Here is a 72089-nt window from a genome sequence, read left to right as displayed (position 1 = left end):
TTGATTTCAAACGCTATACACCATTTTTTAGTGAGTAAATACCTGCAGCTGAGTAACAAATTGGCCATCGTGGATGAGTAAATTAATGTTGTTGCTACCAAAGAAGTTTTTTACCATACCAATGTTTGTTTCAATCATGAGATACCAAATGCTCAGCTAAAGATCCAGCCAACCTTGCGGTATTTAACTCGTCCTTATAGTTTCACTTGATGCAAGTAAAACCAGAATTTTTCATTGTCTTTGAGTGAAACCATCCATGATTGAAGGGACAGAACGGTGAGCTATCAACGGACAGATTTTTACGTAATTCAAGACAAAAAATCTGCGATGCAATTTAAACGCATTACTGTTCAGCAATTGCAAGACAATTGTATTCAAATGCTGGACAGTATTTTTTAGTGAGTAAATACCTGCAGCCGAGTTGCAAGCTGGCCTTTGGGGATGAGCAAATAAATTTTGTTTCTACCAACAAAGTCTTGAGACTACAAGGTTGGAACAACAGGACATCTCAAAAATTTCTTCAGTTCTACTAGGAATTTTTCAGGTTAGCAACATTTGCATTTCATAATTAACTTTAATGAAATGCATTTAATGTTTACAAGTCACTGGACTACCAGTAGATTTTTCGACCCGACCGGGTGCTGGTAATATTTACATCAGGAAAGGGGACGTAGGATTCATCAATGAAACTTGATCTTACTGTCAAGACTCGAGCCCGATAACAGCAAATGTGAGAGTACTGAGAAAAGATCATATTGACCTCGATCTGCACATGCCATTGATGCAGGAATCTCTACTGGTGCGAAAAATTCAGTCTCAAGTTCAACTTCTACTGAATCAACAGTGTTAGGATCAGCAGGTTGTTCGGCAAAAATATCTGCAAGTAGAAGAATTGCAAATTTCTTCATCGAATCAGGCAAAGCCGACGTCTCTGAGGGACAGTTTAGAGAGCAGCTTGCTATCTCCCAGGAACTTAGACGGTATTTGCGACTTTTAAGGTGTTTCTGGCTGAATGCCATTACAATAGCTTTGCAATCTTGGTCTCCAAACCAAACCGCAAAAAAAAAACAAAGTAATAAACAAGTTATTCGAATAATAATTGCTTTTTCCTTTAATCCTTTATGAATCCTTCTGGCATCATACAACTTAAAAAATGGCCACAGAAACAAATCATCCATTAAACGTTTCCCATCGAAAAATAAATAAATAATAACACTTTGTAAAAAAACGGGGTTAAGGATAATAGGCGCAAGGCGCAGGAGTTGTGTCAAAATGTAAATTGAATTTCTTTTTTCGCGATTTTGAAAACGTACTGATCTGCATAATTGCGAGACAGGACGCAGAAGACGAGAAGCTATCAAAAGCAATAGGAAAAAAAATGAGAAAATTACGCATGAATTACAAAAAATTAAAGGACACTCTTCAGCAATGAAAAAACAATTGATTTCAAACGATAGACTTATAGAAATCTTAAAAGCGAAATGTTTTCTATGAATTAAAATTTAAATACTTTGCTTCTATACAATTTAGAATGAACTAGTAAACCTTTTGATACAGTGCATTTATCTGTCAAACCATCTTGTGGATTATGTGAAATATCTGAGAAAATTATTCAATTGTATGATTCAGTAGGTGATGTTACTGAATGTATATCTTGTGGGTTTCCAACACAAGATGTATTTTGTACACAATGCAAAGATCAAATACATAGTTAAGCGTCACTAACTGACACTTTACTTAAAGATCCTTGATCCTTTGCTCCATACCATTTCACAATATCTGGTTTCACTGCCTAATTAATCAGCCTCAATGGATTGTCCAGCACCAATTACCCATTGTACTCTACTTTGTGAAAAATTCTTGAGACCAAAACCACCGAAAGGACACACTGATGAATCTATGCAATCGACGATGCACCTGGTGCACTATGTTTTGGAACATCTTTTGGGCAAGAAAGTCAATTTCAAATGTACCTCTAACAACAATCTCACATGCAATAGCAGCAAAATTAGTCGGTCCGTTAAAAAGAAGTAATGGTGCTACATGAATCATTGCACAATGAGAGGATGTGTTACTATCTGCCTTAGAATATGTTGCTACACTAGGTTTATAAGAAGCAGAATGAGTTAATCCAAACTTTAATGATGAGCTCCAAGGTGTTGAACCACTTAATTTTTTTGCTCTAATCTCTCTGTTTAATTTCCATGCTTTGCCCATTGTAGGATATTTTAGTCTTTCAAATAATATCTTTGCCAGACATAATATCTTATTTTGAGCCCTATTTAATTAGTAAAAAAAATTTCAGGATATCCGATTTTGCATTTTTAATGCGATCACGCCGACTTCGGGAGCGTATTCCGGTTTGATCGCCCAAATTGTCAGGAGACAGACTTGGGTTTTCTGACTCGCCCTGTTATAATTAGTCGGAATGTCTATTCCAAACATAAGATATCCGTTTTATATCTCAAACATCGCTAGCTGTCGTACTGTCATCTTCATCGCCGAAACATTTAGCAGGAGAAAAAGATCAGTCCAACAATTCTTTTTCCGATAAGATCTTTTTAGTTTTCTGAATCTTTTCAGAAGGTGGTGTATTTTTAGACTTGGCTGTCTTTTTCTTTCTCTCTTTGGCTGTTTTGTTCATGGTCTCTATTGATGATTGAGAGTCGCCAGCTTCATTTCCGTCCTTCCCTACTTTTTAATTGGAAAGTCACGATCAGCAGAATTGTAGAATCTTTTAGCTGGCCGCTTTCTTTAAACTCTATCTGATATGACAAAACCAATAGGCTCAACTTCCCTGGCATCGGACACCAAAGCTTTTTTGCTTCGACAAAACCTGTCACATTCGGCATGATCACCTGACAAATGAAGCATGCCATTAGTATATCAACAATTTTCTAAAAAAAACAGAAAAGGTCTCTTCCTACCTTAAATTTGTGAAGCAAGTCTGTGAATTGTTGTTCAGCAAATAATGGAACCTTCTTGAAAGTGAAACATTGCTCATGGCCAATTTAGCATCTCAGTTTTCATGTTGGTAAAATTACAGGTAATAACTGTAAATTATTTCAACTTCATTACTTTGTACCATAAATTATTGTTTGATATTTTCAGACTTGTGCAGCAAAATTTATGTTATACACTGTATGTGAAAATCATTTTTGACAAAGTTACGAGTAAAACACATCGCAGTCATCCTGCCTTTTTCTTTTTCCAGCAGTATGCAGATTACCATATACTCATTGATGATATACACCTTATTGACGATATACACCAATTGATTAACCCTTAGCAAGATTACTTGAAAGTTACGAGTAAAACATATTGCAGTCATGCATTTTTCCAGCCAGGTATATTATTCTTTTAACTGTTAACGTCAAGAACTTTATTTCATTATAATGGTCTGATGTTTTTTGCAGGCCAAAAATTTGCTCAGAGGTATGCACCAATTGATTAACCCTAATTGACCAGATTTTCGTTTTTCAGTTTAAGGTATGGTATATTTTCCAACTATGAGCAACATGAACTAAAAACAAGTAAATAACATGTTTCATTTTTTACAGATCATGATTTCATTTCCTGTGGAAAGAAATCGTAAGGGATCTGTTGGGAAAAGGCAGGACAAAAAACAGGCTGAAACGCCTCTGCAGTCAACTAGAAGAGAGGAAAGAGGAAAACAACACATTGATTTTGAATTAACTACAACTAACAATTTTAGCCAAATTTCTTCTGGTCTTTTTTTTCAACAAAATTTAAAAGAGATACACGATACTGACCAAAACTTTTTTTTTATCAATGACGACTATGAAGAAATGTTTAGTGTGTCTTCATTTTAAAGTGAAGAGTTTTTCTCATCAAGTAATGAATCATTAATAAGTTCTGGTTTCGGAGACGACTCATTTTCTGATGACGTTCTATCGGATGCTGCCCATCTAAATAATTTATCTTCATCAAATGAAGAAGAATTCCAACAAGAAATTTTGATTGGATCGGAGGAGTTTGGTGATGGGAAATTAGAATTCAAGCATTTTCTGGCAAAATGGGCATTAATTATTACTCTACTCACGCTTCAATCAATTCATTGTTAAGTGGACTAAAGGGAGTTGAAATACCAGAATGATTGTTTTGTTCATTTTCCAAAGGATTCCCGTATCTTACTCAATACACCAAGAGTAATTAATCTACAAGACATTGGTGGTGGGCAGTATTACCATTTTGGTGTTTAAAAGTGTTTGCAAGACCGACTTCGACGAATTTCTTTATTCTACATTAGCAAGCCATTTCAACTTCTAATAACCATCGATGGCATTCCTTTAGCAAAGAGCAGTTATTGTTCCTTTTGCCTTCTACCCAGATAGCACAGTGCAGTCCCATAGACGTCCAAAATACGTCACTTTGAGACGTCTGAGATGTACTTGGCACATAGCACATTCCCAAGTTTACATTCCAAGGGCGTCTTTTACGTATGGCCAATGTCCGCTTCGCCGAGATCTCATAGCGGTCCTTATCCCGTCCCATTGGATGAACTTTAGACGTACTTGGGACGGAAAAAGGATCTCAAGATGTCATGAATAATAAATCTTTTCCTGGACTCTGAATTTCGTTCCTTTTTTCTTTCCTCTTCTTTTTCTTATGAGTAATTGCTGTGCCTACAATTTTTCACGAACGCTGATCCGGATATCCGGACGACAAGTTTATTTGTCAAAGTATGCAAAGGGTTACCGGAAACACTACATAAATCGACGGCGTACTACCAGCAATGTTGAAGAAATATGCAACCAGAACCGGGGAACGAACCCGGATCGTCATGGTGAGAAGCCAGTACTATACAGATGGGCCACGAATTCATGTATACATATTCGAAGATAAAGGTAATAATAAGATTTTAGAATCAAACTTTGCCGCGAAAAGACAAAGACAGTTTCTCCGAAATTTTCGAAGTGTCGAGAAGGAGCCAAAAAATAAAAACGGGACGCATCAGAGACTTCTACGAGAGGGAGTAAAAAATGACGTATCCGACAAGATGAAAAATGAGTAACGTATTCAAATAAGGGCTCGCAATGGGACATCTTAGAGATTCCCCTGTGCCCACCACACCAGCCGCACGGCTTTGGTCCCGCCTTGGGACAAAAATTCCTATCTGGGTACTGGGTATCATCAGAGGACAAATAACTCCGTGTATTTCATGGAATGAGCAAACCAGTTGATATGGTTGAGTATTTTACCCCTTTCATTAAGGAAATGGATTTCATCATGGCGAAAGGTGGCTTCGACGTAGTAACGTCAACTGGAGAGATGCAACGAGTTCCAATCAAAATAACAGTTTTTACAGCAGACAATCCAGCTAAGTCTGCAGCTACTGGAACAGCTGACCATACTGCTAAGCTAATAAATTCTGATACAAGAAAACAATTGGATTTATCCCTGCTAAACTTATTTCATTATCATTTGTAGAACACCTGCTCTAAGTAAACAACGAGAGGCTGCACTTACAAAAAACTATTAAAGAAACATGGCCGTGTCGTTTTTCCTGTTCATGATGCCCCTTTGCGAAGTCATGAAGCGTTCGTAGCCAAGAATATATCGATTTTCATTTACGTAAATCTATTCAACTTGATTAATTTGACATGGTTAAAGATGTAGTACTAGACTATTTGCACGTGGTTTACCTGGGTTGCATGCAGAAATTGCTTCAATTTTGGGTCAAGCGGGATTCCCGTCTGTATTTAATTACTAAAAATTTTCTGCTGCAGATATCGACGAAACTTGTTAATTTAAGAAAAAATGTTCCTTATGAATTTGCGCAACTTCCGCGTTCGTTAAGTGAACAATGCAACACAGAGCCACGGTGGAAGGCTACTTAACTTAGGCAATTTTTGCCATACCTAGGACCCGTCATTCTTAAGGACAAGTTACCAGCTCCATTATACAATCATTTTCTAAGTTTCACACCGCAATCAAGCAATTGTCTTCTGAACCTTCTCATTTAGATAGAGAAGTGGTTTTAATTCATTGTAATCAACTACTAAGGTATTTTGTACAGGAAGACACAAAGTTGTATGGGTGGCATTTTGTCATTATAAATCTTCACTGTTTGCTTCATCTTGTCGACGATGTCCGTCGTTTCGGTTTACTTGATATGGATATGGTTGTTTTCCTTTTGAAAACTTTCTTCAGTGGTTAAAAAAACTCATTCGTAAAAGTAACAAACCCCTTGCACAACTAACGAACTGGTGAAATGGCATATGTGAACTCAATAGATCCTTATAGCCGAATGATTCCAAAATGTTTCGATTTCTCTTAAGAAACCATACAGTGGTGGTCTGATCGTGTCTACTATTCCTTTCAGTAATCAATATGAAATCACTTTGTATTCTTCTTGGGTGCTTTCACGTAAAGATCCGAACAATTGTGTTTTGTTGGACAGCGGAGAAGTTGTATGCATTTTTAATTTCATCCGGGACAAAGAAACCACTTTCATAGGCGGACAAAAATTTTCTTCAAAATTAAATTTTGATGCTACACACAACACATTCCCAAAGGGTGGCGGAGATAAAGGACCGGTCGAAATAGGCCCCGACGAAATAGGACCCTACGAAATAGGCCCACTTAAAAAAATTTTTAAGTGGTCCTATTTCTCCGTCAAGGTGGGCCTATTACTATTACTATTACGAAGACAAGTGTAGATAATGACAACTGTATTATGATCACGACAAAACTGACGTTTTGAATAAAAAATATCAATTAACTAATGGATTATTTATTCATTTTTTTCATACTTTTTATATTTAGATCAGGAAAACTGGAGTTTGGGTATGAATCTGGGAGCAAACTGGTAATTTTTAAATACTTGACATTTATCTCCGAAGGATTTAGTTTACTAAATAACCGAAGATTTATAGGTTTTTTTAGCAACATAGGCTCCTCCTCCATCGGCGACATGAAAAGCTTTATTTTGATTTTTTTTTCAACCAATAGGAATCGTGGAAAATGAAAATGGTCAGAAATGACGAATTAATCATATTTCCAAGCTAAAACTGGTAGATTTACGCTATGGAAAATGTAGCTAACGATGGTTTGCATCGTTTTTATGCTTTAAACATGAACACATGTTACATTCTTATCTTTTATTTGCATTTTAAAAAGTAAACATCGGCCATTTTGTATTTCTTTTCAGCATTTCAACATTTTAAACATAGATGGCACCACTTGTTAAGAAAACAATAGTAACTAGACTTGACTGATCCTACACTGTATCGCGACTGTTTCAAACTAAACTTAAACTAACTTTAAATCCCGAAAGTGCCCAAGGGGCTTTAGCATAGAATGTATTTTTACCTAGAAGCTACATAGAATGCTTCCCAGAAAAACTCTTTGAAAAATAGAATATTTGTTAATAGGATTTAAAAAAAGTATGTAACGCAGCAATATTAAGAAAAATAATGATTTCCAAAATAAATCCTTGAAACATGAGGAAACTACCAGTTACCTATCTGGCTGCTACCAACATTAGGATTTTTTGGAAGTTATTCACTTATTTGGAAACGTCCTGAACTTCCTGGGTGGAGCGGTGCCGGGTCACTTTGTTAGTAATATTGTTTAATTAAGTGGTTATTGTATTTAGATGTATTTTTTAAACAGAGCTTGAAGAAAATGGTTATTAAAGCACAAGATATTATCAGAGCTGAAAATGTGACTGGATTCGGGTACCATCGAGAAAACATTCGCAATTTTCTGCATTTATTGCTTCACATGCAACCTTTCGTTGAATGGTGCAACGCGCACATAGAAATTTGGAGGAGTCTCAGGACCTAGAACCCTCTTTATCTTCCAGGTTTCCCGAACCGTTATAACAATGCCGTCGTTCATAATTATTGGGCATTTCATTACCAAGTCATCTTGTAAATATATATTTACCTCATCATCATCCATGTACTCACCGGTTTCACTCTTGGTTCTCACCTATTTTTTTTTTTCAGCTTGCACATATACAAGGTTCTGGACGGGGTGGCAGGAGGCGAATTTTGATGCCCCGCTTTCTTTCACTGCCAAGAAACTCAGTATAACTAAACCATCATCAACATTAACCCAAACAAACTGAAAATCAACATCAACAGCATGACAATAATGATGAGCGTCAACATAATCCACATGAACGATACAACCAGAATGATCAATATCAACGTCGACATGATCAAAAAGAAGAAAACCAATGTCGGCAGCAAGAACGAAGACATAATATTCAACATCTAAATCGCAACATACGTTAAATAGTTTTCAAACAATTCGAAATTCATGATCAAATATAGATATTACAAGGAAAAAAACAAATAAATTGCATTAAATAATTCTCTTTCATAGATAAACTTTTTTGTAACAAAAAATACAACTAAACTTAATCAATGCAGAAGACATCAAGCATACCATTAAAATTGAGGTACCCCGTTTCTTAATGCCAGGATACAACAACATACGCGGATCCAGGACAACGACGTCTACTCAGTGCCATATTAAAAAATGACCCACCTATTACCTGCATTTCGGCCTTTATCATAATAAAGCATTGCATAGCATTGGGATGTATGGATGAATGGTCTAGAGCATCAAAGCTTCATCAAGAGGTAATCAGGCCCTGGGTTCAAATCCCTGCTGAACCCGTCATAAAAATTGTAGGAAGCGCTCTATAGCGGCTGCACGCCAACACAGTTTCTTGATTTCTTTCAAGAAACATAACGTTAAACATACTGTGATGTGTATCACATCTTGATAAACTGAAAAAAAGCGTCCTTGAGAACTTGGAAACGAGTGGAAAAGGCGCTATATAAATTGAAACATAACATAACATAACATAACATAACATAACATAAAATAGGTAACGAAGACATCCCCGTTATTCTTCATTCCGTTGTCCATCCAACATTAGTCATTAGTAGCCTATATGTATATGTTGGATTAGGAAAGTTTAAATTTTGACATTTCTTTCCTGCTACAAAATTTATGTCGACTGGATACTGGATATGTATCCCTCAATCAGTGGGATATCAAAATGTCGTGCCGTAGGATATCCCAATGTGAATAGACCAATGCCGTCACCTTCGAAATTTTAGGGACAGAAATTTTCTGGAGGAATTGAGGGAAAGACGTAAACAGAATACAAGCGAATTACGGGTCACCAGAAACACCCACCCACTCCCATGGATCTGCCATGGATCATTTAAACAACATTTAAATTTTACTTATCATGCCTCCGGATTCTCGATCCCGGATTTTTACTTGGTTAGGAGAACAGGATCAACAAAATTGTTGCCTACCAACCGTGTGTTTTATTCTCGTAAGTACGTACAAAATTATAAATATAAAATAATACAAAATTAATTACTTCCCTTCATAGGAAGCTCTACTCGTCGGGCTGGAATGGGCGGGTATATAATATAAGATGATTTGATGGCAATGGCAGATGCAATTGATCGCAATCCAGGCACCCTAACCCATCGTCCGCGCAACACCCGTCGTGAACGCAACCCCCCCCCCCCAACACACCCAGTGGCCCAAGGGTGCGTCAACAGACGTGTCGCAACGCGTTTGGAAAGGTCAAGAAGTCCGTTTCCTCAACCACAAGAGTAAGTTATCTAATAAGTTTAAACATTTTAACTTTTACCAATCCAAACTCAGTTTTAATTGGTAGTCTCAATCGAAGGAGGGCTGCCGACTACCCAGGCCGTTACTGGATTCACTGACGAGGAAGTAAGGGTGAGGGATATCTTTCACTCTCTACCAAGTGTTCGTGAATTCACGATGCAATGCCTTTACCACGGTGAAATCGATTGGTCGTTCTAGATTTTCCATCACGGATTTGCACTCGGGCAGGAGTACATGATCTGATGATGGACCGTCAAATTCCGGCCATATCATGATCTGACGATGGACCGTAAAATTTCGGACATATCGAGAGCTGCAAATTTTAATTTATATCGGCTCGGCAAAATAAGAAGTCATCTGACAACGGAAGCCACGAAGATTCTTGTGCACTCGTTTGTCATATCACATCTTGACTATGCCAACTCCTTACTGGCTGGACTTCCAAGGGAAAAATTAAGACCTCTTCAATCGGTGCAGGACTCAGCCGCCCGCCTAATTCACCGAGGCGTTTTTTCCACTGAAGAGTCAAAGTTTCGACTGCACTTGCTCCCTATCCACTACAGCATTCTCTTTAAGGTCCTACTTCTTGTCTTCGACTGTCTGCAAGGAACTGCGCCAGTCTACATACAAGAATGCGTTGCTCTCCACGTACCCGGCCATGCAGGTTTACGCGCGGGAGCGAGGAGTCTTCGTGTGGTGGCCTCAACTAGAACTCGGAGGAAGAGGAACGCTCCACCAAAGCCAGCCTACCAGAAGCGGTCGTTTACCTCTTATGCGACACACTACTGGAACGAACTTCCACCAGCTATCCGGTCAATTTCTAGTCGCCAAGATTTCAAGAAACTCCTTAAGACCCACTTGTTTACCTTGTCATACCCCTTTTTAACTGCCCGTCACTAAAGCAAAGCTCGCTTTTAAACCGTCATTTGAACGTATTGTTATTATATGAGAAAGTGCGGTATATAAATTTTAATATACATACATACACACATGATCAACAACATTGTTGTCTGCCATCCGTGTTGTTTTTTATTCTCGTAAGTATTTTAAAATTTAAAATATTAAATAATTAAAAATTAATTACTTCTCTTCATAGGAAGCTCTCTACTATTGCACAAACGAAGGTTGCATTGCTCCTATGTAACAGCGATGGTATATAACAGCGCGAGTTCTATCACATTACCATAATTAATTCCCGCTTACCTGACTAATTAGGAAGCTCCATTGCTTGTTTCTGGATGGGCAGGTCGTCGAGAACACATTGAAGCAATTTTTGACATGCTACCAAGACGACCAAGAGAGAGAAAAAAAGGGAGAAAACTAAGGAAAGACAGGTACAACAAAGACTCCACAATGGTATCAGAAGACGTGCCGGAGACAGAAAAATAAGAGGTCTGTCGTGCGTGTGTGAATTGCAATTATTCGGAGAAGTTTATTGAGTATTAGTGACTTTGCAACTCGCTGCTTCGTTTGTCCTTTACAACGAAATGGCTACTTGTATTTGTGAAATAATTCATAACACAAATCTCGCAAATGTCTGCAAATTTTATGTCCTGTCACTTTGAAATGCATGGCGAATTGACAAACTGACAATGAGAGACATTCACTTTCCACACCCAATTCCCATTCTTTCCACCGCTACATTTGCTGTGTGGAAAGAAGGGAATGGGAGCAAGCGACAGTGCCAACGCCATTTTTACTTAGAAGTTTTTCTGCTAAATTCCCGACACGTGACACGGTCACGTGCTGTCGGTGTGCTGCTGTGCGAGATTTTGTTTTTTTCTGAAAATGGCTTTACCCATTAAGAATCTTGTCAGGGTTAGAGTTGTTAGGGGTAACAGTTACCATCAAAGACGAATTCAAGATGCATCTCGTTTTTTAACTTCAGCAACAACAACTTTCACTGAGCAGTGCAGTGCTCACCGTGAATGACAAACCCATGGCAACCAATGGCAACCTGCCCGTGGTGGACAAAAGAGTTTAAAGAAATTGCACAGATCTTACCGCCATGGGATCGAATATCGTTTCAACAATGAAGTTCTAGATAATCAATGGCGTTTCACTACAGTGCGTATTTGTTTATTTTTGTGTTTGTAAACTTATTTTACATTCATTTTTCTTTACAGCAAACCCCGATTGTTGGACCTGGCTGGGGTGGGAGAAGAGTGGAGCTCATGTTGCTATTACATTCTCTTCCAAGAGAAACACGAAATCACAACCTTCAACGTGTACGTTCACGAAACCAATACAACAGCAGCAACAGCAACAAATAGTGCAACAACAACTACCAGTACTTCAACAACAACATCCGATTCCACAACAAGCTCTGCAACCGATTCCCCTCCGTCAGGAAAACCTGCCAAACATTTTTCAACAACAACCACCAGTAAATCAAGTATGAAAATTAAAGTTTCATTAAAGTTTATCAAATTAATGAAAATTTCGGCCCCTAAGTAGAAACCAAAGACGTCGTCAGGCTCGCCAACGACAGAGACAGCAACAACAAAAACGTCAACAACAGGCATGTATATTACATCATCATTTAAGTACATCAAATTTAGTAAAAATTTAATCTATTAGCGTCCACACCAACGTCGCAAGACACGCCAACGCCACCAACAACCAGTTCCCCAACAAACACATCAGCAACAAAATCAGGTATGTATATTGAGCGTCGTTAAAGACCATTAAATTAATTTAAACATTTTATCACTTAGCGTGTGCCCCAACGTCGTCGTCTTCGTTAGCGTGGGAACAGAGGATAACCTGATGGAGAACATTTAAATTTAAAACATGTTCACTGGCTTAATCACATTAATCGAAAATAAACACAGAAATAAACATTTTGTATCCTTCCACGAGTAATGATCCAGAACAGCCTCATTATACAGAGTTTATTCCATAGGAAATTACAAATCTGTCTCCGAGCACTTCTTCTGGATACACGATCTATATATAGAGATAATTCGACAATGGGACCTATGTCTATTTATGACAATTTGGAACCAGTGACGCATTTAAGCTAACGCCACTGGGACTTGCGTCCTGATCCGTCAGTTTTGTGAATTCAGCAGAACAATGCCACTGAAAATTGTTTGATAAATATAATTATAACCATAACGTCTACGAAACCCTGCTTGACCCACCACCCCTTTTCCACAAGGAAGAGTAAATAGATGAACTAGACGACGCCTGTGACATCGTGTCCAGCGTCTAATGAGGCAAGTCTGACTTGTTTGCTGATCTGTTTGCTGTTTTTATGTTTGCATAACATTTACATTTGCAATAATTTAGTGCACACGAAAATAAAGCACAGTGCACAGTGCAGTATGGATCACAATCCATATGTGAAAAGGAAACATGAAACCTTGCATCTTGGATGGTGAAGTGCATTCTAAAATAAAGGTTGACCCTTCTTCATGAAATTTCTAATTAAATCCTAAAAAGTCTGAATCACTTAGTAAAAATAAACGGGTATGATTTCAAGGTTACTGGCAAATTCATTCCGAAAATGGACATCAACTTGAAAACATTTTCAAGATTTGAAAAAAAGGAATGAGGGAAGCAGAAGAATGCTTTGTTCAACCTTCTCAAAGAGAACAACGCACATCTGTGTCGATGTTCTTGAGCTATTTGGCACAGCTTGTGTTTTTAGAAAATACTGGCTACTGCTCCCCTCAACAGTGTTGCGCAATTTCATTAAAAATTCAAATATTCAATCGTGACACATATCTTTTTACTACCACGAAAACACGAACTAGTGGTGCCATCTATTGCGTTGCCGACAGCCAAAACAGTAAAACATGTTTTTTGACATTCAAAACAAAATCAGATCGTCGGGACCAATGGATGAACATTTTTACACATCGATAAACACATTTTTATTTCGATTGCTACCCAAAACCGATGGTTAACGGGTTATATTAGATTTCATGGCCTAAAAAAGAAATTGACATAAGAAAAAATGGAGCCCAGTTATCTGTGTTTTTATTTTTTTAAATCAGTGTAAACCCATGAAAACCTTATTTTATTTTTTTTACTTATTATTGACTACCAGGTTTGATTTTACAGAAGTCTATCATCCTGTCCAGAGGCCAAAGGTTCGGTCCTATAATGAGAGATGTTTTTTGCTTACAATATTTAAAGGTTTTCCCTCTTATTGTGCCTCCTTTCAAAAACAAATGCTACGAATAAATATGAATATTTCTACCTATTATTTGAATGGTTTTATCGAATAAAAAACCATTTAATTTCAAAATGTGGTCAAGTGTGGTCCAAAATCCCATGGATCTTGGATTTATGAATCCTTTAAAATTATAAGATGTTAGGTTTACTATTGAAATGTAGGGTAATATTTATTTTAACTCTCTGGTTCCTTTTCTGTTGTGCGCAGAGCTTTCAACATATTTTCATTATTCACTCATTTAGCAAACTTATTGACAAATTGTTGTTTGTTTTGACTGCCGTGGCTAAGGATCTTCTAGCGACATGACGCTTTATCTGATTAAACAAGAGCCACACTAGTCTTTGGTTGGACGCTGCTCTGATGTCAAACTGCATCATCATATGGCAGATGGCTGCCTTTGGAACTTGGCCTGATTGCACGATTCCTTTGCTCTAAAGGTAAACGTGGGGGGGGGGGGGGGTACCTAGAAAAACATAGGATTGACCTTGTACTCGTTAATGGCGTTGTGTTCATCTGATGCTGCAAAAAATTGGTTGTGTGTTACTCTTTCAAAAGAATTTCTTTTTTGGTTTGACGTTCCTCAATTCTTGATAAGACAAAGAATGATGAAACACGCCGTTTGTCAGCGCCGGTTTCTCACCTTCAGCATGTTGAACTAAGAGAAAATATTAACGATACAAATAATTTTTTTTTTCAATCAATTACTTTAGATGATGTTATGAAACACTGGTTGTCAAACGGTTTGTTTCTTTGTCAGTAAAAGGAATGAAATTGGATGGCTGTAGCTTTGTCCTGTGTAGCATTTCCTCCTGCATCGTGAGTTGTAATTTTACTTACATTCTGTTTTCATTGGATGTTTAGTTCGTCTTTTCAATGTTAATTTCGCTGTCGTTAACTGAAGCTATTGTCACTAAAATTGATTTTGAAGAAATTTGACACAGGGTTTCAACCATTTCCGTCAAATTTCCTTCAATTCGTCAATTTGAATGTTTTTGTAGAGGAGATATAAATTTTGGGGGGCTTTTAAAGCCATACACAAGTATTATTATCATGTTAAATTTGGTCGTAAGTGCATGGGTTGCAGTTTGTATTTGGTTGTTGCCACAAGACCTTTCTCATGATAGTATTCGATAGTTAAAATTTATTCTATATCATCTTTTTGTTTAGGCAGCGTTTTCTTACAACACATTGAATCCGATCCAAGCACACGTCTTCAAATGTTTTTCCTGTCAGTTTGATGATGTTTGCCATTTCATGAGACATTGAGATTATAATTTCTTCAGAGAGGTACAGCAGTGACAATCAAATCCCGTTTGCTTTTTGAGGTCCACACCTTCAGCTATTGAACATTTTGGAGGTTTCAATTTGTTCTTTTTGTTTGTTGAACAGTCATTACAAATTGCAGCTGGGGTTTCAAGTTGGTTGTTGTTTTATCACCAAGAATTCTGCTGGTTGCAGGTGATACAACGTTTCTACTATTTGAAAGAAGATAACTACTTTTCTGTGATATAATATTTTTAAAATTAGAAGATTGACAGAAATAATTTATTTGATAGCGATGGGATAGGTGTGTCCCATGAAGCACACAGACTTTTTACAGATTAATGTTACGGATCCATTTTACATACATGTAAACCAGGAATGATGCAGTTCCATTTCACAAAGAATGTTCCTGAAATTTTAAAGATCTCGGTGAAAATATGTTTACAGACATTAGAACGATCTGGTTTATCTCTGCAAAAAAAATTCTTGTTTCTATCTTAGAAACTTGTTCCAAATCTGCTTTCTCCCTTTTAAATATCAAACTGGTTTTACTCTGTACTCCAGCTTTGTCACAAGTCATAAATAGGTACGTTACAGTGCTATGGATTTATGTTAAAATATAATGAGTAACAATACACGCATTCGGTTAAGATTCATTTCCATTCCATTCATCGACGAAATTGCTGACGAATTATGGAAATGGTTTGGGCAGTGCGCTGTTGTCTGCAATGACGATCGACGACATTAGTGATATTCGAATAAAAATAGCAATATTTCACATTCATAGACATTTCAAATAAAAATAAAAATAGCCACAAACAGAAAAACAGTTTTCTATAACTTGTTAAGGCAAGAACTAACTTAGCAGCAGATTTTGGCCCATAAAACTGATTTCTGAAAGCTGAAGGAGTGGTCAGACCATATAGTGGAAACTGGGAATGCCCATGATCAATGAATGTTACCTGATGAGACAACACACATAATCTCTGGGAATAGTAGAATACTAAGATGGATGTCAGAATAAACTATAATTGATCAGTCTACATTTACACTCTTGCTTACATATATATAATTGTGGTTGAAATTTGTTTGCATATACCAGTAAACCAAGAAACTGGAACACCAAAGCTTGCAAACATAACTTTGGACATTTGTTTTTCATGGGTGTCATAAGAAAAACAACAACATCTATCGTCATTGGCGAATTTTATGATTTTACAATTATGAAAAATGAGCCTGAATATTATGAACAAAGCCTGTTTGATTAGGACATACCGAAACCAAATGGCGAAACCCTCTGCTCTCGTACCGGTTGTTGGATGGCAGGTAGTCAACTCTGCACTATGATGTCCGCCTTCCAATTGCGTCTAGCTATACTGCATACACTTGAGTAATTGACAAGATGGTTACCACCCGTGAGAATGGCCCAATCTACTGGAAAAAGCCGCACTCGATGGATTCTTCATAACCATGAAATAAAGAAAAACAGACAAACAAAACCTTTTTTTAACAAGGCAAGCTGCAAGTAGGTAAGTTGATCCGGTGCAATACTAGGATTTAAAAGGACTCTAGTCATCCGCAATTGCATCGGAATGCAGAAAACCACAACATGACATAATCAAGACAAATTGTCAATTTATAATAAAGCAATGTCTAAAAAGATGACAGATGTTATCCTGACTACACTACAACATACTATACTAAAATTATTAAAATATTTGTCAGAATTCTTTTTGGGTTCATACAGTTATAGAATCAGATAATTGACTGCGAATTCTCCAAACAATTTTGTTCACAGTCAATTATCCAAGACTTTTTTGTTCACAGTCAACACTATGTTGATTAAAAGCATTTTTTATGAAAGAAGCATATCACAATAGGCAGACATATGCCAAAAGCCTTAGACTGTTAGTTACATTCAATAATCAGCCGGCCACAACACAAAAGGCCAGCAGGGGAGTATTCTGTTTAAGTACCGTTTTCAAGGGGTAGCAAATCGGAGGTAGCCAGTGTCGGGTAGCCAGTGTCGGGGTAGACAGTGTCGACCCCCGGGTAGCCAGTGTCGAAGGTAGCAGGAATCCCCATGCCAACTACAAAAGAAACTTAGAAAAGAAAAGAAATATTGAGAATGTAAGTCAAAATTGAAACTAACGACACTTTAATTAAATTAATACAAAAAATAAAAAAGATTGTCAAAAAGAAAGGAAATTATGGATTTCAGTAAATATAGTGAATGACGGAACTTGATATAAGTGAAATTGGTCCAATGCAATTTTTGTCAAAAATGTTAATATCCATGCGATTCATCTCTTACCCTGATTCACTGTTTACCTGTGGATCTAACTTGGAAAGTTTGTCGGCAAAAACTTGGTTGCATGACCCAACCATATCTTTTCGGAGGATAATTATGTCTTCCCTGAGGTTCTAAATAAACAGACATAAAAAATTTGAATTGGCACAACTTTATACAGAGCGAAAGTTTTAGAACAAATACCTTTACAGCATCATTTCTTCTTTTAACCTACTTTTCTTTCGCAGTGTTATTGGCTTCAAGCTTCCTATTCCTGCTTATATAAGCTTCTCTATTTTTTATTGTTTCAGTGGAAAGAACTCGTTCAGATGCCGACAAATATGACATGTCGAGCCTCGCTTGAGAACTTTTAGGAATCTCTTGGATCGCCAATTACATTTACCCTGAGTAAAACTTTTCATTGTCGCTAATTGCTCACCAAACTTTGAGTCACAGCCAAGACATAGTGAAGACGAATCAAACCTATCCATAGCATCCTCTAAATCTGAAGTCTTGAACTCTTTTCGTATTACGGTTAAAAAAAATATTAATGAAATTTTAAAATTGATTCTTTTTTTTTTGGAAAGGATCATTGAAGGGCCTGGTTGGAATGGACGGGAGGAGGAGTTAATGGCCATTGCAGACGCCGTAGACCGACGCCCACACAACCGCCGTCGCCAACCTATATCCGACGGGATAAAGAGGCACAAAACGAGGTTCGCGCTGCCAAGAAGAGGAAGCGAGACGCGGTGGAGGAAGCCAAAATACAGCTAGCAAAAAAACTAAGGTCCAGCGCGAATAGTTCGAGCGTAAACGCCGACGGATTGAAGCTTCGCAGCAGGTCTTAATTCAGGGTAGTCGCATCAGCCTGTCGACGAAGAGGCTAGAGCGGCTGTACGAAAGCAAAAAGAGAGACGTAGAGCAATATGTCCATTGGAGAATACATGGGCAAAGTCGGCTGGCTCGCCCATCACCGAAGACGACGGCATACGGATCATTTGTGAAACACCAGAGGTGAGGAAATCTTGTTTGGTATCGTACAGCCGCTCTAGACTCTTCGTCGACAGGCTCAGGTAGACCTGAGTACGGGTCTGTTTTTCACACGAAGCGGAAACACGATACTAGTTTGTTGCTTCAAACACCAACTGAAGCCCAAATAACTAACCCAGCCCTTAAACAGAATAAGAAGATCAAGAAGGAGAACAAGCATTGCTTAAAGGTTGATCTTGAAATGGTTAAGCATCACTTGTTTGTGTTTGTCAACTGTACAGTAAAAAATCCAACTTTCAAATTTGGTTTCAGGGATAATTTGACACATGTTGCATCATTCGATTTTTCGAAATGTAGACCGAGTGAAAAATTTTTCAACTAGGTATGAAATAAGCATGATTTAATAAGTAGTTTCTATTAATTATTTATCATTTATAACCTGGAAATGTCGTTGGAGTTCTTTAAATTGTCTAATTTTCATTGGCGATACCATAATCAGGAGTTCAGGATACTAGCCTATTACAGAATTTCTATAGGACATTTCTCACATTATCTTGAAGCCCCCCCCCCATAAAGAACCCTTTCATTGATCTCATTTTCTAAAGTTATTCATCTTTAAAATTGACTCTGAGACGCAAGCCTTTTTTGTAAAAGGTTTTGACTCCTTTGAATATATTTGTCACCTATTTGCGTTAGCACTCATCTCCAGGACACAAAGAAGTGAAAGACTGAATACGTTCCCAACTACGGCTGAAAAGATGCTCCAGGGCGATGCTCGTAACTGCCACCAGGTTCGCACTCTTTTCTCCCCTATTCTCTACAAGGGTCAGATCTGCGCATGCGCAGACTCGGTCACGTGGTCTTAATCGATCAATGGGACAGTTTCTTTTGGTCTGAATGGTCCCTAACTTTAGACCACGTGACCAAGCCTGTGGGTATCTGCTCATGCGCAGATCCAACCCTCGTCACCCAGAGAAAAGGGGAGATCCCCCCACTTTAAAACGGACCCCACGCCATTTTTGGTGGGTGGTCCTTTAAATGTGATGAATTTTGCTCTTTTTCCCCCCTTTTTTTCTTTTGCCTCTGTCTTTTGGCTCTAAGGGCAAAAGAGGGGGTATAGGCAGCACAAAAAAGGGTGAAAAGGGGGGGGGGAATGAGCAATGTGTGCTACACTTTATTTGTGTGCGTTCTATTTATTTTTAACGTTGTGCGTTTTTTTAACGTTTGCCACCGTGTTTCTTGTGGGAATACGTAATTTCATCACGCACCTAACTAATAGTTATAGTGTTAGACACATCCATTGTAAAATTGCTAAAGCGAGCAGAGCTCATGAGGAACAATTCACATTTTTTGTAAAAATAAATGTGAAACACTAACTGTATAATCTTGTAATCGAGCACTTTTATAGTAAGCAAGTGATTTGATAGCTGACAACGTCAAATGAAAGGGGGAAGGTAAAAAAGAGGGGGGCGTATAGCGTCTATAACGCATGTCTAGTAGAACAACAACAAAAAACTGGTGGGCTGGTGCGTTGACCATTAAAAACCTTGCGTTTTGAGGTTACGCCTGATAGTAACGCCAATAGGTGGCTCTCTCCCAGTTGTGAGATCAAAAGGTTCGGTAGTTGATGAAGTAGGCGAAGGATGTAGATCGTGAGGTCCATCGCCGTTGGGAACCAGGGTTGTCTGAGCCAGTACGGAGTGATGAGGGTCACCTGTGCATCTTCCACTAACAGTTTTGATAAGCAAAATGGAATAATATTGAACGGCAGGAAACAGTACCCGTCGAGCCCTTCCCAGTTGAGGTTGAATGCGTCCATTTTCCAAGCACATGATTGGGGAAACCAGCTCACAAACTGAGTTGTTTGTTCTAATCGCTATAGATCTATGTGGATCTTCCAGATATATTGAGAAAACGATCCTGAAAATCCACAGGGAAAGTTTCCCATCTCCTGTAGATGGGGGACCGGCTTCATTGTTGGTCAACGTGTTAAATTTGCCAGAAACAAAAATAGCATTCAGATAAATATTTTTCTTTTCACGCCAGCTAGCGATCTGTAGGGTGATGTTGCAAAGAATTTAAGATGTTCAACCTCCTAGCATGAGGCAAGAGGTTGAGAGGTATCTCTACTGGGTTCTTCCCCGATGACCGTGATAAAAGGACGTGGTAGTTGAAAAAGAAGCCCATTTTTGCATGGGGGGTACAGAGACTTTGATCGTATTATCAATATTGTTGTCAATAAGTGGAAAAAAGCGTTTACAATCATTTTTGTTTTATATTGTCAGAAATAGTTTTAGCAACATATATCACTTGTAAATGGAACGATATGTTGGATAAAAAATAAATATGTTTCGCTTTGTGGTTTTTTAGCAACAGCTGGTTTGCTAGAATTTGTGGGGGGTTTTAAAGGAGAAAATATTTTGAACGAGCAAAAATCATAGCAACCATAAGAAAAGGAACTTGTTATCTGTCATATGTACTCATTTAACGTTTGTTTTATTTTGTGAAAACCAACTACGACGAAATATTGGTAATCATTATCAAATAACTAGGTTTTAAGTGTTAACACATTTTAAACAAGCTTTATTGCAAGAATTGTTTGATTAAAACTGTAGATTAGTCAGTAAATACGACAGAAATAAGGTAAAACTTAAAAAAGAAAAAAAGACTAGAAATTATTTCTGCTTGTTTATGCAGTGATTTTTCCAGTTGGTGTTTTATACATTTTTTAAATTTTTCGCTTATATATACTCCTGCTGTATATAAACATACACTGTTTCTGTCAAAAACAATAAAATTCGTTTTGTCCTAAGAGAATTTCACTTGCACTCGTATTTTGTGTGAATCAAAGTATTCATAAATTTATTGGTTTAATGTTTCTTCATATATTTAATGGATTGTTTTTATTAAAAGGGAAAATTACATATGAATCTATATATTGGAGAATCATTATCTTCATAGTTTTCTTTCTTTGATGTTTTTAGTTTTGTCACACAAAACTTGTATGGTCAATTTTTCAATTTTTTTCATCATGTTGCTCTTTAAATTAACGTGAAATTTTTAAAAATTAGGGTATGATTAAACAAAACAATAAAATAATTCACCATTATTTGGAATTTGAATCGTTATTGGATTTTTGGCAAGAGAATCACAAACATACGGTGGCTTTTAAGAGTAATTATTGGAACCTGTAAGAGTATCAAATAATACTAAATTAAATAAATCAATATTAGTACGAGGTATGCCTACCATGAATTTTGCCTGCAAAGAATACAATTTTCTTAATTTTATCAAACAATTTTGGTTTCTTTTTGTTATCTGAGACACCGCTCCCAGTTTATAATTTGTATAGGAATGACCTCTAGAGTACTCTTTACGTACTGTAGCTTCTCCTATTCAGATTTGCAAGTTTGGCCTTTGTCTAAACCTCGTAGTGGGGAACCAGATCTTCCTCTATCCCATTTTAATGGTGTCCCCAAATTATTTTTTACTGGTTTTGGAATCATTCAGGGACTCCCAATTATCTCACAATATACCTAAAATATAGTTGTTTCATAAATAAAATTAAGATTAACAGATGGAAATAAAAAATGACTCAAAAGGCCAACTCAAAGGCTTTTGTAGATTCAAAATCAATTGCAATCTGATAATAATACCCTGTAATAAAACTGATCGCCGGAAGCGTAGGGGACACCGGAGTCGAGCGAATGACCACCAACGACTCCCAAGAGACTTGCCATCCACGAACATTTTCATTAGAGTTCGCTTCAAAGTCTGGATATGGCGCTTCACCAAGCCATTAGACTGGGCGAATTCAGGGCTGGACGTGACCTGGTGAATACCAGCAGTAAGGCAAAACTCTTGGAACTTGGCACTGCATAATTGCGAACTCCATCTCTACCGGGCTGCCAAAATCACAGAAAAAATGGGTAACTTCACAAATTAGCGCTGCCGAGGTGATCGGTTTTATCTGGGCGACGCATGGCCGCTTGCTGTAAGCGTCCACCAGCAGCAAGTAGGACACCTGAGAGAAATAGAACAAATTGGACGGCACAATCTGTAAAGCATAATCCGGCAAACAGACCGGAAACAGCAGCATGCGCGGATTACGATGACGATGTTCTTGACAAATAGCGCAGCTTGACACTGCGTTGCAAACCTGCTCTCCGCATCCTGATCAATATACAGATGACAAAACATATTTGGACTCACCAAAGGGCCCATCATGAATGCAGTCTATTGCCTCTTTGCGTAGTGAACGGGACCACCAGTCTTGTTCCAAGAAGAACAACACTTTCTTCAGTCGCGAGACTATGTTGCGCCAGCCAATATGGTTTCACTGAAACAGGGCAACTGCGCCTGTGTTCCGGCCTCCCAGCCTCCATCACCAAACGAAGTAACTGCAGCGTTAGTTTTGCCATATGGCATCTGCATAGCGGAGACGAGTTGACTCAGCAGGTACAATACTGGTGAGAACGTGATGGACTTCCTCCTCACAATCCGGTGTAACATCGTCGTCATAAAGGCGAGGCGACGGGCGTGGCTGAGCGTATCCACGATAAAAAGTTCTTTGTCAGGTTTGCATACAACTTGAAAATTAAACCTCTGGAGCTGTAGTCTTATTCTCTGGATTCGTGGTGAACAAGCCGCGACCGGTTTCTCCAGTAGTCACACTATCAGTTTGTGGTCCAATTCCACGATGACCCGCTGGATGTAAGCATACTAATGGAACCGCAGTAGCCCAATGAATTGCTCGAAGCTCTTTTTCAATTTGACAATATCGCCGTTACGTTGGCGTCAAGGTTGTTGATGAGAACGCAACCGGCTGCCATCTTGGACTAAAACTTCTCATAGTCCAACGGGAGAAGCGTCCACCGACACCAACAATGGCTTAGAAACATCAAACAATCGCAGCAGGGTAACGAAAACAGGACAGTCTTCAGAGATGCCATGCCTCTGCTGTTCATCCCAGAACCGAGCAGCGTACTTTTTAAGGATGTCAAGAAGAGGACGTGTTTGAGTGGCTAAAGCTTTTCAGTTTTCTCATTTTTCCCAAATTGCAATTGCGAAAAGAGTGGGAAACCCCTTGTTGTTTTAAATTTTCTATCATGTGAGTAGCATCTTTCTTTCATCTTTCTTTGTTTTCTAGACTTGTGTGTGTGTGTATGTGCATGTGTGTATTTTGACTCATCGGCCTACGAGATAGTCAATCACCTAATGATCGACTGGATCACCCAGGTATCTCCCACTGTTCCCTTTCTGATCGCCTATTCAACCTAGGCACTATCTAAACATTGATAGAAATACTATCCATGCAAGTCTCAATCTCAGTATATTGAATTTTAAACCGAAAAAGAACAACCGAAACAACTTCTTGCTTATGCCTCCCAAATTACCAAGATTCATGATTCATTTGAGCCACCAATTCAGGCGTGATTTGAGCGGCCCAGGAGATGGAAGAAGCTTAATATGAACCCAGCCTTAAATTATGGTCAGCGGCATCCCTTTGATAGATCTTTAAGCTTGGATTGCAACGTCGGAGAAGGCAACGAGAAGCAGAATGAGTCGTTTGGTTCAGGTGAGCCTACAGCAGTAGTGCCGGGTGTTTGCCCATGTTTAAAAAAAACGCCGAGAGTCTGTCGTCCATTTTACGGATCCCAGAGTTGACTACCTTTTTGGGGATGATAGCTGTTTCACAAAGAGTGAGGAGGCCCGCGAGGTCCATTTCACCGCACCTAAAAAAAACCTTGCCGATTATCGGACAAATTATCCCCGAAAACGGGAATCCAGATTCGGATATTTTTACTACCGAAAAAAGAGGCAGTGGAGGGTACCGCTAATCGGAAATTTAGGTTATAATTTTTTACTGCGTATACATACCATGTTAAATGTTAAAAGCTTACATAATAGCTCCTAAGGCATTGATAAAGATTCTAATTGATGATTCTAATGCACAATAAAGATAAATTATTGTAAAAAGGGGAAACAAATTTTCTCCTCCATGATTTGAACCTATTACATATGGATTCCCACACTAGTATTCTAATTATTGCACAATGAATTGATATTTTATATTGAATTTGAACTGACAAATTGCAAGAAAAGAAGCCAGCTTGGTTCCACTAAATATTAAGGCCGATATGACTTCTATGGGTCTAAAATTAAGGCCAACAGATAAACCTAATTTTTTCATTCACGGGAATAGTAGGTTTTTTAACGAGCCATAAGTTTTGGAACGCTCCGTAGAGTTATATGTAAATTAGGCTACTTTAAAGGGTTATAACTTGTAACGGGTAAAACTAGAACGACGCGGAATGCTTTAAAAATTAAAACGATGAGCTTTATAAAGTTAATATGGATAGTTGGTGTACAACGAAAAATAAAATCAAGTTTGACTTAAAAATTAAATTTGAATAAAGGAAAAATAATGATAAGTTGTTTGTACAACTTTAAAGAACTCATGAATTATATTTAACATTTTTATTATTTTTGTTTATTTTCGATGTTTTCTTAGTTCTCTCGTGGGTTCAAGCAGGTATTTAACACATCATTATTATACATCAATTTTTTTGTATTAACAATGAGTCCACAACTCATGCCGTTTTGGGGGTTTTAATTTTTTGGGAAATATTGACTGAGGCACAGTGTTGGAACTACCGCGGTGACTTAATACCGCGGTATTACTGCGGTACTGCGGTACTACCGCCGGCTTCTACCGCGGTCTTACTTTTTTTTTAGTACCGCACCGCAGTAACGCGACAGAAACTTTCAGCTTGCGGTAGCGGTAGTTTTTTCTTAAAAATCGCCATCTAGCGGCCAAGATTCGAAGCTTTTAGGTGGCGTTTTTTTACAGACGATCTAGTTTTCTTCGTCACTCCAGTCACTCACAGGATGTCAGTTAGACTCATTGTGAATTTTCAAATTAGCTTTGTCGTGTCGTGACTGACTTTACTTGGAAAATGAGAAGGTAAGATTGATTTTACAAATAAGAAATAACTGATTGATAAGTAAAAATGATGCCAACTTTGAGAAAATGTTGTTTCTTAAAGTAAATAGCAAATTGTAGAGTAGAACGTAATAATAAAAGGATTCAGGCATTTTTTTTTTCATGTAACGCAAATTGTACCGCTACCGCGGTAATACCACGGTACTTTTACCGCTACCGTTACCTCTACCGCATTTTAAAAAAAAATTACCGCAGTACCGCCACCGCGGTACTTTTTCAAAGTACCGCTTCCAACTGCTGAGGCATCGCAGCCAGTCTCTAAAATAAACAATTTTTTCGAAATTTTGCGGAACCCAAATGGTTAAATCCGTGATTTTCTATCTGTTATAGTTATTTTTAATTGTTTAATAAAGTAATTTAATATCCGAGATAAGAAATTTCCCTTGCTTTTTCTTGTGAATAAGATTCCAAATTCAATAAAAATAGGAGAAAATGGTGACCTTCGAGTCCATTCCCCCAGTTTTAGATCCCCGAACAAAGAGCTTTAGTTAAGTCCGCTTGCCCAGCAAGCGATCGATAACTATATCAGATTTTGTAACTTTGCCCGTGTCTCCGAAACAACGGATATGTTTCAGCAATTATTTATTCTCCCATCTCAGAAATAAGCTTTAAAGTAATAACAAGATTGGCCAAGTTCTCTAGCCATATAATTCCCCACTCAAACTTGATAAAGTTGAAAGAGAAATAAAGATAAGCTGAATTTTAGAAAAATAATAGGTAGGACATTATTTGATGTTTCTACATTATTTTTGGTTCAATTCATCCTATTTGAAGAATAATTATGCACTTATATTTCTGGACACTACAAATTATAATTTCTTTTTTTATTGTCTCAGTAGTGGTCAAATCTCAACTAAGACTCACAGCAAGAAAAATATGGTATGTGATTTCCGCAATAGATATCATAAAGTATACAGTACCCTCACAAAGTTTGGAAACACGGCGAGTGTTTCCGCGCTTCTAACACGGCGGCTTACGGGCCAATGTGTCTCCATTTTTTCGCGATAACTCACGTTTGAGTTATTGCGAAGCAAATTTAAAAAATTATCTTGGCGAGGAAAGAATTTCCTTTTACCATGATTTTTTTCAGATTTTAGTAAATTGAAGTTTATCCCCAAAGTGCTAGACATAAATTTTGGAAACATCGGCGCGCTCGCCATATGTTTCCAAGCTAAAGTGTATGATAGTTAAAAAATCATAAAAAATTGAAATTAATCAATTATTACTTGAAACTTGCACCAACGGTAGAAGACATAGTCGTGTACATTTGGACAAAGTTTCAAATTTTTTTAATGATACGCTGATTTTTGCCGAATTTTTGATTAAATGTTGATTTTGCTTCTCACGTCGCGTGGAGCGTATCCTGCCCCGGGGGAAGAATAGAAGAGGGAAAACAGCCGGACCCCTTTGTTCTCCCCTATTCTCTTCCCTCAATTCTTCCCCCGAGCTAGGATTTCGTCCCTGCGCCACCAAAATTAATCGGCTTGTTTTCTTTAAAAAATCGGCAAAAATCCAGACATTGTCTAAAGAGAAATTACAACGAACCCATTCCATCAGAACGACAGAGAAAGCAGCAATTCACAGACTTTCGTATAACAGGCAACGTCGCATAAGCAAAGCTTAAGCTGAAATTTGTCGCACTCATTATTTTCTTTCATTTCTGATTTTTCTTTCCCGGGTTGCCAGTCTTTTTTTTATTTGTTCTCAAATAGATTTTGAATGAAAACAAATCAGAATTGTTTGTCACATCACGTGACCAACATACTAACAGGTAGACCGAGAAATAGCACCGGCCAAAAGAGGCCCCGATGAAATGTGACCCGGCAAATAGAAGCTTTAATCGGAGCTTTTGAATAACCAACTAGGCGTAGGAGAGCTTTGTAATTTGGTTCTTCAGACAAAGAGGCAACCCCTCTACCACCAACTCTACCTGGAAAAGGGAAGACTGTTATTATAAAATTAATGAGACACACATTTGTAATCAGCCCCGAGGCTGTACTTGTTCTTGGTTTCAATACAATGAGGCTAATGGCTATTTTCCCATTAAATTTCTTCCCTTTTTTAAAGATGAATTTGGATTACATGAGTGTTTGGGTTTATGATGAATACGTAGCCTACAATACATAGTTCTGTGAAAAGTAATCATATTGATCTATTTCTACGGTAGGGTATCAGATGATAGACACGATGAAAAGTTAAATGAAAAGTGTAATTATCTAGGTAGTTTATATATAAGAAGAAACATTGAAATTGGGTTTGATCGAGAAGAATGCCTGTCAGGTATGTTTTCAAGATTCCATCTTTTGTATAACACATCCATCGTCCCAAAACAGGCCTTTTTAATGGTCCAGTTTTGTTTTACGATGGAATTGTGGTCTTTGAGATTTTCTTTGAGGAAACGGGATTTACTGCTCAGTTTTTATGCGATCCCGCTTTCTCTTGCAGAGAGGAAAAACTTTATAAAATGGTGCTAGGATAAAGCTTCTCAAAAATAAAATTAAAGCAAATAAGTATATAAAAAATGCAAGAAAACCGTTTTTAATGTTCTGAATCCAACTAGTCATGTCTCGAAAATTGGAACGGGATATTGTATCCAAAACTAAACACGATAATGAGTAAGTATTCGACATTTGAATCCTTCTGATTAGTTCGGATAAACATTCATTTCCCACTGATTGTTTGCGTCATGCATTGAGTGTTGTGGCAAATAATCCTAAGCTTTGATAGGAAGTTCATCAAATTTTTGAATTAGTTTCTTTTATCGTGAATGGATGGTTCTTTTTTCACCCATTAATCGTTTATTCTAGAATATGCCATGTCTTTTAAAGAGATATATTTGTTTTTCCAGAAAAAGTCTTGGTTGAATGAAGAAATTGGTGTAGGGACCACCCATCTTTGCCAACCGTGAAGTTTGCATTCATTGTTGGAAAAAATGATTGATACCCACATTGAGTCGACATTCTTCAATTTTAACTGGAATAGTAACGCATTGCTGCAAGATAAACGTTCTTCCGCTTCCTGAGACTCTACTACAATAAAGGTTTAATGATATTCCTGCTTAACAAACCGTTAAATCTGTGCTAAGATGATAGCCAGGTTTCTTTGTAACGTAGTGATTTTACAGTAAAGTTGCTGCTCTTCGTAATTAAGTTTCAAGTTTTAAAGCTTGAGCCTCCACAAACTGTTGATTTTCCACCGAAAGCATCTCGCGGTGTTCATTTTATCGTCTTAAAGTATTTGATGTGCTGCTATTCAATTCTTGGGTTGAATTTTGGGTAACGCGTCACGGCGCACTAAAATTAGCTTACGATCGTGCGTCGAATAGTTTTTGTCGTCTTCTTATGTTCTGTCAATTTTATCTCGTTTTTATTTGAGGATACTGGATGTTTTGCATATTTCCATTTCCACTGTTGAAACGTTATTGATTGTTTACATTTGGAGACTGTGCCGGCTGTGCCGATATCATAATTACATTTGGCTGCTGATGCGAGTCGTTTGTGTATGCACATGCTATTATTTTGAGTGGTATATTGCACAAGGAAGTACCCAACAGGGTGAGAGTGTTATTTTAATAAGAAAAGGCTTTGTTGTGGGTTAGTGGATGTGAAACTACTAGTCTTGCAAAATGTTATGGTCCTGGTGGAATCTTCCAAACTGGAGAGGCATTATTATGTGTGTAGTCGAGATAAGATGTTACCGTACAATTTTTATGTGTGTCCGAATGGGTTGCTGTGCGTCCTGGGTTTTGTTTCGAATAAACCGTCTGTCGTAATTGGTGGCTTCCTGTGCCATAATGAATTCAAATTAATTGTTTTCCGAAAGGACGTGTTCGAATATGTAATACTGGTGTGCGCTTGCGTTACATGGTGCTAAGTATATTGAGTTATTGTTGCTGTCCATTTTTAGGCATTCGTTTTTATCTAAATTTATAATCATCAGTGGCGTGAGTGGGTTTTATTCGGGTCAGCACTTAACATTCATTTGTGGGGACAGTGCTTTGTCTTTGTACGTCTTCCAAAATCCATGCATTGTTTTTCAGCGATTTGATCGACTTCCCATGCGTGGAGACTATAATTTTTTTCTTTTGTAGTCAGTATCTACCCTGAAGCCAGGAATAGAAAATGTTGTCCTCTATCCACAGTATTTGCAAATAAGAGTGCTCGATCAGTGAGATTTTCAGCTGTAGTAAAAATTTTAGCTGTGATTCCGGTAACTGTTTCAGTCCTCGGACAAGACAAGTTTGATCTGTGAACGAGTCTGAGGACACCGAAGGGATCGTCTTTGATGCTTCGTTTTCGTTTTTTTCTTTTTGGTCTTAATTTCCACAAGAGTGTCTGGGATTCCCATGACTGGATATGCAGTTACATTATTGCATAGTTGTGCAATGTTGTTAGTAAAAATTATCTTCATTTGCAAATTATAATCTTCTAATTTGTATGATTTAATTCCGTCAGTAAGATTTCTTTAAAATGTTTCTGATGTCACAATCGGGCTCTTGACTAGGGTCAGGTTTTTTTCCACACAGGGTCGTCATGTTTTTTTATTTCCTCGTCGTTTGTGTTGGGTAAAATTCCAAATGATGATGTTACCGGACAGTAATGGCATTGCTTAAATCATTTTATAATTTGTGTGAGATTTTTGCTTTGTCTGGTTCAAGTAAAAATTTTGGGGTGTTTCCATATTTAATCATTGGATTGGTTTCCAATATTTTAAGGAACTGCATCCCAAACGCCCAGTGATCGTTGGCGCTGACATTTAGTACTTGTTTCTATAATGTGGTCTCATGCGGTAATAACAATTTATAGTAGATAACACCTTCTGAGATATTTTTTGGTTTAATTTCAGGATCAGGATGGTCTAATGAGGTCGATTGAAAGGTTGCTGTTGAGGAAAATGAGGAACACTTCTGTAGATACAGTTCTGAATGCACCGATAGCAGCCTTTAGATCCTTACGCTGGCTAAATCGGGCTTTCTGCCCGAATGGGACCCTGCCTTGGTGTTAAGAAGCGAAGCCCATAGGGAACAGTCATACTGGAGGATCGGCTCAACAATGGACAAGTACAGGAACAAGATGCGCTTTTTATTTAGGCCCAAGAAGTGACGCAGACATCCAATCTCACTAAACAATGCTTTCCTGACAGCAATGAATCTGGTGTCAAATTGAGATACCCATTTCAGTTTACTATTCAGGGTGATGCCTAGGAATACAGTTTATGTGAATGGGTTTATAAGAACCACACTAATGGAGATAAAGTTTGATGATTGAGGTGTGGACAATTTAGGAACTTTTCGATGAAAAGAAAAAAAAAATTTCTTTACGGCATTGATGAGCATTTGGGAACCAAGACAGGACTCCACCTTGTGGGCAACCTAGGTTCACGCTGTGAGTCCTTACAGAGCCTTGGTGTGACCATGAGACTGTGCGATCAGTCAGAAAGCAAGAGACTAAGTGAGACAGATACATGGGGCAGTCACTCTTGATTAGAGCGGACAAAATGAAAGGGTACCATCATGCTGTATCAAACACGCTTTTGATATAGAGAAATTCTGCCACTACAGTTTCTTAGCAGAGTGATTTTTTTACAAATGAGACAAGAGCATAACCGGTGACGATTTGAGTCTGGTCTGAACTCAAGGATACTTTTGGAGCTGTCAAAATCAGCTGGGTTGTTTAGCCAAACAAGGAGCGTACATTGTTCTGTCGAACCGATGACGGAACGGGGTCGCCAATCTTGGAATCCAAAAGTTGTTCCACATTCTCCAGGGATGTGACACAGTTGGCAGGAAAGGAGCCTTTATCAAAGTAAACAACGAGGACTAGGGTCAGCTAACTTCGGGTGGCTTTGGCGTAGGACGGTCTGCTGGGAAAAGCTAGGTTGAAGAAAGTCTCACTGGCCGACGAGTTTTGAAGAGAGCTGAACTTCTGTATTGTGGAATTTGTGAGCGCCAGCTTGGCGTTTACAAGGTCCTAGTTTTCCCTTCCTAGTTTCTATCTGGACCACACAGGCTTGTTGGAAGCGGATGAATTCAATTGTGGCCTCTAATTTAGCATTGAAGTAACCTCTTACTCTTTTATTTGGCCCAAATAAACCACCTTTTGCTTAGTTTGTCGATCTTGACCAGTTATTGGTCTTAAGTGATGCATGTTCTGTCAGAGTATTAGAGCTTTTTCTCTTGGGTACAGGATATTCTTCCTCCAGCGTTCAATTGGGGCAACGCGTTGAGAGTGATTCATGTGGGTGAAAAAGACAGCAGACTGCTCATTCGAAGGATATCGCATATAGGGTATAATCATGTTACTAGCTGAATGGGATGGTGGCGTAAATTTCTGGGTAGCTGGCTTGCTGAATAGCAGCAAGCTTGAAGTACAGCGCCATAAAACACAATTCTTTTAAATTGCTAACACCATACAGGAATGGTCTTTTCCATCAAATACAGTTTTTGCATTTCTTTTTAGTGCAGACGAAAGAAATGTGCCGTTTTGCATTCATTTTTCTTCATCTTTCCCTTTTGAAAACTACAAAGAATATTTGGTTCCCTAGGACCGCAAAAGATCCTCTTGATGTTCTCCCAAATCTTCCCTATGAAATCCCCAATTTTCTCTTAAAACCACATTTTTTTGGTATTCTGACAGCTGCCTGGTAGCTTCCTGAATCTCTCTTGGAAGCTTCAAATCACCAAGTTTAAGAAATGAAAGTTGTACATAGTACTGCTGATACCAATCTGGGAACGTGATGACACTTAACCTGCATCTTCGAAAACGTCTTAATTGTTTGCCTTGATAGTATCTTTACTTTGTTCCTCTTCATAAATGCGTTTTAATCACCAAATGATGATCAATCTCTCGTTTGTTGATCATTCCAAAAAAGTGACCAGTCGCTCGCTCATCGCTAACCAAAATAAAAGTGATTAATCGATCGCTAAATTCGATCACTATCAATTACAACATTTAGAAAATTGAAATTTTCTTTCTGTATTACTTGCCTTCAAAATTGGAATGTTTTAATAAAAAAAATGAATTGTAATAATTTTTTTTAAAGTATATTGATCTAACAACGCATTTATGAAATATATTTTTGGATGGAAAAAGTAAGGTCATAAAAAGAAAAAGCTTATTTTTTTATAACGGAGATTAAAAAAGAAATATAACTTTCAGATGAAAGAGAAATTATTTTGCTGGATGACATGGCTTTAGGATCTCAAGATATATGTATCAACGATATTGCAACTTCCTAGGAAATAGCAGAAATTCTCCTGATGTATAATTTAAATTAATAAACTCTGTTTTTTGTAATTAGTATTTCTTTTCTCGATTGACACAATTTCTTTTTTTAGATCAATTTCCACGCTTAAATACTCTGAAGGGTTCATAACATGCTTTAGACATGGAAAAAGTTTAACCATAATTTTTTTCACGAATTTTTCGTTTTTTAAAAGGGCCAACCTAATCGAAATATTTAACAGCCTTGTTTTATGTTTAAATCTTACACATTCAAAAAAGACAACAAGAAAATTATTTTAGAAAATCAAAAGCGCAACTTAACCAACCCACACCGTAAGACAGATTACACCAATAAATCTTGACCATCAGAATCAACCAGAATGTGACCCGTTGTGACCGTACATCATAAACTTCAACATCATCGGATTGATCACCGCCATAATGACCAACATAAAAACCATCAATCAGAACGTGGCCGTCATCATCAACCTTAACATCACTGGATTATTTAGCGTCGTCATGACAGACGTCAAGAACACCAATAACGTCAGCAACAAAGAAGGCATTGGTTTGTTCTTGCGTTACATGGTGCTAAGTATACCGTGATGATCTTTGTCGTAAGGCATTCTTTTTTATCTACATTTATTATTAACATCGGTGTGAATGGATTTTCTTTTTGGTAGGCACTTAACATCCAAGTGTGGGGACCGTGTTTAGACGTTGTTCGTTTCCTATATCATGCACTGCTTTGTTGTGATTTGATCAGCTTCCCATGTGTGGAGACAATAATCTTCTTCTGTAGCCATTATGTACCCTGAAGTCTGGAATTGAAAACATTTTCTGTCAAAGAACATACGTAAAATTTCAATAGTGGTACTTGGTATGTATATATACTAGGGTACTATTTTGTATCATAAATGATTATTACCTTTTCTTATTTAGCTAATATTTTTTCTCAAACTTTAATTCGTCCAGATGGTAAAATGGAACATCGTTTTTCTCTGCAACGGCTTAATTATATTTATTAAATAATGCACTGGTGAAAAGTAAATTCATTTCCCTTTCAGAAATGCTGTATTTTTATTTATTTCATAAAGTAGAAGGGGAGATACTATAAAAAAAAAATTTTCGATCGTTTTTCATTTGCTTTTGTTGCCAGGGGGCGTTTTTCTGGAAATAACGTTGATCTGACATTACCTGTTTTACCTCGTTTCCCATGTCCCGTTTAACCCGAACCCAAACAACATTAAATAAACTAAATTATTAAATATTTAAAAACCCATTGCAAAAAAATATACCACCTTAAACTAGAATAAAATTGCTATCAAACAGCTATCTGGGTTTTACAAAAATATTGATTTTAGTATCAATAAAATAAAAAACTAAACGTCTTTAATATTTTTTTCAGATTTCCATTTTTTTAATTTCCCATAGAACCAGTAAAATAAATCACAATTTCAAGAAATAAAGTTGGTATGATAAAAAAAAACGAAATTTAATATACTCCGTATTTATTTCACAATTTTTAAACGAATTTTACATGTTTTAATTGATTTGTACATTATAGCCCCGTTTCCCACATAGCCCCGGTCTCCCCTACTAGAGCGAGAACTGAGGAAGTCACCCAAAATCTTTACTAAAAATTGGGGGCAGCCTTTTTTCATTAGGCTGTTTAGAATGGCCGGGTGCCAGGCTGCGTCACAGGCTGATTTTATGTCTAAGAATCCGCAGCAAGTGACCAGTTTTGTTTTTTATTGTCTTCAATGAGTTTGAAAAGAGAGAGAGAGGCTGATTCTGTAGACGGGCCTGCCCTAAAGCCATGTTGAAAGGGGCTGAACCAGTATTGCGCAGCAGCCAAACACTTTAATTTAGCGAGAATGACTTTTCCGAGAATCATTTAGAATACTGATGGGGCAGATACAGTTTGGATGAAGGTAGTTATGTTTGTTGCTCTTTTTTAGGATGACGATTGATGCCGATTTCCAACAAGTTGGAAAATGGCTTAGCCTAAGGCATGAGGAAAATAGGGCCACTAGATGGCATTTAATAGATTCAAAGCAGGGGCTAAGCCAGACGGATGAAATGCAGTTAGAACCGGCGGACTAAGTGTGGCCAAGAAAAGAAGTATCCGCCGCCTTGAGAGACGGTGGAAACACACGGGTCTCGTGATTGACGGAAAGATTCTGCGTTATGGAGTACGGGAGCTGCGTGACGCGATTGATGCTGCAAAGGAGGCTTCCCTCAACACTCAATTTGCAGAAAATACCAACAGGATGTCGCTGTACAAGATAGTCGACATTTTCCTTCTAAAGAAGCCAACCCTCAAGCTTCCATCGCACGATTCTGTTCTTGAGCTCGCGGAAAGATTTTCGCAGTTCTTCACCAATAAGATCTCCGAGATTCGGCATCAGCTGGACAGTCAATCAGATCATCTATCACCAAGATCCGAGATCCGTCCAACGGTGAGCTTCATGACTTTAAAGGACGCCACTGCTGAAGAGATCGCGGCCTTGATGAGATCCTGCCCGGTGAAGTCGTTGACTCGTGACTCGATCCCCACCGGTCTGGGGAGAAAACTGGCTGACGTCCTTGCTGCACCCATTTCCTGGCTGGTGAATCTTTCCCTTTCCACTGATGTGTTTCCTGATGAGATGAAGCTGGCCCACGTTCTACTCCTCCTGAAGAAGCCTGGCCTCGATCCTGAATTGCTGAGCAACCTCCGCCCTATATCTTTGCTTTCATTCATTCCTAAACTTTTAGAGCGAGTTGTCGTAAGACAGCTTAACACATATCTCGAGTCAAATCAGCTTCTCGCCCCTACTCAGTCTGCCTATAGACGATTTCACTCCACTGAGACAGCACTACTAAAAGTTATGAACGACTTGCTACTATATGTTGATAGGGGGGGCTGTTTTACTTGCTCTTATCGACTTGAGTGCTGCATTTGATACCATTAATCACGCAATCCTTCTTGATCGTATGTTTTCACGCTTCGGCATCTCTGGCTCTGCTTTTCAGTGGTTTCGGTCATATCTGACCGGTCGCACTCAGTGCGTCGGTGTAAATGGTTCCTTTTCTTCTTCTGTTTCACTGCATTTTGGTGTCTCCCAAGTTTCTGTATGCGGCCCCATCCTTTTTATCATATACAACAGCCCTTTTCACAATATTGCCACCACTCACGGGATTTCGGATCACGGCTATGCAGATGACGAGCAGTTCTACATTTCTTTCCGTCCTTCAACCGACGGAGTGCCACAAAACAGCGCGTTCTCGTCAATGTCATCTTGCATTTCTGAATCCAAGTTGTGGGCTGCAGACAACAAACTTAAGTTCAACGACTGCAAGACAGATGCTCTTCTGATCATATCGAGCTTCCTAAAAAAGAAACCCACTCCGTCTGCTCTTGCTGTCGGCGACCATTTCATCAAAACATCTGAAGCTGTCCACAATCTTGGACTCTTCATGGACACTCACCTCACGATGGACCCTCACATCAAGCAATCGTGCAAAAAGGCCTTCTACCACCTATCCTCCAATCAATAAGCACTTCAAGCCAGCGGCTCTCAAACTGCTGGTCCATTCTTTCGGATTGTCTCAGCTTGACTACGGCAACTCGCTTTTGGCTGGATTCACCAACGGCCGTATGGAGCGTCTCCAGCGCGTCAAAAACTGCGCTGCCCGTCTGATCACTGGCACTAGACGTTGTGACTCCATTACACCTCATCTGAAGTCTCTCCACTGGCTCCCCATTAAGCTTAGAATTGATTTCAAAATTGCTCTGCTTTGCTATCAGTGTCTGAATAGCTGTGCTTCCCTCTATCTTTCTAATCTTCTCCAACTCCAAAGACCAAACAGCTCTGTATCTCTCCGCTCCTCTTCAGCACAAAAGCTTGCAGTACCCTCTTCTCGCACGAAAACCAACGGTGATCATGCTTTTTCTGTGTATGCTGCAAAACTTTGGAATCTCTCCCGTCTACCATTTGCTCTTCCCCATCTTCAAGGATCGTCTAAAAACCCACTTGTTCGTTTCACATTTTGAATGAAAAACACAGTAAATATGTATATGTATGGCTCAGGAGCTGCGCCTTTGATAACATTCGTTGAAAAGGCGCGGTATCAAATTCAATTTATTATTATTATTATTATTTAGAGAGCAGGATACACACTTGTGATTAGGATGGGAAATAGCGCAAGACTGTGTGGAGTGTGACAGACTGCAATTGCCACACGTTATCTGATTGCTACAGAACTTGGATAAGTGGCCGTAGCCTTGACAGCGAGTGCAGAATCTGACTTCCTTCTTTACGTCAACTTCGAAGACTGCATGAGCTTTGTTTCCTAATTGGATACGACCCAGCTCCAAATAATGGTCGCGGGTGGTTTTACAGTGCAGGCTGAGCCTGACTAAAGAAAAGTCTTCTCGAAATGGATACTGACACCGGCAATTTTCCCTCTAAGTAGGGGGTTTTCGGTTTGAAGTTTATTGATGAGGCCACATTTTTGTTTGGTTCTGGCGTTGAATAGATCAATATTGCTGATGACACCATCCTCTCTAATTCTGCCTAGCCCATTGACCCCATTTAACCTTAGAATGGCTGGGAAGCAATTCTGTGGCGCGTGAACATTTTGGAAGACCTTTTCTTCCTCTGGTTTATCCAGAAGCTCTCGCGCTTTGTCCCGGTTTTGTTCATTTCTGAAGAAAATTTTGACTGAGTTGTCGTTGTGCTTTTTCAGTTGCTGGACTACTGGACCTTCCTGGTGCTTAACCGAACCTAATAAGTTGTCGATTTTACTTTCTGTGATCGAACTGATCGCGACAGAGTCCCTTACTCTAGCAATAAGGAAAGGTCTAGCTGGAATGCTGTGTAGATTTTTGGTCGGGGCGGAACTAATGTTAGCTGGAGGGGCCGAATGCTGTTTGTTAGCTGCCTTCTCAGAATTTTGATTCTCAAACAGTCGAATATCCTTGTCTGCAAGTGAGAGTTTGGCAATAACGAGGTCTTTCCTGGACGACTCCAGGTCACTGCGGATAGTGATACTGCATGCAGCTTCTTTTTCCAGTTTTTTTTTTTGAACAAAAGGGCGAAGATCTCGGCGGAGATCTCGTTCTCCTCGAGTTTAGCAAAGAACGACTTGAATTTACGTAGCTGCGATGTGTGGTCAAGAGCAACGAAAGACTCAAAGTCCAGCTCGAAAGCAAAGTCGAATTGGAAATCGAAATCTTCATCTGTGTCGTCTTTCTGAAACTGGTTTACATTTTGCACACAAAAAATAGTCTGGACTTTGATTTTCTGACTTGTCATATCAATCTCAATACCAATACTAAATACAATAAAGAATTAGGTAGTAGGTACGATTTCTGGTTTTGCGATATTTCACGCCGACTTAGGGAGTGTCTGACGGCGTGATTGCACTATTTGCGTCGGACCAGACTCAATTTTTCGAATTAATCTCCTTAAAAAATAGTAGAGACGATATATAAGGAAAACCTTCTTGGCTCCAAGACATGGATTATCGCCACAACATACAGTGTCAAGTAATATCCATATATTTTGCGGGAGATTTGGGCGATCCCATTCTAAAAAATAGCAAACGGCAGCTCAAGCCAACCCCCCAGTATCAACGTTTGCTGCAGGCGGTCAAAACAGGATCCGTGGGCGGCCCGGATCGCTTGGATGAGAACATTCGGTATTACTGGAAAATTTTGAGTCATCTAGTGACGACGGTCTGGTCTTATTTGGTAACCGAATTATCATCCCCTTATCTGAACCGCCAGCCGTCTTGACCACCCTCCACGAATGACATCAAGGAATCAAGCGAATGGAAATACGGGCACTTCAAATTGAACTTTAGTCTAGCTTACCAGCGATATTCGCCTCAAACCGGCCCACATTTCTCTTGCACTGGGTGAGGGCGTGAGGCGTCTGTCACTCCATATGACGCAGCGCGCAACCTTGGCGTATCACTCGACACCCACCTTAACATGCAAAATCAGATTGGGAAAGTGTGCAGTACCGCCTACTACCAGCTGAAGAAGATTGCCAAGATTAGCAAATACATCACTCGCGCTGCCGCCGCTCAACTCGTGTCAGCACTGGTCATCTCCAACATTGACTATGGCAACTCACTTCTTGCTGGTCTTCCTGTCAGTCACTTTTACACACTGCATAAGGCTTAATATGCTGCTGCTCGCGTTGTCACTGGTGTTCGTCGTTACGATCCAATGACGCGTCACCTGAAAGATCTCCATTGGCTTCCAATCAGCTATCGCATCGACTTCAAGATTGCTGTCCTAGTGTGGCACTGCCTAAACGGTTGTGCTCCGTCATACCTGTCTTCTTTTCTCAATCGACGCAATCTTGACAGTCACACCCTTCGTTCTTCTTCCGCCCCCTCTGCTCTATATGACCTCTCCTTCTTCTACTCTCATAAAATCCTACGACAGACGCGCCTTCTCCATCTATGCCCCCACTCTGTGGAATAGCCCAGTTTCCATCCGCCCCAGTCCCACCCCTAAAAGATTTCTTTCCACTCTTTCGTAAAGCTTTCAATAACTAGTTTCCCTGTGTCAATCGAGAGTTGTTTACAGCGCCTTTGGACATTTGTCAAAACTCATGGAAAAGGCGCTTTATAAATTGAATACATTATTATTCTGTTCTGTATGTTCTCCGTTTCTGCATTTCTTGCCAAAAAATCCTGCTCACACTACTAAATGAGTAATTTAGGTTTGATCCTGCCCTGTAGCGTATCTTCCATGATACCTCGGCAGACCTTTTCAACCACAAAGGTCGCTGCACTTTACCTCTACCTCTTGAAAAATCAAATAATATGGATAGCCCATTTTAAAATATTTATTGGGATGACTGTGTACACCCGAGTCCATAAATATCTACCCCACCAAGAAGGCGCGAAACTACATATTCTATTGTTATGCTATTGTACTATTAGTTTTCGCGCCTTTGTGGGGGGTATATATTTATGGACTCAGTTGTACTTCCTTGGTGACGATTTAAAGAGATGCAGAGCGTTTTTAGCAAACCACCGTATTAAAGGTAGCCACATTTCGACGGCATTGCAAGCGCAATTTACGAAATCCATAAGGAACTCAACAACATTCATGGAAAATTTTACGTTATGATCATTGAGCATGGATCTAACTTTATGAAAGCTGTTAGAGTATTTGGCCTTAATGAACTGCCGATACAGAGAATCCACAAGATGAATACGAAGAACCCAAGGTAAAACGACAAGAAAATCGAACGTACAGTTTTTCTCGAAATTGTTACGTCGAACTCAAAGGGTAACTAAAATCTTTAATCGTATGATGGTTTTTAATCACACGATCGTTGGTCGGCGAAATAACTCTCCTGAAAGATGTAGATAAAGTAATCTACGTTGTCTTTTATACACAAGCCAATTTATGCAGATTAGCCATTCTTTATGCACTTCCTCGTCATCCATAATTTTTCTCATAAAGAACCACTACTTCAAATGAAAAAAAGAAAGTCCCTTTGATCCAACATATCTTATTATTCAAGTGAGTTGTATTTAGACTTTTCAAGCAGCCAAATGGCTTTGTAAATTTTCCACACAAGTTATTTTGATCGAAGGTGGCATACCAAACAAGGTCTAAAAAAACACAAACTTAAGCGGAACAGGAAATTGAAGAATTAGCACATGATAATAACCAACCCCAATTCCTAACTAGCATTTTCAATCTTCATAAATAACTTATCTATTTTAATATAGTAGTCATTGCCGATAATAAGGAGTCCTGACTGTATCATATTCCTTGCATTACTTAGTGCTTCGCTCATAGGGGTCCCAGCCTACGTAATAAAAACGTATAAGATTGACGTGAGCAGGTGATTTAATTGTAAAATTCAGATGATGTGATTACGTCAAATTGATATAATGACTATACACATAAAAAAACCTTGCGCAATCAATCCTGAAAGGCTGTTAGCAACAATGTATTTAGTGGAATACGCACTATCAGGCATGGAATTACAACACACACCAATTTCTAACAAAACTTTCGTCATTTGTCAATGAAAACCTTTTTCAACTAACACTAGAATTTGGTGAGACACTGAAAAACTGTTTCTGTACAGAAGTTTACAGTAAACTGAGGGGGGGAATGTATCCCAATTTTCCCTTCCCCACACTGTTGCTGGCGGCCGGGCAATGGCAGGGTAATGGATAACAAAAAAAACAAGGTGTGGAAACTAAAAAAAAAGTGAAAAGACCATGAAAATAACACGGCGAAGGACGTATTTCCTTCTTCTATTTCTCTTACCATAACCCTCTTTCTTGTGTCTCCTCTCTTCCTTCGTTTAATCCCCTCTTTTTCGCTTCATTTCCACAATTCTTTCCGTCCCCTTTTTCGCACTGCTGTTGTTAATGAGGCTGTTAAGCTGGCGGCATTTTAACATGATGGCTGCCATAAAATACGTTTTCCTCTTTCCTATGTACACAGATGAATTACATTCTCTGCATACAATATACAGAAAAATAACTATACAAACAAGTGTATAGCTTTTACGATACTCGATTTTTTAGAGAGTTCCCATCAAAATTACACTCACTTGCATTACATACTTGTATTACATGAAAGAATACAGGATAGTTATAAATCTCGAGGAAAAATACTGAAATTACAATTATTTAACGCACTGGCCACTTTCACGATTTTATCTACGAAAGATATTTCATCCTCGTCCGTGAAAAACATTTCATGATGAACCCACTAAAAATTGAAAAACGTCGTTTTAATGTGCCAATCACCTTTCCACATAAATTTTCACTTTAGAGAGTGTGCGAGACTCTTCCACTTCTAATTGAATCAACTGGGATCGTGTTTTTGGCTCGGCATTGCAAAGATTAGTGAGATCATTTACTAAAAATCCGCAATCAGCAAATACTACATCCCCTTCTTTTGAATTATTAATATATCTAGAATCCTCGACAATAAATTTGTCGCTACAGCGACCTCCATAGCCGAGAAAAATAGACGATACAGTTCCTTGTGGATTAAGAGAATTCAAGTTTTTGATTGTGTTGTGATGTTTGTAGGATGAACACTTTGAAGCGCGCTCTTTCAATTTGGTAGATCGCTGGACAAAAATGTCAAAGCAGTCAATAATTGAGATGCAGTGCTCAAAGTGCTCACAAAAACCATCGGAAGTTTAGCTTTTACTTCTCCTTCCCCCGGCCAAAATAGTAATGTTGGTACGAATACTTGAAACATGCCTGTGACCAAAATATGCACATATTTAGAGACGGTAGACTTTGCTATGTTAAATCGATGTCCAAGATCTTCAAGCCTGAGATTTAAACGTAATTTTACTAGGGTTAGGATAAACTGTTGGGAATGCGTAAGGACTTCTAGTGTGGTTTCGAAGAAGATTGTTCGGTGAAATCAAATAAGGCAATTAATTTTTCATAAAAGGCGATGCCAGTGTAAAATTTACAACGCTTGTCATTATTAATAATGAATCTACTTATGTCAGTATCCACAACTTTTTTCTTCAATTCTCGGTTAATTTGGTCTTACCTCCTTTTTAACTCAAGAATTTGGTTTGAGGAATCCTTTAGTTGATACATGAATCTCGTCTTTTCTTCCTTCAATGTTTCACTTTCTAAGAAAGCCACAGAACGAGAAGATTGATGATCTGAAATAAAAAACACTTAAATAAATGTTTCTGGGTTTATGAAACATATTGATGAAATACCTTCTTGCACATCACTCGTATTAGCTTCTAAATAATTTTAAATGACAACAGAATCAGAAATGTGATCATCTAGAAATGAAAGCGTATTGGAAAGTTGTTACAAACTCATTACTGTTGTGATTAAAAACACACCACAAAACAATTACCTTCGATGCCATCAGTCAGGTTACATTCAGAATTGCTAGCATTAACTACTCCGTTATTTTCTTGAATGTCATTTTCATCATTTATCATCAGTGAAGGAACCCAGTCTACATCTTCACAATCATCTACGGGTGAACCTAATATGCAAGTACAACACTTTTTTTAATTGATTTTAGAAGTATCATTGTAGCAATATTACCTGAGATAAATGCTTAGAAAAGACCAAATTTTTACGCGACAAATCTAGCTTGTTTAAAGGATCGATAACTTTAAGCAAATGTTTTTGTCGTTTTTGGGTTCGAATAGCCACAGCAGAATTCACTTTAGAGTGAACATTCACTTTCGGAATACGAAAAAACTTAAAACTTTATGCGTCCCTTCTTTGCTAGAACAGTTTTCTACACAGCAATAACGCCTAACCATTTTTTCACCTAGAAGAGAATGAGAAATAATCTTTAAACTGACAGTTGTCTGGCACTATTTATCCAAAATTGCCAATGATTTTTTTGTTTGAGGGTGAACCAAAAGGGGAGTAATAACTATCCAAGATGGCAACCTCGAACCACTCTATAGCAGTGGGAGAAGCTTAGTAGCCTACGGCCCAAATTTCCATAAAATGTCCAATCTACCCTCCTCTTTACAGAAACACTCATAACCCTTTCGTTTTTACATGACTTTATCCATTTTAGCGTGGAAGAATAAAGATTGGACGGAGAATTAGATACTATTTTTTTTTCATGGATGATTGTGCTTTTAACTATCACTGTCCAATCTCATACGTATCCTGTCCAGTTTTATCCTACCATTTTAGTCGAAGATACAAAAAATTTACTTTGTAAAAACCGTTACAACTCCTTTATTTTCAAACAGAAAAATAAATAATTAATAGGGAGGTAACCAAAAAGGTTACTTTACAATACAAGTAAAAAATATTTAATGAAAAGTAAATACAAAGAAAAATAATCGGAAAATAATTTTTTTTCCAAGATTACCCCGTTCTTCCCTATTTCATCTTCTCAAATTGGAGAAGATTGCGAAACAGAAAAGGATTATTTTTAAATCCTCTACGCATATGAAGTGTAGTGTGCAATTGGAATTGTCCCACTGTAATTGTGTTCACCGTTTATCTTAAATTTAAGTGATGCGTTACCAGATGGTCATCCATTTAAAGAAGGTTTAAACATTTTGGATGTTGATCGAGTGCTAAAGCGTGAAAAAATACGAAATTTTTTTAAGCCAATCGTATTATCTGCCAAAAATTTTGAAAATCTGTTACCAGCAGATGCACCTGCTCAAAATCCGTTTGAAAGATTTGCGGAAGATAGAGCTCTTAATGAGTTTCTGTGTTTTTGCAAAGAATCGAATGTATCACCGTACTCTTCGACTCTGGGTTACTCATTCCACTGACGCCGTTTAATCATCACATTATCGCGTCACAATATGTTGTGGCTGAGCGCATTGAAGAAGACGGATAGCAGCTACCATAAGACCTAATGTTTGTTGTTGTCTTTTGGTGACTGTTATTTTGGTGTTTTACTAATCTGATTGTAAATGATTGCAGATCGTTGATTTCCAACGATATCAGTTGTAAGGATATTCATATTAATTGCCAACTTAACTTTTATTTCTTGGAATTCACGTTAATGTACGGGAGTTGTTCTTTTACTCAATTTTGTCGTTCATGTTTGAACTGTTCTTTCATTCTTTTTTCTTGTGTGATCTTACAAAGTAAAACAATGTGATCCCATTAATTCATTTCAATCTGTAAAATGCGTATACATACACAAAATTCAAAAGCTATAATTTTTGTTGTTTCTTCTTTGAAGTATTAGGTAGAAGACAAAATTTAAAGTGGAAATTAAAGTAATAAAACTGAGCGAATATTACGAAAAGATTGCATACCATTTATCATGAAATGTAATTTCCGACGCGCGCACCCCCGTTATTCTCAAAATAAGTCTGAGGAAAAGGGGGCGTGCCGCGGTCGAGGAAGGCTAGACGGCCTTCAGTTTTCTTTGAAGTTGCTAAATAAAATAAGTCTACACCCTTTTTACCGGGTTGAGCGGAATGAATTCCGCTGTACAATTGTATTTGATCCCCGCAATACTGCTATAATCTTCGTTTTTTCTTCATATTTTGACAATTTAGGAGAGGGAGGATCCTTTGGTATCGTTTGTTGGAAAAAATGGGAATTTTACAATTTATATTTTTTTAAAGTAATTTACTCGATAGTTTTCTTGGCCATCTCTCTATGAAAATCCAAAAGGAATTTTTCCGAGGGCTAATCTGGCATTGATGGGGGCGCCGTATGCCTAGGGGAGACCGGAGCTATGTGGGACGCGGGGCTAAAATGTACAGGGCAGTTTTTATAGGTACAATTTGTTTAAAAATCAAGAAATAAATACAGCGTATTTTAAATGATGTTTTATTTATCCTACACAGTGCTGGTCCACTTATCAGACCGCCTGCCCATACGGCCAATCCAGGTATACGACCACCCTTTTGCTTGCACCACTTTCTGGCGCGAGATTCCCCTAGTTCAAACTTTTCTGTCGATAAACATGCCGCGACTTGGATTATTTTAATCCATTTCGAGGTATTTTGTTATTAAATCGTCATTGACCTTCATTATTTAAAAAGGATTGGACTTTTTCGAACAAAGATGAATTTCGTCAGTCGTAACAATTTGTTTTCTTTAAGCAATGTGTTACTAAGATTCAGTCATCACCTTCTACTTACTACTAATTCATTTGGCCGGTTATGCGACCATCCAATTATACGACCGCTGCACCAAGTGGTCGCATAAGTGGACCGGCACTGTAAACGGTTTTTCCTGAATTTCTAATTAATTTGGCAAGATTTATGGGAAAAACAAACAAATGGGAATCGGAAAACAAATTTTTAACGTTTAGTTTTCAATTTTTTATACTCTTTTTTTTCTACATCACATATTGGTGATGCGTCCATCACTCCGTCCGATTCTGTTCGAAACCGTGGGGTCACCATTTATAAGCACTTTACTATGCATCAGCAGATCAACAAGGCGTATAGAAGTGCCTTATTACACCTGCGCAGGATTGTAAGAATTCGAAAATTCCTCTCACGATCGGCTGCCGTCCAACTGGTCTCCGCATTTGTCCTGTCTCACATTTACTATGGGAATTCTCTTCTCGCCGGACTCCCGCCATCTTGGTTGGAACCTATAAAGAAAGTCTTGTATGCAAGTGCTCGAGTCGTTACCGGAGCCCGACGTCGCGATGCCATGACCCCTCATCTGTGGGAGCTTCACTGGCTGCCAGTCCCTTATCGGGTTGACTTCAAGATCGTAGTGCCTATGTACCATTGCCTCAATCGTTGTGCTCCCTCCTACTTGTCTAGCCTAATATCTTGCCGTGTAGTCGACGGTGGAGGTGGTCGTGTGCTGAGGTCCTCCGTTGCCCCCTCCACTCTTTATGATCTTGTTCCGCCTTCGGTTCATGTGAAATCTTCCGGCAATAGAGCATTTTCTAATTATGCACCCACTGTTTGGAACAAACTTTCTGTGTCTGTTCGCTCAGCCTCTTCTCTTCCTCGCTTCCGTACCGCACTTAAAACTCCTTTTTCCGTATTGCTTATAAATAATGATTTCCCTGCTTCAGTCGTGAGCCAAAAGGCGCCTTTGATCATCTGTGCTTATGTAAAAGTGCGCCTCATAGAAATGCAATATATTATTATTATTATAGCTATTTGATAGGGTTTTATTTCTAGTTTAAGGTGTTTTTTTTATTTCATAAGAAATGTGTTTGTCTTTTAATAAATTTAATACATTCGTTGCAGAGAAAAATGGTGTTCCGTTTTCCCCCTGGCTCTGTTCCGTTTAACCAAAAAAAAATTTCTTCATTTCTTCCTCTTTACATTTAATTAAATAACTATTACATTGTTTTACGAAAAAAAAAATGAAAACATAACCTAATGTTTATAAATGCATGGGAATCACTCCTTTACTTTTATTTTTTCTTAATTCTTCTATTTAAAAAATTGGCAGCGTAAAAAAAGTTTCCCATACAGCCCCGGTCTCCCCTACTAGTTTAAATACTATTATTACAAACAATTGAAGGAATTTTGTTGAAACTCATCCATGAGCTGGGAACACCACTTCAATTAGTTTCAATTTTGATTTTTTCACTAATTCAAAACGTTTCTTTCATACAGGATGTGTTGATAAATGTCTATTTTATTAATTCAAGCCCTTTGGAGCAATGAATTCATGTAGGAATATAAATAGAAACAAGGAATTATAGAAACTCTTCAAGGAGAAGCCACTTCAATGAGTTTGAAGTTGCGTTGTTTATTGTATAAGACGAAAAATATCCAAAGAGGTGCCTATCCAGCAATCATAGTTTTAAGTTGGCAAGTTGTCAGTTAACACTTTACGTTTTTGAATTCGTTCAACACAACAGTCTCCGTGGTTTCTGAAAATTTTCTTCATGAGGAATGGAAGTCGGTAAGTCAATCCACCGATGCAGAATTGTTCTTCAAACAGTTTTGATCAACAACGATTAATTTCTTGCCATTGTCCTTCTTCTGAAGACAAATAATCTCCTTTGTTATTAATCATTTAGGCTTTTTCCTACCATAATAAATCCAACGGCATCCAATAACCGAAATCTGCATGCCATGGAATTAACTTAATCTTTTTCTTTTGATCGCGAAACCATTTTCTCATTACTTTAGCTCGGTGAACAGTAAACCAATCATGAAAAAAATTAATTCTAGTATTACATCCGTTTCTTGAGACTACTTTTTTGAGAAAACCAAGATATTGGGTTGTATTTATTCGACCGTGAATTCTCTTAATTAGATGCGTAGACCAAATCTCAGACATTAGGACTAACTCCCTTCCACACTTCATAGGGGGTTTTCCGTTCAATGGATCTGGTCTTCACCCAGTTGAGCAAATAAATGGCACAGTAAGATGCTTCACCCCAGAGATCTAAAGGTAAAGGAGAGATAAAGAGATAAGGAGAGTGAAAGAAAATTTATTTTAATACGTTTTATTTTACACTCAATGGGTGTAAAATTTTGGTGAAACAAAATTTATTTTAATACGTTTTACATTACAATCCTTGGGTGTAATGGTTAGCGCTTCGGGTAGATCAAATAAGTTGTGCGTGGGCTCGAATAAGCGTTCGTGGGGCCGTACATTAGAGCGTACCGATATGTAAAAGTTAAACTTGCATGACCGAAGATTGTTTTTTAGTTATTCATGCTTCTAATTAAAAAAACATTTTTGTTTTCAGAACAATTGACTTAATCAAATAATTCTATGGTAATTTAAAACATTCCAGTCGGAAACTGAAAACAGTCAATGTTAGTGGTTCCAATCTCGAAACGACTGAAACTTTTTATTGTTTCAATCATCAATTATTTTATCTTTCATATCTATTTATGTAAAAATGTCTTATTCAATTTGATATTTAATTTTTTTGTGTCATTTGCTAATGGATGTATACGGGAAAACTATAGGGAATTAAGAGATAAATGTAGACATTTCCCCGAAGGAATATTTATATTGTCCTAGATTTTAGTGAAAGAAAATTTATTTTAATACGTTTTTTTTACACTCAATGGGTGTAAAATTTTGGTGAAACAAAATTTATTTTAATACGTTTTATATTACAATCCTTGGGTGTAATGGTTAGCGCTTCGGGTAGATCAAATAAGTTGTGCGTGGGCTCGAATAAGCGTTCGTGGGGCCGTACATTAGAGCGTACCGATATGTCAAAGTTAAACTTGCATGACCGAAGATTGTTTTTTTAGTTATTCATGCTTCTAATTAAAAAAACATTTTTGTTTTCAGAACAATTGACTTAATCAAATAATTCTATGGTAATTTAAAACATTCCAGTCGGAAACTGAAAACAGTCAATGTTAGTGGTTCCAATCTCGAAACGACTGAAACTTTTTATTGTTTCAATCATCAATTATTTTATCTTTCATATCTATTTATGTAAAAATGTCTTATTCAATTTGATATTTTTTTTTGTGTCATTTGCTAATGGATGTATACGAGAAAACTATAGGGAATTAAGAGATAAATGTAGACATTTCCGCGAAGGAATATTTATATTGTCCTAGATTTTAGTGAAAGAAAATTTATTTTAATACGTTTTATTTTACACTCAATGGCTATAAAATTTTGGTGAAACAAAATTTATTTTAATACGTTTTATATTACAATCCTTGGGTGTAATGGTTAGCGCTTCGGGTAGATCAAATAAGTTGTGCGTGGGCTCGAATAAGCGTTCGTGGGGCCGTACATTAGAGCGTACCGATATGTCAAAGTTAAACTTGCATGACCGAAGATTGTTTTTTAGTTATTCATGCTTCTAATTAAAAAAACATTTTTGTTTTCAGAACAATTGACTTAAACAAATAATTCTATGGTAATTTAAAACATTCCAGTCGGAAACTGAAAACAGTCAATGTTAGTGGTTCCAATCTCGAAACGACTGAAACTTTTCATTGTTTCAATCGTCAATTATTTTATCTTTCATATCTATTTATGTAAAAATGTCTTATTCAATTTGATATTTTATTTTTTTGTGTCATTTGCTAATGGATGTATACGAGAAAACTATAGGGAATTAAGAGATAAATGTAGACATTTCCGCGAAGGAATATTTATATTGTCCTAGATTTTAGTGAAAGAAAATTTATTTTAATACGTTTTATTTTACACTCAATGGGTGTAAAATTTTGGTGAAACAAAATTTATTTTAATACGTTTTATATTACAATCCTTGGGTGTAATGGTTAGCGCTTCGGGTAGATCAAATAAGTTGTGCGTGGGCTCAAATAAGCGTTCGTGGGGCCGTACATTAGAGCGTACCGATATGTCAAAGTTAAACTTGCATGACCGAAGATTGTTTTTTAGTTATTCATGCTTCTAATTAAAAAAACATTTTTGTTTTCAGAACAATTGACTTAATCAAATAATTCTATGGTAATTTAAAACATTCCAGTCGGAAACTGAAAACAGTCAATGTAAGTGGTTCCAATCTCGAAACGACTGAAACTTTTTATTGTTTCAATCATCAATTATTTTATCTTTCATATCTATTTATGTAAAAATGTCTTATTCAATTTGATATTTTATTTTTTTGTGTCATTTGCTAATGGATGTATACGGGAAAACTATAGGGAATTAAGAGATAAATGTAGACATTTCCGCGAAGGAATATTTATATTGTCCTAGATTTTAGTGAAAGAAAATTTATTTTAATACGTTTTATTTTACACTCAATGGGTGTAAAATGTTGATGAAACAAAATTTATTTTAATACGTTTTATATTACAATCCTTGGGTGTAATGGTTAGCGCTTCGGGTAGATCAAATAAGTTGTGCGTGGGCTCGAATAAGCGTTCGTGGGGCCGTACATTAGAGCGGACCGATATGTCAAAGTTAAACTTGCATGACCGAAGATTGTTTTTTAGTTATTCATGCTTCTAATTAAAAAAACATTTTTGTTTTCAGAACAATTGACTTAAACAAATAATTCTATGGTAATTTAAAACATTCCAGTCGGAAACTGAAAACAGTCAATGTTAGTGGTTCCAATCTCGAAACGACTGAAACTTTTTATTGTTTCAATCATCAATTATTTTATCTTTCATATCTATTTATGTAAAAATGTCTTATTCAATTTGATATTTTATTTTTTTGTGTCATTTGCTAATGGATGTATACGGGAAAACTATAGGGAATTAAGAGATAAATGTAGACATTTCCGCGAAGGAATATTTATATTGTCCTAGATTTTAGTGAAAGAAAATTTATTTTAATACGTTTTATTTTACACTCAATGGGTGTAAAATTTTGGTGAAACAAAATTTATTTTAATACGTTTTATATTACAATCCTTGGGTGTAATGGTTAGCGCTTCGGGTAGATCAAATAAGTTGTGCGTGGGCTCGAATAAGCGTTCGTGGGGCCGTACATTAGAGCGTACCGATATGTCAAAGTTAAACTTGCATGACCGAAGATTGTTTTTTAGTTATTCATGCTTCTAATTAAAAAAACATTTTTGTTTTCAGAACAATTGACTTAATCAAATAATTCTATGGTAATTTAAAACATTCCAGTCGGAAACTGAAAACAGTCAATGTTAGTGGTTCCAATCTCGAAACGACTGAAACTTTTTATTGTTTCAATCATCAATTATTTTATCTTTCGTATCTATTTATGTAAAAATGTCTTATTCAATTTGATATTTTATTTTTTTGTGTCATTTGCTAATGGATGTATACGGGAAAAATATAGGAAATTAAGAGATAAATGTAGACATTTCCGCGAAGGAATATTTATATTGTCCTAGATTTTAGTGAAAGAAAATTTATTTTAATACGTTTTATTTTACACTCAATGGGTGTAAAATGTTGGTGAAACAAAATTTATTTTAATACGTTTTATATTACAATCCTTGGGTGTAATGGTTAGCGCTTCGGGTAGATCAAATAAGTTGTGCGTGGGCTCGAATAAGCGTTCGTGGGGCCGTACATTAGAGCGTACCGATATGTCAAAGTTAAACTTGCATGACCGAAGATTGTTTTTTAGTTATTCATGCTTCTAATTAAAAAAACATTTTTGTTTTCAGAACAATTGACTTAATCAAATAATTCTATGGTAATTTAAAACATTCCAGTCGGAAACTGAAAACAGTCAATGTAAGTGGTTCCAATCTCGAAACGACTGAAACTTTTTATTGTTTCAATCATCAATTATTTTATCTTTCATATCTATTTATGTAAAAATGTCTTATTCAATTTGATATTTTATTTTTTTGTGTCATTTGCTAATGGATGTATACGGGAAAACTATAGGGAATTAAGAGATAAATGTAGACATTTCCGCGAAGGAATATTTATATTGTCCTAGATTTTAGTGAAAGAAAATTTATTTTAATACGTTTTATTTTACACTCAATGGGTGTAAAATGTTGATGAAACAAAATTTATTTTAATACGTTTTATATTACAATCCTTGGGTGTAATGGTTAGCGCTTCGGGTAGATCAAATAAGTTGTGCGTGGGCTCGAATAAGCGTTCGTGGGGCCGTACATTAGAGCGTACCGATATGTCAAAGTTAAACTTGCATGACCGAAGATTGTTTTTTAGTTATTCATGCTTCTAATTAAAAAAACATTTTTGTTTTCAGAACAATTGACTTAATCAAATAATTCTATGGTAATTTAAAACATTCCAGTCGGAAACTGAAAACAGTCAATGTTAGTGGTTCCAATCTCGAAACGACTGAAACTTTTTATTGTTTCAATCATCAATTATTTTATCTTTCATATCTATTTATGTAAAAATGTCTTATTCAATTTGATATTTTATTTTTTTTGTGTCATTTGCTAATGGATGTATACGAGAAAACTATAGGGAATTAAGAGATAAATGTAGACATTTCTGCGAAGGAATATTTATATTGTCCTAGATTTTAGTGAAAGAAAATTTATTTTAATACGTTTTATTTTACACTCAATGGCTATAAAATTTTTGTGAAACAAAATTTATTTTAATACGTTTTATATTACAATCCTTGGGTGTAATGGTTAGCGCTTCGGGTAGATCAAATAAGTTGTGCGTGGGCTCGAATAAGCGTTCGTGGGGCCGTACATTAGAGCGTACCGATATGTCAAAGTTAAACTTGCATGACCGAAGATTGTTTTTTAGTTATTCATGCTTCTAATTAAAAAAACATTTTTGTTTTCAGAACAATTGACTTAATCAAATAATTCTATGGTAATTTAAAACATTCCAGTCGGAAACTGAAAACAGTCAATGTAAGTGGTTCCAATCTCGAAACGACTGAAACTTTTTATTGTTTCAATCATCAATTATTTTTCTTTCATATCTATTTATGTAAAAATGTCTTATTCAATTTGATATTTTATTTTTTTGTGTCATTTGCTAATGGATGTATACGGGAAAACTATAGGGAATTAAGAGATAAATGTAGACATTTCCGCGAAGGAATATTTATATTGTCCTAGATTTCAGTGAAAGAAAATTTATTTTAATACGTTTTATTTTACACTCAATGGGTGTAAAATGTTGGTGAAACAAAATTTATTTTAATACGTTTTATATTACAATCCTTGGGTGTAATGGTTAGCGCTTCGGGTAGATCAAATAAGTTGTGCGTGGGCTCGAATAAGCGTTCGTGGGGCCGTACATTAGAGCGTACCGATATGTCAAAGTTAAACTTGCATGACCGAAGATTGTTTTTTAGTTATTCATGCTTCTAATTAAAAAAACATTTTTGTTTTCAGAACAATTGACTTAATCAAATAATTCTATGGTAATTTAAAACATTCCAGTCGGAAACTGAAAACAGTCAATGTAAGTGGTTCCAATCTCGAAACGACTGAAACTTTTTATTGTTTCAATCATCAATTATTTTATCTTTCATATCTATTTATGTAAAAATGTCTTATTCAATTTGATATTTTATTTTTTTGTGTCATTTGCTAATGGATGTATACGGGAAAACTATAGGGAATTAAGAGATAAATGTAGACATTTCCGCGAAGGAATATTTATATTGTCCTAGATTTTAGTGAAAGAAAATTTATTTTAATACGTTTTATTTTACACTCAATGGGTGTAAAATGTTGATGAAACAAAATTTATTTTAATACGTTTTATATTACAATCCTTGGGTGTAATGGTTAGCGCTTCGGGTAGATCAAATAAGTTGTGCGTGGGCTCGAATAAGCGTTCGTGGGGCCGTACATTAGAGCGTACCGATATGTCAAAGTTAAACTTGCATGACCGAAGATTGTTTTTTAGTTATTCATGCTTCTAATTAAAAAAACATTTTTGTTTTCAGAACAATTGACTTAATCAAATAATTCTATGGTAATTTAAAACATTCCAGTCGGAAACTGAAAACAGTCAATGTTAGTGGTTCCAATCTCGAAACGACTGAAACTTTTTATTGTTTCAATCATCAATTATTTTATCTTTCATATCTATTTATGTAAAAATGTCTTATTCAATTTGATATTTTATTTTTTTTTGTGTCATTTGCTAATGGATGTATACGAGAAAACTATAGGGAATTAAGAGATAAATGTAGACATTTCTGCGAAGGAATATTTATATTGTCCTAGATTTTAGTGAAAGAAAATTTATTTTAATACGTTTTATTTTACACTCAATGGCTATAAAATTTTGGTGAAACAAAATTTATTTTAATACGTTTTATATTACAATCCTTGGGTGTAATGGTTAGCGCTTCGGGTAGATCAAATAAGTTGTGCGTGGGCTTGAATAAGCGTTCGTGGGGCCGTACATTAGAGCGTACCGATATGTCAAAGTTAAACTTGCATGACCGAAGATTGTTTTTTAGTTATTCATGCTTCTAATTAAAAAAACATTTTTGTTTTCAGAACAATTGACTTAAACAAATAATTCTATGGTAATTTAAAACATTCCAGTCGGAAACTGAAAACAGTCAATGTTAGTGGTTCCAATCTCGAAACGACTGAAACTTTTTATTGTTTCAATCATCAATTATTTTATCTTTCATATCTATTTATGTAAAAATGTCTTATTCAATTTGATATTTTATTTTTTTGTGTCATTTGCTAATGGATGTATACGAGAAAACTATAGGGAATTAAGAGATAAATGTAGACATTTCCGCGAAGGAATATTTATATTGTCCTAGATTTTAGTGAAAGAAAATTTATTTTAATACGTTTTATTTTACACTCAATGGGTGTCAAATTTTGGTGAAACAAAATTTATTTTAATACGTTTTATATTACAATCCTTGGGTGTAATGGTTAGCGCTTCGGGTAGATCAAATAAGTTGTGCGTGGGCTCGAATAAGCGTTCGTGGGGCCGTACATTAGAGCGTACCGATATGTCAAAGTTAAACTTGCATGACCGAAGATTGTTTTTTAGTTATTCATGCTTCTAATTAATAAAACATTTTTGTTTTCAGAACAATTGACTTAATCAAATAATTCTATGGTAATTTAAAACATTCCAGTCGGAAACTGAAAACAGTCAATGTAAGTGGTTCCAATCTCGAAACGACTGAAACTTTTTATTGTTTCAATCATCAATTATTTTATCTTTCATATCTATTTATGTAAAAATGTCTTATTCAATTTGATATTTTATTTTTTGTGTCATTTGCTAATGGATGTATACGGGAAAACTATAGGGAATTAAGAGATAAATGTAGACATTTCCGCGAAGGAATATTTATATTGTCCTAGATTTTAGTGAAAGAAAATTTATTTTAATACTTTTTATTTTACACTCAATGGGTGTAAAATTTTGGTGAAACAAAATTTATTTTAATACGTTTTATATTACAATCCTTGGGTGTAATGGTTAGCGCTTCGGGTAGATCAAATAAGTTGTGCGTGGGCTCGAATAAGCGTTCTTGGGCCGTACATTAGAGCGTACCGATATGTCAAAGTTAAACTTGCATGACCGAAGATTGTTTTTTAGTTATTCATGCTTCTAATTAAAAAAACATTTTTGTTTTCAGAACAATTGACTTAATCAAATAATTCTATGGTAATTTAAAACATTCCAGTCGGAAACTGAAAACAGTCAATGTTAGTGGTTCCAATCTCGAAACGACTGAAACTTTTTATTGTTTCAATCATCAATTATTTTATCTTTCATATCTATTTATGTAAAAATGTCTTATTCATTTTGATATTTTATTTTTTTTGTGTCATTTGCTAATGGATGTATACGAGAAAACTATAGGGAATTAAGAGATAAATGTAGACATTTCCGCGAAGGAATATTTATATTGTCCTAGATTTTAGTGAAAGAAAATTTATTTTAATACTTTTTATTTTACACTCAATGGGTGTAAAATTTCGGTGAAACAAAATTTATTTTAATACGTTTTATATTACAATCCTTGGGTGTAATGGTTAGCGCTTCGGGTAGATCAAATAAGTTGTGCGTGGGCTCGAATAAGCGTTCGTGGGGCCGTACATTAGAGCGTACCGATATGTCAAAGTTAAACTTGCATGACCGAAGATTGTTTTTTAGTTATTCATGCTTCTAATTAAAAAAACATTTTTGTTTTCAGAACAATTGACTTAATCAAATAATTCTATGGTAATTTAAAACATTCCAGTCGGAAACTGAAAACAGTCAATGTTAGTGGTTCCAATCTCGAAACGACTGAAACTTTTTATTGTTTCAATCATCAATTATTTTATCTTTCATATCTATTTATGTAAAAATGTCTTATTCAATTTGATATTTTATTTTTTGTGTCATTTGCTAATGGATGTATACGAGAAAACTATAGGGAATTAAGAGATAAATGTAGACATTTCCGAGAAGGAATATTTATATTGTCCTAGATTTTAGTGAAAGAAAATTTATTTTAATACGTTTTATTTTACACTCAATGGGTGTAAAATTTTGGTGAAACAAAATTTATTTTAATACGTTTTATATTACAATCCTTGGGTGTAATGGTTAGCGCTTCGGGTAGATCAAATAAGTTGTGCGTGGGCTCGAATAAGCGTTCGTGGGGCCGCACATTAGAGCGTACCGATATGTCAAAGTTAAATTTGCATGACCGAAGATTGTTTTTTAGTTATTCATGCTTCTAATTAAAAAAACATTTTTGTTTTCAGAACAATTGACTTAAACAAATAATTCTATGGTAATTTAAAACATTCCAGTCGGAAACTGAAAACAGTCAATGTTAGTGGTTCCAATCTCGAAACGACTGAAACTTTTTATTGTTTCAATCATCAATTATTTTATCTTTCATATCTATTTATGTAAAAATGTCTCATTCAATTTGATATTTTATTTTTTTGTGTCATTTGCTAATGGATGTATACGAGAAAACTATAGGGAATTAAGAGATAAATGTAGACATTTCCGCGAAGGAATATTTATATTGTCCTAGATTTTAGTGAAAGAAAATTTATTTTAATACTTTTTATTTTACACTCAATGGGTGTAAAATTTTGGTGAAACAAAATTTATTTTAATACGTTTTATATTACAATCCTTTGGTGTAATGGTTAGCGCTTCGGGTAGATCAAATAAGTTGTGCGTGGGCTCGAATAAGCGTTCTTGGGCCGTACATTAGAGCGTACCGATATGTCAAAGTTAAACTTGCATGACCGAAGATTGTTTTTTAGTTATTCATGCTTCTAATTAAAAAAAACCTTTTTGTTTTCAGAACAATTGACTTAATCAAATAATTCTATGGTAATTTAAAACATTCCAGTCGGAAACTGAAAACAGTCAATGTTAGTGGTTCCAATCTCGAAACGACTGAAACTTTTTATTGTTTAAATCATCAATTATTTTATCGTTCATATCTATTTATGTAAAAATGTCTTATTCAATTTGATATTTTATTTTTTTGTGTCATTTGCTAATGGATGTATACGAGAAAACTATAGGGAATTAAGAGATAAATGTAGACATTTCCGCGAAGGAATATTTATATTGTCCTAGATTTTAGTGAAAGAAAATTTATTTTAATACGTTTTATTTTACACTCAATGGGTGTAAAATTTTGGGGAAACAAAATTTATTTTAATACGTTTTACATTACAATCCTTGGGTGTAATGGTTAGCGCTTCGGGTAGATCAAATAAGTTGTGCGTGGGCTCGAATAAGCGTTCGTGGGGCCGTACATTAGAGCGTACCGATATGTCAAAGTTAAACTTGCATGACCGAAGATTGTTTTTTAGTTATTCATGCTTCTAATTAAAAAAACATTTTTGTTTTCAGAACAATTGACTTAATCAAATAATTCTATGGTAATTTAAAACATTCCAGACGGAAACTGAAAACAGTCAATGTAAGTGGTTCCAATCTCGAAACGACTGAAACTTTTTATTGTTTCAATCATCAATTATTTTATCTTTCATATCTATTTATGTAAAAATGTCTTATTCAATTTGATATTTTATTTTTTTTGTGTCATTTGCTAATGGATGTATACGAGAAAACTATAGGGAATTAAGAGATAAATGTAGACATTTCCGCGAAGGAATATTTATATTGTCCTAGATTTTAGTGAAAGAAAATTTATTTTAATACTTTTTATTTTACACTCAATGGGTGTAAAATTTTGGTGAAACAAAATTTATTTTAATACGTTTTACATTACAATCCTTGGGTGTAATGGTTAGCGCTTCGGGTAGATCAAATAAGTTGTGCGTGGGCTCGAATAAGCGTTCGTGGGGCCGTACATTAGAGCGTACCGATATGTCAAAGTTAAACTTGCATGACCGAAGATTGTTTTTTAGTTATTCATGCTTCTAATTAAAAAAACATTTTTGTTTTCAGAACAATTGACTTAATCAAATAATTCTATGGTAATTTAAAACATTCCAGTCGGAAACTGAAAACAGTCAATGTTAGTGGTTCCAATCTCGAAACGACTGAAACTTTTTATTGTTTCAATCATCAATTATTTTATCTTTCATATCTATTTATGTAAAAATGTCTTATTCATTTTGATATTTTATTTTTTTTGTGTCATTTGCTAATGGATGTATACGAGAAAACTATAGGGAATTAAGAGATAAATGTAGACATTTCCGCGAAGGAATATTTATATTGTCCTAGATTTTAGTGAAAGAAAATTTATTTTAATACTTTTTATTTTACACTCAATGGGTGTAAAATTTCGGTGAAACAAAATTTATTTTAATACGTTTTATATTACAATCCTTGGGTGTAATGGTTAGCGCTTCGGGTAGATCAAATAAGTTGTGCGTGGGCTCGAATAAGCGTTCGTGGGGCCGTACATTAGAGCGTACCGATATGTCAAAGTTAAACTTGCATGACCGAAGATTGTTTTTTAGTTATTCATGCTTCTAATTAAAAAAACATTTTTGTTTTCAGAACAATTGACTTAATCAAATAATTCTATGGTAATTTAAAACATTCCAGTCGGAAACTGAAAACAGTCAATGTTAGTGGTTCCAATCTCGAAACGACTGAAACTTTTTATTGTTTCAATCATCAATTATTTTATCTTTCATATCTATTTATGTAAAAATGTCTTATTCAATTTGATATTTTATTTTTTGTGTCATTTGCTAATGGATGTATACGAGAAAACTATAGGGAATTAAGAGATAAATGTAGACATTTCCGAGAAGGAATATTTATATTGTCCTAGATTTTAGTGAAAGAAAATTTATTTTAATACGTTTTATTTTACACTCAATGGGTGTAAAATTTTGGTGAAACAAAATTTATTTTAATACGTTTTATATTACAATCCTTGGGTGTAATGGTTAGCGCTTCGGGTAGATCAAATAAGTTGTGCGTGGGCTCGAATAAGCGTTCGTGGGGCCGCACATTAGAGCGTACCGATATGTCAAAGTTAAATTTGCATGACCGAAGATTGTTTTTTAGTTATTCATGCTTCTAATTAAAAAAACATTTTTGTTTTCAGAACAATTGACTTAAACAAATAATTCTATGGTAATTTAAAACATTCCAGTCGGAAACTGAAAACAGTCAATGTTAGTGGTTCCAATCTCGAAACGACTGAAACTTTTTATTGTTTCAATCATCAATTATTTTATCTTTCATATCTATTTATGTAAAAATGTCTTATTCAATTTGATATTTTATTTTTTTGTGTCATTTGCTAATGGATGTATACGAGAAAACTATAGGGAATTAAGAGATAAATGTAGACATTTCCGCGAAGGAATATTTATATTGTCCTAGATTTTAGTGAAAGAAAATTTATTTTAATACTTTTTATTTTACACTCAATGGGTGTAAAATTTTGGTGAAACAAAATTTATTTTAATACGTTTTATATTACAATCCTTTGGTGTAATGGTTAGCGCTTCGGGTAGATCAAATAAGTTGTGCGTGGGCTCGAATAAGCGTTCTTGGGCCGTACATTAGAGCGTACCGATATGTCAAAGTTAAACTTGCATGACCGAAGATTGTTTTTTAGTTATTCATGCTTCTAATTAAAAAAAACCTTTTTGTTTTCAGAACAATTGACTTAATCAAATAATTCTATGGTAATTTAAAACATTCCAGTCGGAAACTGAAAACAGTCAATGTTAGTGGTTCCAATCTCGAAACGACTGAAACTTTTTATTGTTTAAATCATCAATTATTTTATCGTTCATATCTATTTATGTAAAAATGTCTTATTCAATTTGATATTTTATTTTTTTGTGTCATTTGCTAATGGATGTATACGAGAAAACTATAGGGAATTAAGAGATAAATGTAGACATTTCCGCGAAGGAATATTTATATTGTCCTAGATTTTAGTGAAAGAAAATTTATTTTAATACGTTTTATTTTACACTCAATGGGTGTAAAATTTTGGGGAAACAAAATTTATTTTAATACGTTTTACATTACAATCCTTGGGTGTAATGGTTAGCGCTTCGGGTAGATCAAATAAGTTGTGCGTGGGCTCGAATAAGCGTTCGTGGGGCCGTACATTAGAGCGTACCGATATGTCAAAGTTAAACTTGCATGACCGAAGATTGTTTTTTAGTTATTCATGCTTCTAATTAAAAAAACATTTTTGTTTTCAGAACAATTGACTTAATCAAATAATTCTATGGTAATTTAAAACATTCCAGACGGAAACTGAAAACAGTCAATGTAAGTGGTTCCAATCTCGAAACGACTGAAACTTTTTATTGTTTCAATCATCAATTATTTTATCTTTCATATCTATTTATGTAAAAATGTCTTATTCAATTTGATATTTTATTTTTTTTGTGTCATTTGCTAATGGATGTATACGAGAAAACTATAGGGAATTAAGAGATAAATGTAGACATTTCCGCGAAGGAATATTTATATTGTCCTAGATTTTAGTGAAAGAAAATTTATTTTAATACTTTTTATTTTACACTCAATGGGTGTAAAATTTTGGTGAAACAAAATTTATTTTAATACGTTTTACATTACAATCCTTGGGTGTAATGGTTAGCGCTTCGGGTAGATCAAATAAGTTGTGCGTGGGCTCGAATAAGCGTTCGTGGGGCCGTACATTAGAGCGTACCGATATGTCAAAGTTAAACTTGCATGACCGAAGATTGTTTTTTAGCTATTCATGCTTCTAATTAAAAAAACATTTTTGTTTTCAGAACAATTGACTTAATCAAATAATTCTATGGTAATTTAAAACATTCCAGTCGGAAACTGAAAACAGTCAATGTTAGTGGTTCCAATCTCGAAACGACTGAAACTTTTTATTGTTTCAATCATCAATTATTTTATCTTTCATATCTATTTATGTAAAAATGTCTTATTCAATTTGATATTTTATTTTTTTTGTGTCATTTGCTAATGGATGTATACGAGAAAACTATAGGGAATTAAGAGATAAATGTAGACATTTCCGCGAAGGAATATTTATATTGTCCTAGATTTTAGTGAAAGAAAATTTATTTTAATACTTTTTATTTTACACTCAATGGGTGTAAAATTTCGGTGAAACAAAATTTATTTTAATACGTTTTATATTACAATCCTTGGGTGTAATGGTTAGCGCTTCGGGTAGATCAAATAAGTTGTGCGTGGGCTCGAATAAGCGTTCGTGGGGCCGTACATTAGAGCGTACCGATATGTCAAAGTTAAACTTGCATGACCGAAGATTGTTTTTTAGTTATTCATGCTTCTAATTAAAAAAACATTTTTCTTTTCAGAACAATTGACTTAATCAAATAATTCTATGGTAATTTAAAACATTCCAGTCGGAAACTGAAAACAGTCAATGTTAGTGGTTCCAATCTCGAAACGACTGAAACTTTTTATTGTTTCAATCATCAATTATTTTATCTTTCATATCTATTTATGTAAAAATGTCTTATTCAATTTGATATTTTATTTTTTTGTGTCATTTGCTAATGGATGTATACGAGAAAACTATAGGGAATTAAGAGATAAATGTAGACATTTCCGCGAAGGAATATTTATATTGTCTTAGATTTTAGTGAAAGAAAATTTATTTTAATACGTTTTATTTTACACTCAATGGGTGTAAAATTTTGGTGAAACAAAATTTATTTTAATACGTTTCATATTACAATCCTTGGGTGTAATGGTTAGCGCTTCGGGTAGATCAAATAAGTTGTGCGTGGGCTCGAATAAGCGTTCGTGGGGCCGTACATTAGAGCGTACCGATATGTCAAAGTTAAACTTGCATGACCGAAGATTGTTTTTTAGTTATTCATGCTTCTAATTAAAAAAACATTTTTGTTTTCAGAACAATTGACTTAAACAAATAATTCTATGGTAATTTAAAACATTCCAGTCGGAAACTGAAAACAGTCAATGTTAGTGGTTCCAATCTCGAAACGACTGAAACTTTTTATTGTTTCAATCATCAATTATTTTATCTTTCATATCTATTTATGTAAAAATGTCTTATTCAATTTGATATTTTATTTTTTTGTGTCATTTGCTAATGGATGTATACGAGAAAACTATAGGGAATTAAGAGATAAATGTAGACATTTCTGCGAAGGAATATTTATATTGTCCTAGATTTTAGTGAAAGAAAATTTATTTTAATACGTTTTATTTTACACTCAATGGGTGTAAAATTTTGGTGAAACAAAATTTATTTTAATACGTTTTATATTACAATCCTTGGGTGTAATGGTTAGCGCTTCGGGTAGATCAAATAAGTTGTGCGTGGGCTCGAATAAGCGTTCTTGGGCCGTACATTAGAGCGTACCGATATGTCAAAGTTAAACTTGCATGACCGAAGATTGTTTTTTAGTTATTCATGCTTCTAATTAAAAAAACATTTTTGTTTTCAGAACAATTGACTTAATCAAATAATTCTATGGTAATTTAAAACATTCCAGTCGGAAACTGAAAACAGTCAATGTAAGTGGTTCCAATCTCGAAACGACTGAAACTTTTTATTGTTTCAATCATCAATTATTTTATCTTTCATATCTATTTATGTAAAAATGTCTTATTCAATTTGATATTTTATTTTTTTGTGTCATTTGCTAATGGATGTATACGAGAAAACTATAGGGAATTAAGAGATAAATGTAGACATTTCCGCGAAGGAATATTTATATTGTCCTAGATTTTAGTGAAAGAAAATTTATTTTAATACGTTTTATTTTACACTCAATGGGTGTAAAATTTTGGTGAAACAAAATTTATTTTAATACGTTTTATATTACAATCCTTGGGTGTAATGGTTAGCGCTTCGGGTAGATCAAATAAGTTGTGCGTGGGCTCGAATAAGCGTTCTTGGGCCGTACATTAGAGCGTACCGATATGTCAAAGTTAAACTTGCATGACCGAAGATTGTTTTTTAGTTATTCATGCTTCTAATTAAAAAAACATTTTTGTTTTCAGAACAATTGACTTAATCAAATAATTCTATGGTAATTTAAAACATTCCAGTCGGAAACTGAAAACAGTCAATGTAAGTGGTTCCAATCTCGAAACGACTGAAACTTTTTATTGTTTCAATCATCAATTATTTTATCTTTCATATCTATTTATGTAAAAATGTCTTATTCAATTTGATATTTTATTTTTTTGTGTCATTTGCTAATGGATGTATACGAGAAAACTATAGGGAATTAAGAGATAAATGTAGACATTTCCGCGAAGGAATATTTATATTGTCCTAGATTTTAGTGAAAGAAAATTTATTTTAATACGTTTTATTTTACACTCAATGGGTGTAAAATTTTGGTGAAACAAAATTTATTTTAATACGTTTTATATTACAATCCTTGGGTGTAATGGTTAGCGCTTCGGGTAGATCAAATAAGTTGTGCGTGGGCTCGAATAAGCGTTCGTGGGGCCGTACATTAGAGCGTACCGATATGTCAAAGTTAAACTTGCATGACCGAAGATTGTTTTTTAGTTATTCATGCTTCTAATTAAAAAAAACATTTTTGTTTTCAGAACAATTGACTTAATCAAATAATTCTATGGTAATTTAAAACATTCCAGTCGGAAACTGAAAACAGTCAATGTAAGTGGTTCCAATCTCGAAACGACTGAAACTTTTTATTGTTTCAATCATCAATTATTTTATCTTTCATATCTATTTATGTAAAAATGTCTTATTCAATTTGATATTTTATTTTTTTTTGTGTCATTTGCTAATGGATGTATACGAGAAAACTATGGGGAATTAAGAGATAAATGTAGACATTTCCGCGAAGGAATATTTATATTGTCCTAGATTTTAGTGAAAGAAAATTTATTTTAATACGTTTTATTTTACACTCAATGGGTGTAAAATTTTGGTGAAACAAAATTTATTTTAATACGTTTTATATTACAATCCTTGGGTGTAATGGTTAGCGCTTCGGGTAGATCAAATAAGTTGTGCGTGGGCTCGAATAAGCGTTCTTGGGCCGTACATTAGAGCGTACCGATATGTCAAAGTTAAACTTGCATGACCGAAGATTGTTTTTTAGTTATTCATGCTTCTAATTAAAAAAACATTTTTGTTTTCAGAACAATTGACTTAATCAAATAATTCTATGGTAATTTAAAACATTCCAGTCGGAAACTGAAAACAGTCAATGTAAGTGGTTCCAATCTCGAAACGACTGAAACTTTTTATTGTTTCAATCATCAATTATTTTATCTTTCATATCTATTTATGTAAAAATGTCTTATTCAATTTGATATTTTATTTTTTTGTGTCATTTGCTAATGGATGTATACGAGAAAACTATAGGGAATTAAGAGATAAATGTAGACATTTCCGCGAAGGAATATTTATATTGTCCTAGATTTTAGTGAAAGAAAATTTATTTTAATACGTTTTATTTTACACTCAATGGGTGTAAAATTTTGGTGAAACAAAATTTATTTTAATACGTTTTATATTACAATCCTTGGGTGTAATGGTTAGCGCTTCGGGTAGATCAAATAAGTTGTGCGTGGGCTCGAATAAGCGTTCGTGGGGCCGTACATTAGAGCGTACCGATATGTCAAAGTTAAACTTGCATGACCGAAGATTGTTTTTTAGTTATTCATGCTTCTAATTAAAAAAACATTTTTGTTTTCAGAACAATTGACTTAATCAAATAATTCTATGGTAATTTAAAACATTCCAGTCGGAAACTGAAAACAGTCAATGTTAGTGGTTCCAATCTCGAAACGACTGAAACTTTTTATTGTTTCAATCATCAATTATTTTATCTTTCATATCTATTTATGTAAAAATGTCTTATTCAATTTGATATTTTATTTTTTTTTTGTGTCATTTGCCAATGGATGTATACGAGAAAACTATGGGGAATTAAGAGATAAATGTAGACATTTCCGCGAAGGAATATTTATATTGTCCTAGATTTTAGTGAAAGAAAATTTATTTTAATACGTTTTATTTTACACTCAATGGGTGTAAAATTTTGGTGAAACAAAATTTATTTTAATACGTTTTATATTACAATCCTTGGGTGTAATGGTTAGCGCTTCGGGTAGATCAAATAAGTTGTGCGTGGGCTCGAATAAGCGTTCGTGGGGCCGTACATTAGAGCGTACCGATATGTCAAAGTTAAACTTGCATGACCGAAGATTGTTTTTTAGTTATTCATGCTTCTAATTAAAAAAACATTTTTGTTTTCAGAACAATTGACTTAATCAAATAATTCTATGGTAATTTAAAACATTCCAGTCGGAAACTGAAAACAGTCAATGTAAGTGGTTCCAATCTCGAAACGACTGAAACTTTTTATTGTTTCAATCATCAATTATTTTATCTTTCATATCTATTTATGTAAAAATGTCTTATTCAATTTGATATTTTATTTTTTTGTGTCATTTGCTAATGGATGTATACGAGAAAACTATAGGGAATTAAGAGATAAATGTAGACATTTCCGCGAAGGAATATTTATATTGTCCTAGATTTTAGTGAAAGAAAATTTATTTTAATACGTTTTATTTTACACTCAATGGGTGTAAAATTTTGGTGAAACAAAATTTATTTTAATACGTTTTATATTACAATCCTTGGGTGTAATGGTTAGCGCTTCGGGTAGATCAAATAAGTTGTGCGTGGGCTCGAATAAGCGTTCGTGGGGCCGTACATTAGAGCGTACCGATATGTCAAAGTTAAACTTGCATGACCGAAGATTGTTTTTTAGTTATTCATGCTTCTAATTAAAAAAACATTTTTGTTTTCAGAACAATTAACTTAATCAAATAATTCTATGGTAATTTAAAACATTCCAGTCGGAAACTGAAAACAGTCAATGTTAGTGGTTCCAATCTCGAAACGACTGAAACTTTTTATTGTTTCAATCATCAATTATTTTATCTTTCGTATCTATTTATGTAAAAATGTCTTATTCAATTTGATATTTTATTTTTTTTGTGTCATTTGCTAATGGATGTATACGAGAAAACTATGGGGAATTAAGAGATAAATGTAGACATTTCCGCGAAGGAATATTTATATTGTCCTAGATTTTAGTGAAAGAAAATTTATTTTAATACGTTTTATTTTACACTCAATGGGTGTAAAATTTTGGTGAAACAAAATTTATTTTAATACGTTTTATATTACAATCCTTGGGTGTAATGGTTAGCGCTTCGGGTAGATCAAATAAGTTGTGCGTGGGCTCGAATAAGCGTTCGTGGGGCCGTACATTAGAGCGTACCGATATGTCAAAGTTAAACTTGCATGACCGAAGATTGTTTTTTAGTTATTCATGCTTCTAATTAAAAAAACATTTTTGTTTTCAGAACAATTGACTTAATCAAATAATTCTATGGTAATTTAAAACATTCCAGTCGGAAACTGAAAACAGTCAATGTAAGTGGTTCCAATCTCGAAACGACTGAAACTTTTTATTGTTTCAATCATCAATTATTTTATCTTTCATATCTATTTATGTAAAAATGTCTTATTCAATTTGATATTTTATTTTTTTGTGTCATTTGCTAATGGATGTATACGAGAAAACTATGGGGAATTAAGAGATAAATGTAGACATTTCCGCGAAGGAATATTTATATTGTCCTAGATTTTAGTGAAAGAAAATTTATTTTAATACGTTTTATTTTACACTCAATGGGTGTAAAATTTTGGTGAAACAAAATTTATTTTAATACGTTTTATATTACAATCCTTGGGTGTAATGGTTAGCGCTTCGGGTAGATCAAATAAGTTGTGCGTGGGCTCGAATAAGCGTTCTTGGGCCGTACATTAGAGCGTACCGATATGTCAAAGTTAAACTTGCATGACCGAAGATTGTTTTTTAGTTATTCATGCTTCTAATTAAAAAAACATTTTTGTTTTCAGAACAATTGACTTAATCAAATAATTCTATGGTAATTTAAAACATTCCAGTCGGAAACTGAAAACAGTCAATGTAAGTGGTTCCAATCTCGAAACGACTGAAACTTTTTATTGTTTCAATCATCAATTATTTTATCTTTCATATCTATTTATGTAAAAATGTCTTATTCAATTTGATATTTTATTTTTTTGTGTCATTTGCTAATGGATGTATACGAGAAAACTATAGGGAATTAAGAGATAAATGTAGACATTTCCGCGAAGGAATATTTATATTGTCCTAGATTTTAGTGAAAGAAAATTTATTTTAATACGTTTTATTTTACACTCAATGGGTGTAAAATTTTGGTGAAACAAAATTTATTTTAATACGTTTTATATTACAATCCTTGGGTGTAATGGTTAGCGCTTCGGGTAGATCAAATAAGTTGTGCGTGGGCTCGAATAAGCGTTCGTGGGGCCGTACATTAGAGCGTACCGATATGTCAAAGTTAAACTTGCATGACCGAAGATTGTTTTTTAGTTATTCATGCTTCTAATTAAAAAAACATTTTTGTTTTCAGAACAATTGACTTAATCAAATAATTCTATGGTAATTTAAAACATTCCAGTCGGAAACTGAAAACAGTCAATGTTAGTGGTTCCAATCTCGAAACGACTGAAACTTTTTATTGTTTCAATCATCAATTATTTTATCTTTCATATCTATTTATGTAAAAATGTCTTATTCAATTTGATATTTTTTTTTTGTGTCATTTGCTAATGGATGTATACGAGAAAACTATGGGGAATTAAGAGATAAATGTAGACATTTCCGCGAAGGAATATTTATATTGTCCTAGATTTTAGTGAAAGAAAATTTATTTTAATACGTTTTATTTTACACTCAATGGGTGTAAAATTTTGGTGAAACAAAATTTATTTTAATACGTTTTATATTACAATCCTTGGGTGTAATGGTTAGCGCTTCGGGTAGATCAAATAAGTTGTGCGTGGGCTCGAATAAGCGTTCGTGGGGCCGTACATTAGAGCGTACCGATATGTCAAAGTTAAACTTGCATGACCGAAGATTGTTTTTTAGTTATTCATGCTTCTAATTAAAAAAACATTTTTGTTTTCAGAACAATTGACTTAATCAAATAATTCTATGGTAATTTAAAACATTCCAGTCGGAAACTGAAAACAGTCAATGTTAGTGGTTCCAATCTCGAAACGACTGAAACTTTTTATTGTTTCAATCATCAATTATTTTATCTTTCATATCTATTTATGTAAAAATGTCTTATTCAATTTGATATTTTATTTTTTTTTTGTGTCATTTGCTAATGGATGTATACGAGAAAACTATGGGGAATTAAGAGATAAATGTAGACATTTCCGCGAAGGAATATTTATATTGTCCTAGATTTTAGTGAAAGAAAATTTATTTTAATACGTTTTATTTTACACTCAATGGGTGTAAAATTTTGGTGAAACAAAATTTATTTTAATACGTTTTATATTACAATCCTTGGGTGTAATGGTTAGCGCTTCGGGTAGATCAAATAAGTTGTGCGTGGGCTCGAATAAGCGTTCGTGGGGCCGTACATTAGAGCGTACCGATATGTCAAAGTTAAACTTGCATGACCGGAGATTGTTTTTTAGTTATTCATGCTTCTAATTAAAAAAACATTTTTGTTTTCAGAACAATTGACTTAATCCAATAATTCTATGGTAATTTAAAACATTCCAGTCGGAAACTGAAAACAGTCAATGTTAGTGGTTCCAATCTCGAAACGACTGAAACTTTTTATTGTTTCAATCATCAATTATTTTATCTTTCATATCTATTTATGTAAAAATGTCTTATTCAAGTTGATATTTTTTTTTTGTGTCATTTGCTAATGGATGTATACGAGAAAACTATGGGGAATTAAGAGATAAATGTAGACATTTCCGCGAAGGAATATTTATATTGTCCTAGATTTTAGTGAAAGAAAATTTATTTTAATACGTTTTATATTACAATCCTTGGGTGTAATGGTTAGCGCTTCGGGTAGATCAAATAAGTTGTGCGTGGGCTCGAATAAGCGTTCTTGGGCCGTACATTAGAGCGTACCGATATGTCAAAGTTAAACTTGCATGACCGAAGATTGTTTTTTAGTTATTCATGCTTCTAATTAAAAAAACATTTTTGTTTTCAGAACAATTGACTTAATCAAATAATTCTATGGTAATTTAAAACATTCCAGTCGGAAACTGAAAACAGTCAATGTAAGTGGTTCCAATCTCGAAACGACTGAAACTTTTTATTGTTTCAATCATCAATTATTTTATCTTTCATATCTATTTATGTAAAAATGTCTTATTCAATTTGATATTTTATTTTTTTGTGTCATTTGCTAATGGATGTATACGAGAAAACTATAGGGAATTAAGAGATAAATGTAGACATTTCCGCGAAGGAATATTTATATTGTCATAGATTTTAGTGAAAGAAAATTTATTTTAATACGTTTTATTTTACACTCAATGGGTGTAAAATTTTGGTGAAACAAAATTTATTTTAATACGTTTTATATTACAATCCTTGGGTGTAATGGTTAGCGCTTCGGGTAGATCAAATAAGTTGTGCGTGGGCTCGAATAAGCGTTCGTGGGGCCGTACATTAGAGCGTACCGATATGTCAAAGTTAAACTTGCATGACCGAAGATTGTTTTTTAGTTATTCATGCTTCTAATTAAAAAAACATTTTTGTTTTCAGAACAATTGACTTAATCAAATAATTCTATGGTAATTTAAAACATTCCAGTCGGAAACTGAAAACAGTCAATGTTAGTGGTTCCAATCTCGAAACGACTGAAACTTTTTATTGTTTCAATCATCAATTATTTTATCTTTCATATCTATTTATGTAAAAATGTCTTATTCAATTTGATATTTTTTTTTGTGTCATTTGCTAATGGATGTATACGAGAAAACTATGGGGAATTAAGAGATAAATGTAGACATTTCCGCGAAGGAATATTTATATTGTCCTAGATTTTAGTGAAAGAAAATTTATTTTAATACGTTTTATTTTACACTCAATGGGTGTAAAATTTTGGTGAAACAAAATTTATTTTAATACGTTTTATATTACAATCCTTGGGTGTAATGGTTAGCGCTTCGGGTAGATCAAATAAGTTGTGCGTGGGCTCGAATAAGCGTTCGTGGGGCCGTACATTAGAGCGTACCGATATGCCAAAGTTAAACTTGCATGACCGAAGATTGTTTTTTAGTTATTCATGCTTCTAATTAAAAAAACATTTTTGTTTTCAGAACAATTGACTTAATCAAATAATTCTATGGTAATTTAAAACATTCCAGTCGGAAACTGAAAACAGTCAATGTAAGTGGTTCCAATCTCGAAACGACTGAAACTTTTTATTGTTTCAATCATCAATTATTTTATCTTTCATATCTATTTATGTAAAAATGTCTTATTCAATTTGATATTTTATTTTTTTGTGTCATTTGCTAATGGATGTATACGAGAAAACTATAGGGAATTAAGAGATAAATGTAGACATTTCCGCGAAGGAATATTTATATTGTCCTAGATTTTAGTGAAAGAAAATTTATTTTAATACGTTTTATTTTACACTCAATGGGTGTAAAATTTTGGTGAAACAAAATTTATTTTAATACGTTTTATATTACAATCCTTGGGTGTAATGGTTAGCGCTTCGGGTAGATCAAATAAGTTGTGCGTGGGCTCGAATAAGCGTTCGTGGGGCCGTACATTAGAGCGTACCGATATGTCAAAGTTAAACTTGCATGACCGAAGATTGTTTTTTAGTTATTCATGCTTCTAATTAAAAAAACATTTTTGTTTTCAGAACAATTGACTTAATCAAATAATTCTATGGTAATTTAAAACATTCCAGTCGGAAACTGAAAACAGTCAATGTTAGTGGTTCCAATCTCGAAACGACTGAAACTTTTTATTGTTTCAATCATCAATTATTTTATCTTTCATATCTATTTATGTAAAAATGTCTTATTCAATTTGATATTTTTTTTTTTTGTGTCATTTGCTAATGGATGTATACGAGAAAACTATGGGGAATTAAGAGATAAATGTAGACATTTCCGCGAAGGAATATTTATATTGTCCTAGATTTTAGTGAAAGAAAATTTATTTTAATACGTTTTATTTTACACTCAATGGGTGTAAAATTTTGGTGAAACAAAATTTATTTTAATACGTTTTATATTACAATCCTTGGGTGTAATGGTTAGCGCTTCGGGTAGATCAAATAAGTTGTGCGTGGGCTCGAATAAGCGTTCGTGGGGCCGTACATTAGAGCGTACCGATATGCCAAAGTTAAACTTGCATGACCGAAGATTGTTTTTTAGTTATTCATGCTTCTAATTAAAAAAACATTTTTGTTTTCAGAACAATTGACTTAATCAAATAATTCTATGGTAATTTAAAACATTCCAGTCGGAAACTGAAAACAGTCAATGTAAGTGGTTCCAATCTCGAAACGACTGAAACTTTTTATTGTTTCAATCATCAATTATTTTATCTTTCATATCTATTTATGTAAAAATGTCTTATTCAATTTGATATTTTATTTTTTTGTGTCATTTGCTAATGGATGTATACGAGAAAACTATAGGGAATTAAGAGATAAATGTAGACATTTCCGCGAAGGAATATTTATATTGTCCTAGATTTTAGTGAAAGAAAATTTATTTTAATACGTTTTATTTTACACTCAATGGGTGTAAAATTTTGGTGAAACAAAATTTATTTTAATACGTTTTATATTACAATCCTTGGGTGTAATGGTTAGCGCTTCGGGTAGATCAAATAAGTTGTGCGTGGGCTCGAATAAGCGTTCGTGGGGCCGTACATTAGAGCGTACCGATATGTCAAAGTTAAACTTGCATGACCGAAGATTGTTTTTTAGTTATTCATGCTTCTAATTAAAAAAACATTTTTGTTTTCAGAACAATTGACTTAATCAAATAATTCTATGGTAATTTAAAACATTCCAGTCGGAAACTGAAAACAGTCAATGTTAGTGGTTCCAATCTCGAAACGACTGAAACTTTTTATTGTTTCAATCATCAATTATTTTATCTTTCATATCTATTTATGTAAAAATGTCTTATTCAATTTGATATTTTTTTTTTGTGTCATTTGCTAATGGATGTATACGAGAAAACTATGGGGAATTAAGAGATAAATGTAGACATTTCCGCGAAGGAATATTTATATTGTCCTAGATTTTAGTGAAAGAAAATTTATTTTAATACGTTTTATTT

Source organism: Daphnia pulex, chromosome 5, assembly GCF_021134715.1.
Source record: "Daphnia pulex isolate KAP4 chromosome 5, ASM2113471v1".
Classification (NCBI taxonomy): domain Eukaryota; kingdom Metazoa; phylum Arthropoda; class Branchiopoda; order Diplostraca; family Daphniidae; genus Daphnia; species Daphnia pulex.
The sequence above is the reverse complement of the archived record's forward strand: the minus strand, read 5'-3'. Positions refer to the sequence as shown.